This window comes from Macaca nemestrina, chromosome 11, assembly GCF_043159975.1.
Source record: "Macaca nemestrina isolate mMacNem1 chromosome 11, mMacNem.hap1, whole genome shotgun sequence".
Classification (NCBI taxonomy): Eukaryota; Metazoa; Chordata; class Mammalia; order Primates; family Cercopithecidae; genus Macaca; species Macaca nemestrina.
Genome location: NC_092135.1, coordinates 40438737 through 40510825, shown reverse-complemented (window position 1 = coordinate 40510825; position 72089 = coordinate 40438737).

The window sequence follows — 72089 nt, the reverse complement described above, 5'->3', positions numbered from 1 at the left end:
ATTCATTAAAATAGTGATATAGTTTTTTTTTGAGTGCTAAAATTCAGTTATCTGTAAGATTTTGCTCGCCCATAATCTGTTGGCAGCATTGCCTCACGTTAGTCAGCATCACTGTTACAATGCTTTAGGCTATTCACAGTCCTTATGATATTTGTTCAGTCTGTCTGCACACAGGAATAACATTGCAGCTCACAATTGACGGCAGGATTTAGGCTGTTTTCTATTTTGTACACTTAGCCAAATTGATCACAGCTTCCAACTCTGAGGCTAAAGGATTGCTCTAACACTTCTCTGCTGACTTCACAGAAGTTAATATTATCCCAAAGCACCAGTCTTTCTGGAGGGTTGATGAAGGTGGAAATGACTAAACAGAAAGATTAAAGATTTTTTTTTCTAATCTATTAAATAACAAGCATCATATATACCAGATCAGGACATTCTTTTTCTTGTAAACAATATAGTTATATCTGTCATGCAATAGAAGATAGAATGCTATTTCAACAATAGAACTGAGACGTTTCTTTCTTTAAAAATGAACTGAATGAGTAGAATGGGACATGTTTGCCATTACCAGTTGAGACCAAGCCAGTAAAGTGTAGGGGGAGAGAAAGAATGCCTTTGGGACATTTATTATTTTAAAAGAAGAGCAAAGGACAGTTAGCTCCAAGTTGAGGTTCTGCAGCATAATTAGTGCTAAATAAATGTTTGAGGAATTAACTAATAAATAAGGAATGGAGAAAATGAATGAATATATTAATTTACTTTCCTGGTTCATTTTGCTAAAAAAGTGTCTCAGTTTTAAATTTTACCTATGTTGAATGGCAAAAGTTAGCATGGAAATTGAGCACAGTATTAGTAATGGAACTTAAACCAATGACTTTTTTCCACTGATTTTTCATTTTTTGTTTATCTGCATTTTTCAAAGCAATGTTTTAACATTGTGAGATCTATGTAAATGAATAAAATTTTCCTTCCCTTGGAGGAAATTTTATTATAAAGAAATTATATAAACACTTACAAATTATAGAGGAAAGTAATCAAAGAAGAGGAAAGGGTGGATGGTTAGAAAGGGAGTTGAGAAATATGTAAACATCAAAGAAGCTATATTTGTACTATAAACAGACTTGTTTTCTTTAAGTTCTTACATTTACTTAAAAATATGGGTTTTCTGGCCAGGCACGGTGGCTCATGCATGTAATCCCAGCACTTTAGAAGGCCGAGGCAGGTGGATCATCTGACATCAGGAGTTCGAGACCAGCCTGGCCAACATGGTGAAACCCCGCCTCTACTAAAAATACAAAAATTAGCTGGGCGTGGTGGCAGACACCTGTGATCTCAGCTACTCAGGAGGCTGAGGTAGAAGAATTGCTTGAGCTTGGGAGGCAGAGCTTGCAGTGAGCCAAGATTGTGCCACTGCACTACAGCCTGGGCAACAGAGCGAGACTCTACCTCAAAAAAAAAAAAAAAAAAAAAAAAAAGAAGAAAGAAAGAAAGAAAAAGGCAAAAACGAATTTTCTATTATAGAGCAATATGCCTTTATTGTAGAAATTTTTCATAACATAAACAATGAAGCCAAAAAAAAAAGTGACTCAAAATATGGCTCAAGCCCTGGATATTACCACATTTATATCTCAGCTTCTAGAATATGCACAACTGAAAGGATTGCCACAGCAAAATTTTACAGAGTAAAACACTTATAGCCAAAAAGCTCAATAATGGTTACTAAATACTTAGTTATTAATAAATTTGATGTAGCCAAATAGTAAAATTCAAGGCAAACATTAAAGAGTCATTTTAAAAACATACTGAATACCATGGAAAGGTACAGGAAAAATGTACGTACTAAACTTCCAGTTTCATATAGTTATGTCTATTCCTATGTTTATATCTGCATATAAGGTATGTCTCTCTCTATCTATCTATCATCACTGAAAAGTCCGAACAGCACAAAGAATAACTTACTGGAAGTATAAGAACATGATTTTCAACAAAATCTTTAAGGATTGAATAAAGAGAGTGGATTATCACTGTTAAGATTTGAATTAGTGATCTGGGAAAAATATCCCAAAATGCAAAGCAAAAACATAAAGTGATGAAAATCATGAAGTGGAAGAAAAGAGAAATTGAGAGCAAGATACAGAAGACATAACATGTGAATAATAGAGGTTTCAGAAGAAAAAAGAAAAGGAACAGATGGAGAAGAGACAGTAATTAAACAAATGGAGAAGAAAATTTCCCTGGTGTGAGAAAACACTTGAGTCAGGAAATTAAAATTGTTCATTAAATTCTGGGCAAGATTGGTGGAACACAGAACTGGGTATAACCTGGCAAAATTCCTGAACTCCAATTTTAAAGAGTTTTTAAGTCTGCCACACACAAGCTAAAGTTACAGACAAAGGAAAAGAGTACTTTCTCACCAGTGACCATAGACATTATAAAGGTATACAATATAAACTCAAGAGAAATAGACTTCAGCCAAAGAATATTCTACCTAGGTAAGAAAGCTTTCACTTGGCAGTAAAATATTGGAGAATATGCAAGCTTCATAGGCTATATCTTTACATTTAATAAGAGCTCATCATTTAAGCAAACTCTAATAGATAAATCAGATTGGTGATCTCAATGAGAGGAAAAGGAAAAGAAAAATGCAGTGGTAAGTGGTGGGTAAGGATACAGGGACTGATAATATATAATCAGTCCTAGTTATAGTTTCTTAAAATAGAAGACACAAGCTGCTATAAGGAACTAAATGTTCTGAGTGATCATAGCAAAACCTGCTGAATGGAAGTGGAGCAGAAGAAATAAAATACTTTCCAGAGTTTCATCTGTGGGTGGGGATGTAAAAAAGTGGAAATGTTTTCAATATTATATTTTACTTATGGGAAAGAAGGAGTAAGAAGAGAGTTTGAGTGGATAAATAGCCAGTAATTGGTTCTTACACAGAGGTAAATTGCATATAGTAAAGAGTGCTAGTAAAAGAAATACAACCATGGCTGGAAAGCAAAACTACAGAAGAACTTCCAGATGAGTCCATCAGAGAGCAAAAAGGAAAAGAAGGAAAACAACAAAGTAAAATATATAGGCAATTAAAAATAAGGTAAATAGAATGAAATGAAGTCACATATAGTAGTTGTACAGTCTAGTGTGAATGAATAGTATCTGTATTGAATGAAGAGTCCTACCTGGCTTCCTGTGTTATCTGCATTTTTACTTTAAAAAGGGAGAAAATAAAATCTGAATTGATTCAATGCAATCAGAGAAATCTCGGAGAGTTATTCTTCTTTAGGTCCTTAAGAAAGAATATTTGTTAAGATATTTTAGGAAAATTTCTGTCCCAACTTCTCTTAAAAAATCTTACCAAAAATATATTGTTTATTCACCATTCTCTCTATATATACATACATATACTATACTACATATATGTACATATAGTATATATGTATATCTATGTATCTATATACACATATATGTATATATAGTTAGATAGTATATATATACACACATATATATATACTATCTAATAGAAGACTAAAAATCTATTTTTTATAAAAAATGAAGACCGTTGTTTCATTCCCAAATATCCATAATCTGATAAGCAACTTCAGCAAAGTCTCAGGATACAAAATCAATTTACAAAAATCACAGGCATTCCTATACACCAGTAACAGACAAACAGCCAAATTATGAGTGAGCTCCCATTCAAAATTGCTACAAAGAAAATAAAATGCCTATTACAAGGGATATGAAGGACCTCTTCAAGGAGAACTACAAACCACTACTCAAGGAAATAAGAGAAGACACAAATAAATGGAAAAACATTCTATACTCATGGATAGGAAGAATCAACATCATGAAAATGGCCATACTGCTCAAAGTAATTTATAGATTCAATGCTATCCCCATCAAGTTCCCATCGACTTTCTTCACAGAATTGGAAAAACTACTTTAAATTTCACAGGGAGCCAAAAGAGAGCCCACATAACCAAGACAATCCTAAGCAAAAAGGACAAAGTTGGAGGAATCATACTACCTCACTTCAAACTATACTACAAGGCTACAGTAACTAAAACAGCATGACACCAGTACCAAAACAGATATATGGACCAATGGAACAGCAACAGAGGCCTCAAAAATAACATCAAACATCTACAACCATCTGATCTTTGACAAACCTGACAAGCACAAGCAATGAGGAAAGGATTCCCTATTTAATAAATAGTGTTGGGAAAACTGGCTAACTATATGCAGACAACTGAAAATGGGCCCCTTCCTTATATCTTATACAAACATTAACTCAAGATGGATTAAAGACTTAAACGTAAGACCTAAAACCATAAAAACCCTGGAAGAAAACCTAGGCAATACCATTCAGGACATAGACATGGGCAAAGAATTCATGAGTAAAACACCAAAAGCAATGGCAACAAAAGCCAAAACTGAACAAATGAGATCTAACTAAACTAAAGAGTTTCTGCACAGAAAAAGAAACTATCATCAGAGTGAGTAGGCAACCTACAGAATGGGAGAAAATTTTTGCAATCTATCCATCTGACAAAGAGCTAATATCCAGAATCTACAAAGAATTAAACAAATTTACAAGAACAAAACAAAAAGTGAGTGAAAGATATGAACAGACACTTCTCAAAAGAAGACAAATAGCCTACAAACATTTATGCAGCCAACAGCCATACAAAAAGAAGTTCATCATCACTGGTCATTAGAGAAATACAAATCAAAATCACAATGAGATGTGCCATCTCATGCCAGTAAGAATGGCGATCATTAAAAAGTCAGGAAGCAATAGATGCTGGAGAGGATGTGGAGAAATAGGAATGCTTTTACACTGTTGGTGGGAGTGTAAATTAGTTCCACCACCATGGAAGACAGTGTGGCAATTCCTCTAGGATTTAGAAGCAGAAATACCATTTGACCCAGCAATCCCATTACCGGGTATATATCCAAAGGATTATAAATCATTCTACTATAAAGACACATGTGCACGTATGTTTATTCCAGCACTGTTCACAATAGCAAAGACTTGGAAGCAACCCAAATGCCCATCAATGATAGACTGGATAAAGAAAGTGTGGCACATATACACCATGGAATACTATGCAGCCATAAAAAGGATGAGTTCATGTCCTTTGCAGAGACATGGATGAAGCTGGAAACCATCATTCTCAGCAAACTAACACTACATGTTCTCACTCATAAGTGGAAGTCGAACAATGACAACACATGGACACAGGCAGGGGAACATCGCAGATCAGGGCCTGTCAGGGGCAGGGGGCAAGGGGAGGGATAGCATTAGGAGAAATAGCTAATGTAGATGACGAGTTGATGAGTGGAGCAAACCACCATGGCACTTATATACCTATGTAACAAACCTGCACGTTCTGCACATGTCCCCCAGAACTTAAAGTCTAATTAAAAAAAAAAAAAATGAAGACTTAAGCCAAGGATCTCACTTTCTTCATGTAGAAAATGATCACCAGTATCCCTCTCCAACTAGAAAAGAAAGAATGATCAAGTTTCATACATTTCACAATAAAGACAATGAAAATAAAAGTTTTCTTCAAAAGAAGTTGCGTCAATTTTGTTTGACAAAAGTTTAAATATTTTTATAGATTCCATTTAACAATTATTGATTCAACAAAGTTTTGGTATCACGTATGTGGTACATGGTTTGTTGATAAGTACAGTATTGTTATAGATGAAACAGAAATGAAGGACATAATTTGGTTCCTTAATGGATTCACAGGTACACACCCACACATGCACACACACACACACACAATAAAATAGGGGCTAGAATTGTCATTGTTAGATTCCATTTAACAATTATTGATTCAACAAACTTTTATTCAGTACCATGTATGTGTGTAGTATAGTAATGGTTATAAAAGAAACAGAAATGAAGTACATAATTTGGTCCCTTAATGGATTCTCAGATACACACACGCACATGAACACACACATACGAGTGCATGCACACAGACAATAAAACAGGGGCTAGAAATTGTCATTGCAATTTTTAATGTCAAAAAGTCATGCCATTACTTTTAATGTCTAAAACTGCAATTACTTTTGCACCTACCTAATAAAGAATTATTTATTTGTAATTAGTGCATTAACAATTCTCAATGCCTCAGTAGGCACTGAGCCTATCCTTTTGCTGTAAGAGAAAGCCTGGTGGCTTTGCTTTTGATTAGAATGACTGGTCTGCCCCAGATGTGCCTGTGAAGGTGTTTCTGGAGATTGGCATGTGAGTCTGTGTATGGAGTGGGGAACATTTGCCTTCCGTGGGGGCAAGCACCATCCAATTAGCTGGGGGCCCAATGGAACAAACATGCAGACAAAGGGCGAATACTTGCCAAATTCCTGCTCTCTCTCTTCTGGAACTGCGACACCTTTCTTCTCCTGCCCTTGGATGCCAGAACTCCAGATTCTCTCTCTTCTGGATTCTGAGACTGGCATCAGTATCCCCCAAGATCTCAGACCTTCAGTTTTGGACTAATAATTACACCACTGGCTTTGTTAGTTCTTGTTCTGAACCCTGCTACTGGCTTCCCTGGTTCTCCAGCTCACCAATGGCCTATCTTAAGACTTCTCAGCCTTCATAATCAAGTAAGTCGATTACCCTAGTAAATCCCTTCTCTCTCTCTCTCTCTCTCTCTCTTTTTGTATGTGTATATGTATGATTATAATATATATAATATGTTACATACATTTTAAATATTAGTAATGAATTTTTAATATTGACAATAATAATCATCAGCTTGCAAATGTCTCACTTTTTGTATAAAGTCTGTTTTTCAGAAGGCTGAAAAGAAGACAGAATACAAAGGCATATGATAAAACTAGTTTAAATATTTCAGCAGAATTAAAATAAAGCACAAATTTAACCTTTATGTTTGCATGCCTGTAATAATCTATAAATATATATTCAAAATAAATATATATATAAATAAAGGATACATTAAAATATAAATTTGCGTGTGTGTGTGTGTATACACACACACACACACACACACATATTTATTTATATGTTCAGTCTGTCTGGAATCCTAGCTAAAACAGTGTAGGTTAGGAAAGTTTTCAGAGTGCAGGAGTCGCTTGAATAGGGCCTTAAATAATGAGGAGGGATTTTCCATATAGTCTACAATGGGAAGAACATTGCAGGATGAGAAAGAGCATCTGTGAAAACACAGAAATATGAAATAGCTTGAGGACATTGGTCTTTATTGTGTTGTGTATGGTAGTGATATAGGGTGAGTAGGGAAGCTGCAAATGAGATGCTATGGTGTAAGTATGAGCTCGGCTGAAACTCCCGATGAGTAGTGCTGAGAGTGAGCACATTTTCCTGTAGGGAGTGGGCAGCCATTGATAAGTATGGCACAACAACTTCCTTATTTACATCTGTGATTTAGCCGCAGGTTCCAAATTGTTGATAAGCTACTGTGGCATTTCCAGGTCTGCACCTTAAGATAACTGCCTTAATAAAATATTTTTACAGTTAGTATTGGTTTTAACTGAAATAAAATAAAGAATGAATTAAAATCAGTTAAAAATCTGAGTCATAGAGATTAATATTTTTCTAATCAAAAGTTTTCAAAAAAAAAAAAAAAAGAGGTGATACTCTTTAGTTGTAGTCAACTCTCTTAATTTGTACAAGTCCTTCTCACCTCTGGAAATAATGACAAGAGGAAGAGAAACAAATATGATATAGTATATTTTAACAGTCTGGAGTCCACTTATTTACACATTTTAACATCTTTAAAATCAGGATGTGTCTGTCTTACAATGTCGGTTTACAATTTTAATTCCAGATTGTTGTTGTTGTGTGTGTGTGTTTTTTTTCCCCTGGCAGTATACACAGTAACAATGTACCATCTCAGATGTAGTGGAGTTGCAGTATCTGGTGTATGCCCTCTATGTATTTGGCTTTACATTGTAGGAGCAAAGTGTTCACTCAGATTCATTCAGTTCACTCATATTCACCTATTTGGAAAATCATTCATTTTCTGAAGTCTGGTTGAAAGAGGTGAGTCTACTGTTATTAATTTCACAAGTCATTTTCTTATAATTGTGCAAACAGAATAATTGCATATTCTTCACATGTTCTAGCTAAAACTTCAGAAAGACTCTTACTTTTTAAATATTAGGTAATTTAACAGAAAAACATACAATTTTATCAAATACATCTAGTTCTTTTTTTTTTTTTTTTTTTTTTTTTTTTGGAGATGGAGTTTCACACTGTCTCCTGGGCTGGAGTGCAATGGTGCGATCTCGGTTCACTGCAACCTTCCACTCCTGGGTTCAAGTGGTTCTCCTGCCTCAGCCTCCTGAGTAGCTGGGATTACAGCCGCCCGTCACCCCGTCTGACTAAATTTTTGTATTTTTAGTAGAGACAGGGTTTCACTATGTTGGTCAAGCTAGTCTCAAACTCCTGACCTCATGATCCACCTGCCTTGGCCCCTCAAAGTGCTGGGATTACAGGCGAGAGCCTCCGTTCCTGGCCACATCTAGTTCTTAAAGTTAAATATGAGAATAAGAATACGTAAGAGGGAAAAGTGTAAGTAAACATGATTTTTTTTTGCTCAATCTTCAGAAATTTTTGTTTTGGTCTGGTAAATTCTGTGATATATGATAAAGTCAAAATGTTCAAAGCACTGTTACCTGCTGGGTTCAAGAAACATAAATAATTGCAAAATTACAAGTTATTAATATCCTTTAGTCATGAATTTCACTGCATATTCATATCCCCATGAATTAATAATGATTCATCAGTTTGCAAATGTGTAAAGTCTTTTTGTGTAAAGTCTATTGGTCAGAGGGTTGAAAAAAAAGAAGCAATATGATAAAACTAGTTTAGATATTACAGTAGAATTAAAATAAACCCGAATTTAACCTTTATGTTTGCCTACTATTGAGGGTTTTTACAACTAGTTTCTTCTGCTGAAAACACATACTGGCTAACAAATCAAGATACATATATTTTATGAAATATATGATTATTTTGTTTGATGTTCTGATAACTTTAAAGTTTGCCTTTTCTTTTTAAGCTTTCAACTCTTTTTTTTTTTTGCAGGTTTGTTACATAAGTATAATTGTATACTTGTGCCATGCTGGTGTGCTACACCCATCAACTCGTCATTTACATCAGGTATAATTCCCGATGCAATCCCTCCCCCTGCCCCCTCCCCATAATAGGCCCCGGTGTGTGATGTTCCCCTTCCTGAAAGCAAGTGATCTCATTGTTCAGTTCCCACCTATGAGTGAGAACATGTGGTTTGGTTTTCTGTTCTTGCGATAGTTTGCTGAGAATGATGGTTTCCAGCTGCATCCATGTCCCTTCAAAGGACACAAACTCATCCTTTTTTATGGCTGCATAGTATTCCATGGTGGCACATATAAGCTTTCAACTCTTTTAAAGAAAACCATTGTCATGCTCTTATCTCTGTAGGGAAAGTGTCAATGAAGAGCAGATTGGAACTTCTGAAAACAGTTTTTACTCTGGAAGCATTGTCACAAGTGATCCCCTCCTGGGAGTTCATAAAAGTTGACAGAAACCCCTGAAAGAATTATACATTAATAAAATATTACTTGTTATCTGTATGCATGCTCAATATTAAAGCATTCTATATCAAGACTATCAACATTGTTTTACTCCCTAAGAAGCCACTGATGTGGAGATGACTATTCTAGAAAAAGTTTTGGCTTCTAAGAATCAAATCACCTTATACTTAAGAAATTCCTTTAGTGTAAGCTTGCCCTTTCTCATGTATGTTTAAGATACATTTGAACATGGGTTAAGAAGAAATGCAAGATAATTCGTGTATACTCTAGAACCAGGCATATAGTAGGTGTTTAATAATTATTGGTAGAGTTACATAATCTGTTAACTCACTTTGTTTGAAGTATCTCCAGCACACTCCAGCTTACCAGAATTATTACAGAAAAAAGAATTCATGTCTGTTTATGATTACTTTCACTACAAATTTTTAAAAGCAAGTAGAATATAATTAATGATGATGTAGTATCAATTTTCTACTTAAATTTGTGTATTACCTGACCACTTTCTATAATTCTTCTGAATTTCTCAATTATTTAAAGTTAAAAAGAACTCAATTTCTTCCTCTATAATATTGGCTCTACTAAGCCCTTAGTTGAGGTATTTATTTGGTGTCTGTGTGTTTCAGGGTACGATAATGATTTGTCTCTGCCTGTGATTTTAACATTGTAGCATGCATTGTAATTACCTGGAGGGCTTGGTAAGATCCAGATTGCTGGGTCCCATGCATCCTCAATGCTTTCTAACTCAGTTGGTTTTAGGTGGAGCCCAAGGACTTCCATTACTAACTAGTTTCCAAATGATGCTGAAGTTGCTGCTTCAAAGAACATAATTTAAGAACCACTAATCTAAGCCAAGAGCAGCAATTCCTAGTGCTATACAGATAGGCAGATAACAGACAACTGAATATTCATCTTTAATGGTGATGGCCTTTGCCCATTTTGATTAGTTATATTCAGTTCTAACTGGTAGGTGACCATGTTACAATGATTGTTAAATATTTAAATATCATTTCTAACAATTCAATTCATTTTCCTTTATTGGCTTAGATGGATGCATTAGATTCACTTGTGCCAAGTAATGAGAAGAGCTTCACTGGAGATATCCGGAAAATGTTTTCCTTGTTTTTGAAAATGATGCATAGGAGAAAAACACAGCTTCTGGATCTGGATATTTTCTTCTTATCTGCATGTGACACCTAGAAGTGTGGTAGCCACCTTTGGATCAAAAGGGGAGTAGGCCTAAGAGGATAAGTCAATCACTGTAAATGGCTAAGCAGAGATAGAAGGAACTTGAGAACTTGATAATATTGTTGAGAGGTTCTCATTTGGGAAAGACCACCCAATCTCCATATTTTTTTGCCCCCTTTAATCCCCTTTTTATAGTGTTTTATTTGCATCCAAAATCATCCTACCTGGGGCAATAGATAATTCATAGAGCATAGTAAATTTAAAAATGCTACTTCTCTTGATTGGAAAGCAAAATGTGAAAGAAGAAAACAGGAAGATAAGTATTAATTAGATTAAAAGTGATTTGTTTAAAATAATTGTATGTGTATACAACAGGAAAAAAATTCCCATTAATCATTTATTGACTTCAAATGCTATGTGATTTAATTTTTTTGAATTTTGAAATTTTTCTTATGTCTAAAAGATGTTATCATTGTCTTTTTGACAGAAACAAGGTGGACCTTGTAAAATACCAGTTTTAAATTCAAATTAAAGACTTCCATTTGTCAACACAATATTGCCACTGTTGATTATTTTGAGGAGAGATAAATTTAGGGAGAAATGCGACTTTAAAAATAAAATTAATTATTGATTTTTTTGTAATTTGAACAAAAATTCAGTTATCTCTATTGCCAACATATTTTTATTATTACTCATAGGTTTTCCTGTATTATGAGCCCACATCTTTCTTTTTAATTCTGTTACCACTCAAATAAAGTTTTGATGTTTCTGGGCAGAAGACACCAGGTTTTACACTGACTACTGTCTGTCATCAAAAGTAATTCTGGCAAACCAAAAAAAAAAAAAAAAAAAATAGATGCAGGATCTGGAAACAATCAGACTTTTAAGGTATTGAGAAACTGGTAAACCCCATTGGTTGACATATGGTACCCAAACCTCCATATTTTATCCAAAGTAGTGTTATAAATAAGTGTTCTTTCCCAATATCCTCAGTTAATACTTCATACTTTCCTGTCTCTTAATTTATTAGGCTTAACAATTAAGATTTGTAGTGGATCAAGCACATGGCTGGCTACATCTGGGGAGGAGATCAGCTGATCAGCAGGCCTCCTCACTGTTTCTAGCATTGTTCTTTTTCTTATTTTTTTGTAGACACTCATGTTCAGGTTACTTGTTATTGTCAGAAAGCTCTAAAAATAGGTCATGAAAGGACATTAATGTAATAAACTCTAAGATCAAAATTGTATTCTCTACTTTAATACTTATCCCAATTGTGTCCAGATACCTTGCCCAATAGAACTCATCAGAGGTTATGCAACATACATGTTAACCACACAGAGATTGTACATGGTTGAATTAAGGATTATCAGGAAGATATCCAAAATATCCAAAACGTAACCTTCTTTTCCTAGCAGATGAAAGAAAAGCATGATCAAAGTTCAAAGTAATAAATTACATATTCAAGAAAAAATAAAGTCTGGAATAAAAATTCCCCAATTGCTTGTTCACTTATGTTTCCCTGTCTTGTCAGAGTTGGCCTTTTTTGTTGTAAAGTCTGAATAGACTTGGGGTTCTTTCAGCAGAAACAGTGGGCTATATTTACATAGACTGAGTATGGCTTCTTCAACATTTTCAAAATTGGAATTAATCCAAACCCAAATTAGCTATTCTTCTTTTAATTTTTTTTTTTTTTTTTTTTTTTTTTTGAGATGGAGTCTCACTCTGTCACCCAGCCTGGAGTGCAGTAGTGCAGTGGTGAGATCTTGGCTCACTGCAAGCTCCGCCTCCCGGGTCCACGCCAATCTCCTGCTTCAGCCTCCCAAGTAGCTGGGACTACAGGCGCCTGCCACCACACCCAGCTAATTTTTTGTATTTTTAGTAGAGACGGGGTTTCACCATGTTAGCCAGGATGGTCTCGACCTCCTGACCTCGTGATCCGCCCGCCTCGGCCTCCCAAAGTGCTGGGTTTACAGGCGTGAGCTACCGTGCCTGGCCTCTTTTCTAAATTTTTAAGAGCCTTTACAGTATCAACTCTTGTAATTAGGCACAGAAGATGTAGACTATAAACCTCCACCATAAATGTTAGAAATGCAAGTGACTTTGTGGTTATTAGATTCTTATCCTTGGCACAAACGATGTTCTCAGAACTCAATACTTCATATAAACTAGACAATCAATGTTCATCTTGTCCAAAACCACACAAGAGACTCAATGATATCTATGGGAAGGGTTAAGCTACAACAGCTTTCTAGAGTTCAGCTTCACCAGTCTGCTTATCGTCGCCCAGAGATTATGACACAGGAACTAAAACTCAGTGGGGAAAAAAATATCTCATTAAGATTATTTGAGACACTACAGTCGCCATATCTTTACGTTTCCTTGGGAAGACATTTACCTTTGTTTACTGTGTCTGCTCTCTGAGACACTTCTGCTTTCCTACAGAGTTGAGACATTTGTGATTATGGCAACTACAGTCACCAGGACTCACTTGATATGCCTTCCTTTCCATTCAATGCCATAAAAATCTCCTAATGTCTATTTCCCCACTGGCTCTGCTTCTGGCACCCTGGGCTGCAAACAGTCATTTCAGTCATCTCCTTGAGATCCTGCCTTTGTTTTTTCTGTCTTATAACATTGACCCGCATTCATCTTTTCATACAGAATAATAACGAAAACAACTCCTCTTTTTTCTTAATGCTGTTTTTACCAACAGATAGTCCCAGGCACATCTTTGATATTTTTTTATTTCAGCCTTGTCCTTTCAGATTGCAACCTTTCTTTTAAGACAGTCTCTCTTGTCACCTTCTCTTCCATGATATTTCTATCATACTCCCATTGCTCTTGCCTTGGGAGTTATACTATCATCTACTTTTAAAACTAATCCAGTTACCATTCAAATTCCTGTGCAAGCCTATTTGATAGAGGCTGAGATTTCCAAACACAGGCCTATACATATCATTGTTTTATCCACATTTTGGTGTATAATACTTTAATAAGCCATTCCATTCTTCAATCAAAAAGATGGGGTAGCTGCCATGTCAGTAGTTTTTCAAACGGGGTATGTGAGCCCCTGGAGTTACAAAGAAATCTACAGAGGCGCATTGATCTGGTCTTTTAAATTTGATGTATTCTCTTTCCTTCCTTTCCTAATATGTTCCCCTTTCCTACCTCTCTCTTTAGAAAAGGAGGAGAGTTTTCTGTCCTGAATCTTGCTGTTATTTTCCGCAGGTAAAAATGAGAGATCCTAACCACAGGACAATTCAAACAATATACTTTGGAAAAAGAAGTTTTTTCATGAAAATTAGAGGTTTTGTACATCTATATTAGTGCTTTGAAAATTGAGTATCTTTTAAAAAATATACTGCTTAGAAATGGGGTAGTTCGGTCTTTGTTGAGATATTATAAAACTGGACATTTTACATAATGTGAATGATAAGAATGACGATTTTCATTTAAAGACTTTATAACTTCTATTGTCCATTTATAGTTTACTATTTTGGGGAAGTGTTTGATAAGAACAAAGCAAAGACAATATTAGTTAAAAATTATGAATGTAAAATTATATTTAATGTCTTTAACTATAAGAATTCTTTTCAGTTATTTTAACATTAAGCCAATGCATCGGTTATTTGCTAGAATCTTCTAGCAGAGAAAAAATTACAGGTTATGATATTTATTATTTTAAATGAACTAAGAATGTTTTAAAAATATTATCGAATAATCCAGGTTATGTTCGAGAAAACTCACAGATAGACATTTTACATGACTTTGTCTAGATTCAGTGAATGTTTCATTTTATTTTATGTTTTGAGACAGACTCTCTCTCTGTTGCCCAGGCTGGAGTGCAGTGGTGAGATCTCAGCTCACTGCAACCTCTGCCTTCCAGGTTCAAGCGATTCTCCTGCCTCAGCCTCCCAAATAACTGGAATTACTGGCACCCACCACCACACCCAGCTAATTTTGTATTTTTAGTAAAGACAGGGTTTCATCATGTTGGCCAGGCTGGTCTCCAACTCCTGTCCTCAAGTGATCCACAGAAGTTGATCTTCCAAAGTACTGGGATTACAGGTGTGAGCCATCATGTCCAGCCTCAGTGAATGTATTTTAATCAGGTTTTATAGTCTGTTTAATCAAATCATATCCCAAAATATTCTACTTATAATCAAATTATCATTTGATTTCATCTTATAAAATGCTTAGCACTTTTTCTACCTCGTGTTAACAAAAACTAAATCTTATCTAGTCCTAAACTCAGTATATATCTTATATTTAATAGCAATTTTTTAGATTAAATCCATAGAGACAGTTTAGTTGTGCTTCTTTCATGAAGATATTTCCGGGTTTTTTTAAAACATTTTTAAAATTTCACTTATTCAATTTTCCTTTGAATTGTTGTGCATAGTTTTATGAATTGGTTTTAAAATTATATAAAACATGTACTAATCCCAGCACTTTGGGAGGCCGAGATGGGCGGATTACGAGGTCAGGAGATCGAGACCATCCTGGCTAACACGGTGAAACCCCGTCTCTACCAAAAAATACAAAAAACTAGCCAGGAGAGGTGGCGGGCGCCTGTAGTCCCAGCTACTCAGGAGGCTGAGGCAGGAGAATGGCGTGAACCCGGGAGGCGGAGCTTGCATTGAGCCGAGATCGCGCCACTGCACTCCAGCCTGGGCGACAGAGCAAGACTCTGTCTCAAAAAAAAAAAAAAAAAAAAAAAAAAATTTACATTTTTGCAAAGTCAAATCTGTAAACTAGATTCATTCAGAAGAGTCTGGCTACTATAACTATCCTTCTCCCTAGTTCTTCCTACCCACAAGTAAGGTTTTTGTTTTTTGTTTTTTTCCCCCCTAAAAAACAAAATTTTGTTTCATTGTTTTAGTTTTTAAGTATAAATGCATGTGTGCTGTTTTTCCTCCTCCTCTTTGTCGCGTACATGGTAGAGGACTTTACACACATTTCTCCGTTTTTTTTTTTTTTTGTACTTCACTTCTCCGCTTTTCCTGGAGATTCCGTAGCTACTCATGGGTTTTTATAGCTGTGTAGTCCTAGTCCTGGCATGAATGCATAAGAGTTGAGTCAACCAGTCTTCACTTTGGTGGTTCTCAGTGTTTACAAACAATAGAGGAACAAAAAGCCTTGCCACATGTCCTTTTGCATTTGCCAGTCATGTGTGGGTTGGATTCCTGGAAGTGAGATTGCTGGGATCAAGAATAAATATAAAATTTGCTAATATTGCAAAATTTCCCTCCATAGAAGTTGAATCATTTTACATTCTCACTATAATTTTATGAGTTATTGTTTTCTTGTAACCACACCAAAATAATACATTGCTAAACTTTAAAATTTTTGCCAATCTTATTAAGAAACTAGGTCTCAGTATAGTTTGGATATATAGTTTTCTCTTATTTTTAGGCCATTTCCTGGTTTTGATATCAGGGTGATATCATAGAACAAATGGGAAATGTCTTTCTCATTTATTTTCTGTAAGAATTTGAGAAAGATTGGTCTTAATTCTTCTTGACAAGATTGGTAGAATTTGCCAAGGAAGCCATCTGGGCCTGCAGTTTTCTTTGTGGAAAGTTTAAACATGAATATTTCAATCCTTTTACCTTTTATAGGTCTGTTCAGATTTTTCTATTTCTCCTTGAGTCCGTTTGAATAATTTGTGCCTCTTTGGAAATGTGTGCATTTCATCTAGGTTTTTAAATTTGTTAGCATACAGTTATTCATGGCATTTTCTTGTAATGTTTTCTACTTCCAGAAGGTCAGTACTGATGTCTCTATTCTGTTTCTGATTTTAGTAATTCAAATCTTCCCTCTGTTTTACTTGGTCAGTCTAGTTAAAGGTTTGTCAATTTTCTTGACCTTTTCAGGGAAGCAAATTTTAGTTTCATTCATTTTTTTCATCTGTTTTTCTATTTATTGTATTTTATTTTATTTCCACTTTTGTCTTATTTCCTTCTTTCTGCTTGATTTCGGTTTAATTTGTTCTTCTTTTTCTAGTGTATTCTAAAGTTGAAAGTTAGGTTATTTATTTGAGATTTTGTTTTCTCAATATAGGTGTTCACAGCTATAAATATCCCTCTGAGTGCTGCTTTAGTTGCATGCTATACATTTTAGTACATTTCATATTGTTCATCTTAAAATATTTTCTAATTTTTCTTGAAACTTTAACCTACTGGTTACTTAGGAGCACACAGTTTAATGTCCACATATTTCTGACTTTCACATTTTTTTATTACTGATTTCTTTTTTTTCCTCAAATTTTATTTTAGATTCAGGGGTGTAGATTTGTTACCTAGGTATATCATGTGATGCTGAGATTTGGGTATGAATGATGTCATCACTACAGCTACTGAACATAGAACTAATAGTTTTTCAACCCATGCACTGCCTCCTCCCTCTCCCAGTAGTATTTCCAGTGTCTATTGTTGCCACCTTTATGTCCATGAGTACCCAATGTTTAGCTCTCATTTATGTGAGAACATGTGGTGTTTGGTTTTGTTTTCCTGCACTAATTTTCTTAGGATGATAGCCTCCATTTGCATCTATGTTGCTGCAAAGGTTATAATTTTTGTTTGTTTGTTTGTTTGTTTGAGACAGAGTCTCACTCTCTTGCCCCAGGCTGGAGTGCAACGGTGCCATCTTGGCTCACTGCAACCTCCATCTCTCAAGTTCAAACAATTCTCCTGTCTCAGCCTCCAGAGTAGCTGGGATTGCTGGTGCCCACCACCACACTTGCCTAATTTTTGTGTTTTGTTTAGTAGAGATGCGGCTTCGCCACGTTGGCCAGGCTGGTCTCGAACTTCTGACCTCAAGTGATTCGCCCGCCTCGGCCTCCCAAAGTGCTGGGACTACAGGCATGAGCCACCACACCTGGCCATTTTTTTTGCTTTTTTATGCCTTTTTTATACATTGTTTTTATATAATTACTTGCAAAAGTTTAAACACTAGAGGTCACCACAGTTATGCACTGGTGTTTACCCTACGAACATAATGCCTATTATCATACTCTTCACTTTTGAAAAATATATAAATTGTATCTATATATTTCATTTAGTACTAAAAATAAAATTATAAGACAAATAATTTGGCTTCTTTTTAAAACTTATCTTGAAAAAATAGAAATTATGTCAGACACTTCTGCTTTTAAACCTGATTCATCTAATTTTAGCAATGCGTGCTGTAAGATGGATTCTACATATTTATATATAAATAATTTATGTATTTCTCTAAATACTATTAATACACTTATTTACATTTAAAAATGATGCCATACTTTATTTTATAACCAAAGATAATTCTGATTGACTGATTAGTTTGAAAATGAAAACTGGATTTGCTAATTAAGCTAGTTTGTGTTTATGTTCCATAAATGAGATGAGCCAAATCTGTGGCTTTAGTGTTTTGATAACAATATATACCAATAATAAATGATATCATTGATAAGAGCATTTTATCATGTATAAATGATAAATGATAAGAGCATTTTATCACGTATATTTTACTGGCAAACTGTATTAAAACAATAGTTAGACAACTGAACCACTTTGGAGTACACTCAATTTACAAAGTTCTCAAAGTGAATGAGAGAAGGAAGGGAGAAAGGGAGAGAAGGAGGAAGGAAGAAAGAAAAGAAGGAAGAAAGAAAAGAAAGAAGAAAGAAAAGAAGGAAGAAGGAAAGAAGGAGTGAAATAAATGGTATCAATTTAGAATAAATATTATTTAATAAATTATTCTAATACTTTATTGGTATGTTTCCCTGCAATTAAAAAAAATCTTTTAAAATAGGTTAACGAGTCATTTTTGCAAGTGAGAGCATCTCTATTTCTTTCATCTCAGTAAAATGAAAAGAAGTAATTAATTTGTTGGATGATACATAATTTATAACAACATTTAATCATAGATGACAATGTGAATTCTTGCACACTCTTTGAAAGAAGACAAATGTGTGTTGTTACTATTAAAAACAACACATGGAGGCCATTATCCTAAGTGAAATAATGCAGAAACAGAGAGTCAAATGCCACATGTTCTCATTTGTAAGTGGGAGTTAAACAGTAGGTAAACATAGACATATAGAGCAGAATAATAGATATTGGAGACTTTAAAAGGTGGGATGGTGGGAAAGGAGGGAGGGTTGAATTTATTGGGTAAAATGTTCATTATCAGGATGATGGAACACTAAAGGGTCAGACTTCACCACCACACAATATATGCATGTAAGAAATCTGCACTTGTGCTCTCTAAATATGTAAAACTTTAAAAATATTTGAGGCCCACAAAACAAGACTCCTTTCTTTCTCATGTATTATTATAATATGATCATATTTTGTCAGTGTATACATCGGTACAAGTGAAGTACAGGAATGAAACGTAGGTTAAATCTTGTTTTATTATATCACAAATAACAGTAATATATGTTTGCAGGAACTACTTAAAAACACAAGCTACAATCATCTCAACAAAAGATTTAATAATTTTTAATTAGATTTAAAAATAACCAATTTAAAAATATATTTTTAATTTATGCTTTATTTTGATCAATTGAAATTAAGACTATAGTGATAATTTAATTTAAAAATAACTTAGAATCGATAGCAAATAGCAATTTTAAAGTTTTAAGTTATATTTATATTTTTTGTTGCTGGGATATAAGAGGATCAACAGAAGTCATTCAAGCATGAAATAGTTCATATTGCACAAGATTATATGAGGAAAGTAGAATGAAAATACAATTTCAGGGAAAAAATCATATAAAATTTTTCATGGTTAAAATTAAGCTTCTTTTTTTTTACAGATTACAAGTATAAGTCACTATGGTACTATGATAGTTAGATTACATTGCTTCCATTTAAGCAGTTATTTTATTTTAAAATCTCAATACCTCCACCGTACTTGGTTCCATAGTCTTCACAATTTCTTTTTCCTAAGAACAAATTTTAAGTGTCAATTTAATATTTTGGAGTTAGTATGTAGTTCTTGAAATGTTTTTAGACACACAAGCAAAAGATGGAGTACTGAAGACTGCTGTACTATGTAATAATATTACTATTTCTTTTAATATTTGCACTAGAACATTTATTCTCTGGTCTCGGGATGAAACCATAGACGAGGTTCCTGAAATCTAAAGTCATTGTTGATGATTATATAGTGTAGATAGAGTCAACCTGAGATCACATGGGAGAAGAAGACTCCTAAGCCTGTGGTGGCAACGCATAATTCCAAGAAGTTAGTTTCTCCATCATTCTTTCCGCTGGTCCTGAATGCAGCTCCAAAGGACATTTGATGAACAGAATTTAAACAGCTAATTTAATGCTGATTAACTAAACCTGGCACAGAGATCCACATTGCTCCATAATTTAGATGCCTTACAACTATAGGCCAGACTGAGAAATATAATAGCCAAAATACATTAGCCAAAATGCAGTAGTAGCCAAAAATTGTTCCATCCATTAATGCCTACAAGACATTTATATAAAAGCTTTTAACTAGGACTTCACGACTCTCCATTCTGTATAACCTATTAATTGGCCTCAGCAGTACCTATTTTGATATGGGCAAGAATCAAGTGAGGTCAGTTGAAGACATCCACCCTCCACAGGACCTAACCTCATGAAGGTCAACTTCTATTAACTAACAAGTAGCCCTGGATGTGTAATGATATCCACTTACTAGGAGACATCATGTCCATAAATGGCAGTGACCCACTGAGGCCAATTCCATGTTAACTGCACTAATTTTAGTGAAAACTTAAAGCAATCTCCATGTCTTACCCATAAACTTTGATGCTTACTTATATTTTGGTCACTAAGTACAGGTCTTTGTCCATTTCTGAAGGTCCTAGGACAAGACCAAGGTGCTTTGGTTTTAGAACACTAATAAATGCCTCCCTCCATTTTAATTCTGAATTTACAACAATTCAAATAGCAATATCTAGGAGGCAAATAAAATTTAAGATGTCACCTTTCATACTGATTACTGCTGGCTGGAAGGCATGCTTTTATATGTGCAGTGAAAAGCACTTGCTAAAATCCTGCACTTCTCTACAGTTTAAATCCTAAAACAACTGACTTATAACAGTAGCCAAGAACTGTTGCCTCTTACCTGGGAGGGTAAAAAAGAAAGAATGAGTCTTCGGTATTGTCAATTTAAAAAAAAAATAGATTAGTTCTATCAGTTAGAAGCGTGGGCCGACTCATGCCACCAGCAATTGAAACTTAACTGCATTTTTGTGTGTGTGTGTGTGAGATGTAAACATCAGGGAGAAAAGATAGACATGCTACTCTAACAGAAATCCCTCCACGTGAAACTATAAGCTCAAACACCATAAATACAGAGGAAAAACCTAAGCCAGTGGGATGGTTAATTCTATGTGTCAACTTGGCAAGATCATGGGCAAACTTCAGTTTAAATGTTGTCATACAGGTATTTTTTAGATGTTACCCTTTAAATTAGTAGATTGAATAAAGTAGATTACTCTCCATAATGTACATGGACCTCAGCTGAAGATCTTAAGAGAGAAGACCGGCCAGGTGCAATAACTCACGTCCGTAACCTCAACACTTTGGGATGCTGACGTGGGACAATCTCTTCAGCCCAGGAGTTCAAGACCAGACCAGGCAATGTAGCAAGTATCTGTCTTTACAAAAAACGAAAATGAAGAATTAGCCAAGCATAGTGGTGCAAACCTGTAGTCCTAGCTGCTCAGGAATTTGAGGCAGGAGGATTTTTCAAGCCCAGGGGTTTAAGGCTGCAGCTATAATCCTGCCTCCACACTCCAGCCTAGGTGACAGAGCGAGCCTTTGTCTCTAAAAAAATGTAAACAAATAAATAAAAAGAGAAACGACTGAGGTGTCTCGAGGAATAATTCTGACTTCAGACTGTCTTTGGTCTGGAGTTGCAACATCAGCTTTTCATCCCTGAGTCCAACCTGCTGGCCTGACCTGCAGATTTTGAACTTACTAGACCACGTAGTCACATGAGCCAATTCCGTGAAATAAATCTCTCTCACATCTCTCTCTTACACGCGCGCGCACACACACACATATACACAAGCAAGTATGTATATATGATGCGCACACGCACACACATATATATATACACACATATATATACAAATACCTCCTATTGATCGTATTGGTTCTGTTTCTCCAGACAATTCCAACATACCTAGTACAAACATCTTGTGAATGTTACTGGAATTGAGGACATTCTCTCCTTTATTAAAAATTAGTACCATTTGGACTGAAAATTGGACTTGAAATTCCTCAGTCCTTGTAATGGCTTCCATAAAATTTAAGATGGTAAAATGTCATAAAATGTCATACTAGTAACCACACTGTGAAATGTGGGAGAAAAACCCATTCGATCCTCCAAAATAATCTATATTTTCTTCTGCTCTAATATCTGTAATAGAGTTCCTCTTATTTTTATATTTGTCTTTTTTATCTTGATTAAGACTTCTTTAAGGTTCTACCGTGCTTCTTCCCTCTATATCCCTGATGTGAAACACATAATAAGTTCTCAATATTTTTTTGTATAAATGAATTAAAAGGAAGCAGTTTAAAATGCTTAATTAATCAATATAATTTGTTTCTTTTGCTGGGAAAGCATAACATTTAAAACTCTTTCCTGCCTAGTGATAGTGTATGCAGCATTACCTGTGTGAATAATGATAGTTTTTCATCAGTTACAGAAGCTTTGGAAGTAAAGGAAGTCTGGGAACAATTGTGATGAACAAGAATGGACCCCTGAAAAGACCTCTTAAAAGCAGAAGCTAACTGATAATGTTACATAATTTTAGCTTATACCAAAAAGACATATTTTAGATGACATATATTGCTTTGATTGGCATTTTTATAAAGTATATATGAATTAGTCTTTAAACCTCCTTCCTTTCTTGCTTCCTCTTTCCTTCTTTCCTTCCTTCGTTCCTTTCTTCCTTTGTTCCTTCCTTCCTTCTTTTTCTGTATTCCTTCCTTCATGTGTTTTTTTAGAAAACATTCCTTTCATCTGTAATTTTAAATTGCTTATATTAAAGTCACCCCTCATTGCAACACATTCCTGTTTAGACTGAGTCTTTATTAATTGATCTTTCTGTGTAGTTCAGTGAGCTTACCAATATTACTAAAAGCATAACTCCTAAATTAAAATGTTAGGCCTCATAATCATATCAATTACAGTATTATTTTAAGGAGACCGGGCCATTTGCATAAGGTTACTATGCATATATAAATATACTCTCTATGTTTTATACTACAATATTACTCAGTTGAAAGCAGTTTTTCTAGCACTTTAAAACATTTTCTGAACTTCTGTTATCATTATAAGGTGATTTTGATTGTCCCTGCAATGACCTTTTAGATATCTTTGCTCTGGGGACATGCAATTTCACTGGAATAGCATCTTTGAATACTAGACCTTAAAAGTCAATACCGTTCTTCCTGTGACCTACTTTCCAGAGAGCAATGTGACACAAGGGAAACATACATTGATAAATGAGGATCTTTGTTGAACATTAGAACAAAAAGGACTAAATTGGGTCTCCAGATATTAATTATTCTCAAAGAAACAGTCCATCTTGGTGATCTGCAAACTGAAAGACAATTTTGCACTTTAACATGATTGAGCATAAAAATGTTTTAGACCTGGAGTGAAGTAAGCAATATTACAAATAGTTTTGGGGAGAAGAAGAAAAAATAAAACCACAACTGTTGAACACATTTATAAATTAAATTGAAAAGATAATATTTCCAGTCCTGAGACATTTTGGCCATCAAAGCTATCTAATTCAAAATCTGAAAACAAAGGATAATTCTATCCTCTTCAGCTCAGACTATTAGTACCCTCCGGACAATGTGCTTTGTAAGACAGATCAAAGCACTTTACAAACAGATGCAGCTTAATCAAAGTCAACACAAATGATTTGGATTAATGCTCACTATAGGTAAAATAACAAGTACATGTGTCCTTTGCCTTTTTATTTTTGCATAATGTTAGCTTATTTTAATCTTATGTGTAAAAACTATACATAATCACCTAACTAAGTGGATACTATTATGCTAATTATTGTAGATACAGGGTTGTCATGTGATCAGATTAAATAATATATATTAAAAGGGCTTTGGAAAATACAAAGCATTATACAAATGAAAGTGATTATTATGATTATAATAATCTTAAATAGTGAGAGTAATTGCTGTGAACATCTTAAAATATGCTTCCAACTAGGACAATCAGTTAGTCTGTCAGTCAATTGCATTTGTTTTCTGAGTACACATGCAGAATTCTATATTATACCAACTTGTGAGATAGAAAGAAAGGAGAATATATGATCTGCATTTTACTGGAAGACTTCACAATTTAAAACAAGTACATGAAAATCCTAAATGAATATGTGGAAGATAACATGTGCATACTATGTTATATACAAAATGCCAAGCATTTAAATTAGGAGACGATTAAGACAGAATACCTACTCTTGAGGGACAGCAACAAAAACAAATGCAACAAAACAACTGCGATTAAATGGGCTAAGGGGGGATAATACAGGTTTATACAAAGTACATGAACCTCATAGGCTGGACAGGTTAGCACATTGGTGGCAATTTGGCAGGCAATAATTCCAAATCTGCTTGAGAGATGTGTTTTATTTGTACAGTAGAGGTCACACCTTTGTCCTTCCTTCCTGCTGGCCTGCCTTCCTATGTTCCTGCCTTCCTTCTCTCTCTCTTTCTCTCTCTTATTTGACCTTACATTTGGGGGATAATTTTATGCTTTAACATGGTAGAACTTGCAACATTTTAGGCTTGCAGTGCAGTAAGCAGTATTACAAACGGGTTGGAAAGAAGAAGAGCAACAAAAACCAACCATTCAACCAAATAATTTGCTGCCCTCTACAACTTTTGAGTATTTGAGTCTATAACCCCTACTTTGGATTGTCATAGAAATTTCACAGCAGGAGAGCAGTTAAACCATGTTTTGATAGTTGAATACGTTTATCAGATGGAGAGAAAAAAAAGACCACATAAAAAAGACAAGACTCTGTTATATGTTCAAAAATATAATTATTTTCCATAAGATTTATATGGAAGAATGGTAGGAAATGTGGGCAATACTGCATTTAGAAGCCAAACTATTAAGGGAATTATGCATTATCCTGAGAAAATCTGGCTTCGTTGCAGTTTTCCAGCTAAGAAGCCGTGGCACATTTATCTGCAAAGCATTGGTCCTTTCAGTTCTTGGGACATCAGGGCAATTTGGGAAGCAGTAATATAAGTAATAGGAAACTGCTAAAAGCTTTTAAGAAAACTTAAAATATTAAATGTATTATGGTTTATTATGAAAGTAAGATTTGTTTATTATGGAAACACTGGAAAATACAAAAAAGTAGAAGGAATTCATGAATCACCACTTTTCTCTTTTAATAATTTTCCTCTATCATTTATTTATGAAAATTTGTTGATTTGTTAAGCATGTTACCCATGCATTTTTAAAAGTTTTCTAAACTTTTCATTATATCAAAATATTTTCCCCATGCCATCTCGAGCCTAATGTTTAATGGCTACATAGTGTCTAATAAAAAGATCGATTCCTATATTTTTTAGCATTTATAGTAGTTTTCAAAGTTTCACCAATTTAAAAATGGCTATAATCATAGTATTTAAATGATTCTTTATACTTACTATATTTTCCTTTAGCCACTGAAATGCCCAAAAATAAATCACAAAGTCACATTCATACATTTTAAGGCTGTTGTTAAATATTACTAAATGTTTTTTAAGTTATTAATGATGTATTTTAAGAGATTTTAATCATATAGATAAATAAAATTAGAAATAAGGAAAGTGAGTGAAGCTTATTTAGAAAGTTATTATTGTAGTCCACTGAGAACTGGTAGTCCATAGAAAATTAGACCAAGAGATGGTAGGACTTGAATTAAGCTGCCAGGAAAGAATTAGAATAAAGGAGATCTATTTATATCTTAAATATGTATTACTTGTTAAGTGATTAGAGTGACAGTTGAAGAAATGACTACGTTTAAAATATTTCTGACACTTCTCATTAGGGTCACTATGTATCACGGTAATAGCAATATTAAAGACAGTATTAATGGAGAGAAAATATAGGGGGAGGATAAAGATAAAAGCATAAGACGTCTACAGTTTAGAGATACAGATATAAATACATACTAAAAAACATTAAATACATTTCATTAAATTTTATTAAATGTGTAGATTGGTGTGTCTGGTTAAAGAGCAAACATGGGAATGCTGGCTAAAATATACATCATTTTAAACATAAAGCTTCAGGCTGAGAAGAAGGAAAACTTATCCCCTAGGAAAACATGAGTAAATTCAAGTGGTCGTACCCATAGCCTAAATCCATAACATCCCAAAGAAATAAAGAGCAATATGATTAAGCTCAAATAAAGACAGAAGGGACTTTGCAGAAAAAGAGATACAGAGAATCACAAGAAGGACAAAGGAAAAAATCAGACACAATCAATTACTGAGAAAAGTTGCCCCTTCTCTGCAGCAGTAGATTGGTTAAAACTATCAAATAAAATGTTAATTTCTTTCCATATATAATGTGGTAGGCTAAATAACAACCTCCCAAAGATGTCCACACCCTATTCTCCAGAACCTGTGAATATGTGGACTTTACATGGTAAGAGAAATGTTGCAGATGTGATTACGTTACAGATTTTGAGGTGGGGAGTAACTTAGCCTACTCAGGCAAAACATCAAATTACCATAGGCTGGGTGGTTTAAAATACAGAAATGTATTTTCTCACGGTTCTGGAGGCTAGTTGTTCCAGATCTGGATGCTAGCATAGTAGTGCTCTGGTAAGGGTTATCTTTCTGGCTTGCAGACAGCCTCCTTCTCTCTATCCTCCTGTCGCCTTTTCTCAGTGAGTACATGTGGAGATAGAGAATCTCCCTTTCTTCCTCTTATTGTGAGACCACCAATTCTATCAGATTAGGACATCACTTTTATGACATTATTTATCTTAATTATCTCCTAAAATCTCTTTCTCTAAATATGGTAATTTCTCAGTATACATGAGAAATTTTGGTTCCAGGATTCTCCTCCCTCACCAAAATCCAGGTGCCTAAGTCCTTTATATAAAATGATGTAATACTTACATATAACTCACACATATCCTCCAGTATATATTAAATCATCTCTAGACTATTTATAATACCTAATAAAATGTAAATGCTATGCGAGTAGTTGTTATTCTGAATTGGTGGCAATTAGTTGAATTTGCAGATGCAGAACCCATGGATATAAAGAGCTGAATGTACAGGTACATTGGGGGTTAGGACGTTAGTTGACAAATTTTAGTGGGATGAAATTCAATCCATAGCATGGAGATTATCCAGAATTATGTAAATGTAATTACAAGGGTCCTCATTTGAGGGAGGCAATTGGGGCAAAGTCAGAAAATTCCTATGTGATGACAGAGCCAGAAGATGGAGGGATGGGCTTTAAATGTGGAGGACGGGGCCATGAACCAAGGAATGCAGACAGCTTCTAAAAACTGGAAAAGGCAAGAAATTTTATTCTCCCCTGAAGCCTCCGGAATAAATTAGCCCTGTCAACATAACACATATAGAAAAGGGAAATCTGAGTATATACCAATTTAGTAATGGAAACTCAAGCCAATAAACTTAAATGAAGCTTGTTCAGAGACTGCCACATCCCTTGCAGATGGAAATAAGTCTTGTTTTATAAAAAAGATACAGGTCAAATTAAATAACCCCAAATTTGGCATAATATAATAATGTGGTGGGAAAAAAAGAATGATTAAGAGAAACATAAGTATATGAGATTGTTCTGCAGATAGTTTAATAGCATTCATCCTATGAGTAGTCTAATGAAATTTCCAGGAAAAAATTGTAATACACAGGACAACAAATGTTCAAAGGGATAATGCTATAGTCGAAGAAACAACAGATTGAAAAATCTCACGGAGTCCCAAGAAACAGAATGGAAACAAATTCTGTCCTAGCTACACCATAGTGAAAATACTAAACTAGTGAAAAATTAAAGGAAAGAAGATTAATCTCACAGAACGTATTTATGTATTCAGTAACAATGAACAAAATTTTCATCAGCCATAATAAATGCCAAAGCACAATGAAATAACAACTTCAACAATATGAAAGAAAATGATTGACAACTCCCTACACTTCCACAGCCAGATAAAGTATTACTCAAAAGTAGGAGTAAAATTGAGACATTTCAAACAAACACTAAAAGAATCTTGCATTTATAAACCAGCCCTGGGAGAATTACTGAAGGGAAATCTTTATCATAAGAAATAAGCCTAAAACTTAGAAATGTGTTCAAGAAGTAAATAGGAAGAAAAATAAAAGCTAAACATATGAGCACGTCTGATATAGTTTGCCTCTGTCCCCACCCAAATTTCATTTTGCATTGTAGTTCCCACAATACTCATGTGTCATGGGAGGGACCTGGTGAAAGGTAATTGAATCATGGGGGCAGTTACCTCCATGCTGCTGTTCTCATGATAATGAGTTATCATGAGATCTGATCGTTTTATAAGGGGCTTTTCCCTCTTTGCTCAGCACTTCTCCTTCCTGCCATCATCTGAAGAAGGACATATTTGCTTCCCCTTCCTCCATGGCTGTAAGTTTCCTGAGGCCTCCCCAGCCGTTGGAAACTGAGTCAATTAAAACTTTTTCCTTTATAAATTACCCTGTCTTGGGCAGTTATTTATACCAGCGTGAGAATGAACTAACACAGTCTTATTAGATAATCTCTAAAAATAAATAAATGATTCATTGGTTAGTAAACACAAAATGGGACTAAGCACCAGTCAAAGGTATTATGTAAGATGATAAGGCAGCTTAAAGCAGTTCGAGAGTTTTGTATTGTTTGGACTGAGATATTGACTTTTTAAAGACTTTGCTAAATACCAAAAAAGAGTTAAATTTTAAGGATTGAACACTGGAAAAACAATATGTATCTTCAAAACCAGATCTGGGAAAAAGTACGATTGCATGAAGAAGTAAAGCAGATATTTCATATTTAAACAGGACACAGAAAAAGTGAAAAAAGTGTACAAAAGCATAGAAAGTACAAAATAAGCTATTACAAATTCAAGTAGCTCAGTATTCTCCAACTGCATTGAAAAGAAGAAAAGAGTTTATGTTCTTTTTAAGGATACACTAGAACAGAAGAACATAAAAAGGCTGCAAGTAAATTTTCCAGGAAAATTTTATTCAAAGTAGACTAGTAGAACAATGCTAATAAATAAAATTTTAAGAGGCTAAGTCACATTAGGGCTTGAATGATCATTAGTTAATGCAAAAGAGAAAAACCAGTTGAAGATGCAATAATTCTGAACTCATATGCATATAGAAGTATGGCCTTAAATTGTATAAAGCAAACTGGCTACAATTAAATAGCAAATTAAGCACTCTGATAATCCTGGTGAGAAATTTTTAATGAAAACCAGAAAGTAATGATGAAGATGGTATTTTAGGTGTTAATAGGATTATGAACGACTTAATTCATTTGAAATACACATGCACCTAATCACTATGGAATACTTACAAGCTACTAAATTAGCAAGGTACTGCTTTGGGATGGCAGCAGAAGATGTAAGACAGCTAAGTTAGAGACAAAAGTTTTATTTTTCACAGCACAGCAAGGCACTGTATTTGTGGCCATTCTCTTTGTCTTTTAGAACTCACAGAGGAAAAGGAATAGGTCAAGATGTGTGCTTCCAATGCAGTGGATCGTGTTACTGCAGGAGGAAACTGAGCTTGGGGGAAATTATCAATGAATTACAATTAAGGATAGAAATTTAAATAAATCCTTGCTAAAATAATTTAAAAAATTAATCCAGAAATGTATCGTACCCTCCAAAAAGATTATCCAAGGAATAAAATATTTGACAAACCTATTTAAATATACATGAACAAATATTACAAGAAAAATTATACTATTCTCTCAATTTATGCAGTTAATAATTGATAAATTCAATATCCATCAATGAGGAAAATCAACCCATGAAATCAGGTTTGAGAAGGACTATTTCTTAACTTCCACATGAAGGGTATCTACCAAAACTAACATCATTATCATATGTCATGAAAATAAATTTTATGTATGCCTTTTAAACAAGAACTTTAAAAATAATCCCCAATAAATTTATCTTTTATAGAATTCTGATAGAAGCCTTAGCCAGTGTAACAAAGAAATGAAGATTACAGGTTAGAAAGGAATGAATAAAATTATTATTTTAGATGGCAATTTAAAAATACTGCAATTAATAAATTTTAAAATGTTACTGAACTCAAATATATCCATATATTTACCTTTATAAGTGGATCCATATCTAAAGACATGTGTGTTAAAAACATTTCTATAAAATTCAATCATTTTTATTTAAAAGTCCATTTAAAATGTCAATGATGATCATAATAAATCTAGCAATAGATCTCACAGAAGATGTGCTGGCCTTTATATAGACAATTATAAATATAAATTGAGGGTTATAATAAAAGCCCTCAATAAATAAAACATACAATGCCTCTGAGATTTCATTTTATTCTACTTAAAAAGTAACAAATTAGCCTGTTACTATTTCATCAATTCGGGTAAAAGACACAAGACTCCTGCGTCAGAGACAAACGCTTTATTACGCACAGCTAAGGAAGCAGCATATGTACCACCATCATTACCTTTGTTCCCTTACCTGACTCCACCCAGCAAAACCATAGGGTGATGCCCAGGTAGATGCCTGCACATGAAGTGGGTTGGATTATAGGAAACAAACACTTCAGTGTGGGAACTCCATTGCTTTTATAGCAAACAGTAAGCAAGCTTGCTTATTCTCTGTTTTCAGTTTTAAAAGAGGCATTGCCTCATTTCTCAAAGTTACCAGCTACAGAAACAACACCGAGAAATGGCCTATTCAGTCCCAGTAAAGAGCAGTTAGGACCTTGCATTCTTGTCATACCCAACAATATGTGTAGAAGTACAAGAGGTCCAAGAACTGTCTCTGCCAACATACCATATTCATAAATGGTATGTAAAGATGGTATATATAAATAACATATGTTAATTCTCCCCCAAGTAATTTATGAGTTTCTTGCAATTACTAAGCCCCATCAAACTCATTGGAGGATATGGAAATATATACATAACTGGAAGAGTGTATATTGACACAATTATTTTGAAATTTTATTTGGCACTATCTAATAAAACTGATGATGGTTACGCTTTACAATGCAGGATTTCTTAGTGAAAACCCTTCAATATGCACAGAAGTATACTTTTGGTATGACGTTCCTTGCAATATTGGAAAAAATGGAAAAAATAGAAGTGCTTATCAAGATGAGAATGGATAAATACCTTTCTAAAGAGTAACTAAAACAACATTCAAAAAGTTAATAAGCAATAAAACAAGTTGCAAAACGATACATACGATGTATGCAAATTAAGGATGCAGAAACATTATTTATTGTTAACGAATACAAAATACCAGTAATTTGATACTGAGGACAATAAGAATATACTACAAATAGAGAAATTATTTACCTTTGGAAAAACAGGAAGGAGAGAATGGAATAGAATGGAAATGCTAACTACTTATGAAATGTTTTATTTCTTTAAAGTAGACTTGAACTGACCAGGCACTGGTGGCTAGTGCCTGTAGTCCTAGCTGCTTGGGAGGCTGAGGTGGGAGGAAGTTGAGGCTTCAGTGAGCCATGGTCATGCCACCGCACGCCAGCCTGGGCAACAAAGTGAGATCCTTTCTCAAAAAATAACAACAAAAAGACTTGCAGCAACTTAAACTACTATAGAAAAATGAAAAATGTTAACAGTTGTTAAATCTGAATGGCAAAACCAAGAATATGTGCCACAATATTATTTATCTGTCTGTAGGCTTAAAATATTTTGATAATAAATTAAAAAATATAAAAATGTAGACACTTAGCCTGCCTGTATGCCTTAATAAATGAATACATATATCAGTATTAAGGGTGGGCTTGGTGGTTCACGTCTGTAATCCCAGAACTTTGGGAGGCTGAGGCGGGTGGATCACGAGGTCAGGAGATCAAGACCATCCTGGCTAACATGGTGAAACCCCATCTCTACTAAAAATACAAAAGATTAGCTGGGCGTGGTGGCAGGTGCCTGTAGTCCCAGCTATTCGGGAGACTGAGGCAAGAGAATGGAGTGAACCCGGGAGGTGGAGCTTGCAGTGAGCCAAGATGGGCTCTCCAGCCTGGGCAACAGCAGGAGACTTCGTCTCAATAAAAAAGTATTAAAAATTTCCTCAGTAGCTATGCTTTCCAGATATGTGTGATTAGTGTTGAGCATGAACTACATTCTCGTGGTGTTCAAATTTACAAATGTAATCATAATCAGTGTGAAAAACAGAAAAATATACAATTGTTGAAAGATAATATTTTCCTACAAACAAAAGAATGAGGATAAGCAAGACAAAATCTGCTTGGAGGGTTATATGAAATAGGGGTGAAGTATTCTTATCCCAAACAATGGGAGTCTTAATATTGAAAGTGTTGCAATGAGGAGGAAAATTATTTCACGATTGTGAAAGCAGGTGGGGTCTAGGAAAATTAGGGAAAGGCTTTTGCAGGCATTTGGCTCTCTTTCAGTCCTCTTGAAAGAGTTTCTTAGGAGTAAGAGAGTGGATGAATAAAGGAAGAAAATACCAGATAAATTAAGTTTTAAGCATAATTTTTGCTTAATTATATTTAACCATGAAAAGGAAGATAATTGATATATAGTAGAGAAAAAAAAATCTCAAATATAGGTCAATTGAAAAGATTCAATTAATCAGAGTATTGTATTTCTTATTTATTTTAGTTATGATGGTTTTACTTGAACGCATGAATGTGTGTGTTCACATGCATTTATGATGTTTTGACATAGTAACCAGTTGAAGGTCTAGATCTGCATTGTCAAATATACCATCCACTAGCCACAGGCAGCCAGTGAACATTTGAAATGCGACTAGACTGACCTGAGATGTGCTGGAAGTATAGAATACATACAAGATTTAGAAGACTTAGTGTGAATAAAAAAATGTAAAGTATCTCATCAATGTTTTATATTTATTTCATGATGAAGGATACTATTTTGGATATACTGGGTTAAAGAAAATACATTATAAAAATGAATTTCACCTTTTCTTCCTACTTTATTTTAATGTGATCCTAGAAAATGTTAAGTTATATGTGTAGCCACATTTACAGCTAACATTGAATTTCTATCGATCTGGAACACAACTAAGAATGACAATGATACACATAACATGCTACTAGATATACATATATATACATATCTTAGAATATAGAATCTAATATATATATACACTTTTTAGAATATAGAATCACCAAAATACTTTCATCTACATGAAAGATTAGATGACTTTATCTCTGAGTTAACTTTGTAACAGTCCTGCCAAGACACATCCAAGGGATAAATGTTACATTTCGTAGCAGTCACTGAGAGAGTTTACAACAAATCCCAGCAATTTTGCCTTTATACATTTTGCGAGTTTTATTTCAAACTACCCAAGAGTTTATAGTGTACACTTTTCAATATCCATTTTCAGAGTTTTCACCTGGCTTCTAAATGAGGTGACAATTTGTGTTTTAAAATATAAATGTGAAAGCCAAATTGTCACCTTATCGCTGGTAATGCCTGCTTTGTAGGAGAAAGCATAATGTGAGAACCAAATCAGCCATCTAAAGATTTCCAGTAATATGGTAGGCTCTCCCAGCTAGGCATGGCAATTCTGGATTTAGGCAGCACTCCTCCTGCAGGATACCCCTCCTCAGAGCTCCCCATATTGTTGAAAGCACAGGAGTAAGCTGAACTGATTTTCTCTGCCAGAGGAGTAGGAAAACCAGGAAGCACTGTCCAGGCATGTCTAGTTATTTTTCCCAAATTTAACCACCAGTTATGTCACTTTATCTCTGTAGAAGAAAGTGAACACATAAGCAGAAAGACTCTGGGAAATGTGCTCATTAAACCGTCTTAGCAAGAAGAACATTTATGGAGTGAAGAAGTATCCCTACTAAGAAAAATGTTTTTCTTAATTTTCCTTAAAATTAATAACTCTCATTTATATATCTTTACATATCTCATAATGATGCTTTTGCATATTTTATTAAACAATCCTTACAACTCTTTGAGTCAGTAGTTATTTTATTTCCATATTTAAGATAAGAGAATCGAGTCTCTGGGAGATAAAAAAATATGCCCAAGATTACCAGCCAAGAAGGGGAAGATATTAAATGTAACATTGAAATTAAGCATAGTATCTTGGAAATTCTTCAGTCAACTGGGTCTAAGGTTTGTGAATAAAGCGTGTCAGGACAATAATTAAAATTTGTAAAAACACAATAAAGAAAACAGATTTTTTCCCTGTGGTTCTGACTTATAATTGTAAAGAGAAAACCCAAACAAATTATTTTTGACATTTATTGTATTTTTAGAATTAGTGTAAAATATCTCAAAGCAATTATTATTATTATTATTTTTTTTTTTTTTTGAGACGGAGTCTCGCTCTGTCGCCCAGGCTGGAGAGCAGTGGCCGGATCTCAGCTCACTGCAAGCTCCGACTCCCGGGCTCTCGCCATTCTCCTGCCTCAGCCTCCCAAGTAGCTGGGACTACAGGTGCCTGCCACCACACCTGGCTAATTTTTTGTATTTTTAGTAGAGACGGGGTTTCACTGTGTTAGCCAGGATGGTCTTGATCTCCTGACTTCGTGATCCACCCTCCTCAGCCTCCCAAAGTGCTGGGATTACAGGCTTGAGCCACCATGCCCAGCCTAACTACACTTTTTAAAAAAGGAAAAAAATATATATTTTCTATAATTAATTTTAGTCAAACCATTTTTACTATTTTTTATTACATAATGATGCATAAAGACAATTATTATGGCTGTGATTTTGTAGATAACATTACATACTTGTAGAGCAGAGTACAATTTTTACAGTAAATTTAATTTTATGTAAAGATGACAATATAGAAAATTTGAGGTTAAAGGAGCCCCCAACATTTTCTCTATATTCTAAATACAGTTACGTGTTGCTTAATGACAAGGCCACATTCTGAGAAATGTGTTGTTAGTTGATTTCACCATTGCATGAACAGTACATTTAAGCAATCCTAATTGATACACCCTCCTACACACCTGGGCTATATGGGACAGCCCATTGCACCTAGGTTGCAAACCTGCACAGCATGCCACTGTGCTGAATACTGTAGGTACTTGTAACACAATGGTAAGTATTCATGCATCTAAACAGATATAAACATAGGAAAGGTACAGTAAAAATACAATATAATTTATGGGGCCACTGTTATATATGTGGTCTGGCCCTGACTGAAACATTGTTACACAGTGCATGACTGCATATAACACATTCTTTGTTGTTAGTTTCGATTGTTTTCTGTTTGTTAAACTATTTTGTTTTGTTATATTTACATTATTGTAACAGCAGTATTACCTTAATTTATACATCTTTATATATTTACAAACTTCTGTGTATTATTTGTGAGGTCTGTTGGGACTTACACTGTTGCTTTTACCAAAGCAAATTATTTCAGTGGAATTTTTGCTTAAGAGCTATAGCACAATTCCTATTAATATCACTGCACAATTAGGTCATAGATCAGTAGGCTGTCTTTGCATGCATAGGAAAGCTTACATTTTTCAATACTTTTGTTACACCAGGAAACCTATTTGGCACTTGTTTCTTTTCATTTTATATCATTATATCATTTCATTTTATATCATTATTTATAATCATTATATCAGATTCTTAATGCATTTGTTGATAAATAGGAGACCAGCTTTGCTCTCTATAGGATTATCGTGTTCTATCTTCTCTTCATTAAATTGTCAAGGCTGCTGTCCTCAATCACAAGTACATCCTGAACATTAAGGTACAACAATGATTGGTGACGGAAGAGTGCACTAGAGAGCATTTCAATTTTTGAACTTCCTAGTTTGCGGTTTTAGCTAATTATTCTACAATTGATGTGCATGTAGGGATGACATTGATCTCCATCTCCTAGATGCCTCATTTACTGTCTGATATTAGACAAAAATCCAGGGTGGTACATTAACTCTCTCAGGCCAAAGGAATACTATAGGATGAATTATAATAGAGCCTTTATTATATTTGGGTTTTTCTTATGTCGGTTATGGCAACATTGGAGCTGATGCCACAACCCTACATTCCTGGCCAATTATTTTATCAATGTGTGTCACTAGTTGGAATCACAATAGCAGAATTATAGAGAAAAATGAGATCTTCTACTCAAACAACAGCCTCATTTCATGAAGGCATTAAATTTTAGTCCCAAAGAGTTAAAGACTGGGTGACACCAGAAAGGCAAGAACATCTCTGGAAATAAGAAGCAATGTGACTTGACCCTCCACACGTAGATTCGAGAGTATCTGTGGTTTTTCCACTTAACTGTCTGTGTCACATTAGGGAAGTTATATAACCTCTCTGGGTCTCAACTTCTTCATTTATTCTATATTGATAATAGTAACAACTTACAGATTTTGTGAAGAAAAGCAGTAGATACACAGCAATTGTTGAATTCCCTTCTATTTTTATAGCTTCAGAGAAGCTCACCACCAGATCTTAAAATTATTCCTTAATTATAGTCTTGGTAATATCATCTTTATGATTGTAGGCTAGTAAATTTTATTTAAAATCATTATTTTTAATCAAAGAGTTAGCGTGTTTTAAAATACTTTATCTTCTTTGGTAAATGAGCACAGGGAGGAGCAGAAAAGCATTGAGAAAGTTTGAGTTTTAATCTTACTACATAAGGAAAAAACCAGAGCCAGAAAATCTTAATTCTTGCATTTTCTTGAGGTAGAGAATTCTTTGTATTTTTTTTTCTTATTTCCATTGTATTTCCTTGAACAAGAGAGAAACAAGTGCTGATTTACTTGTCATCTACACAGCTAAGTATAGCTGAGTATTACTTGTGGGATTCTATTATCATAGTTATTTTTTTTCTATTGAGAAAAAACTAAGTTGAATATATGATATTTATGAGATATTTCAAAGATACCAATGTTCAATTTTTTGTTGATTTGGATTATTGCTGAAATTCAATAAATAGAATGCAGTTGTTGTAATCATTTATTTGAAATATAACTTTTAAATCTATGGACAGTTCAAAATTGAAATATTATATGTTGCAAATCATCTTCATTTCTTCGTTGTTTAATCTTAGAGGACAAATTAAATAAGTGAATTTTGATATTTTATAAACATTAGATAAAAATTGCTTAGCCTCATTCTAGACCTGTGAGTTGTGAAGACAAATATATTTGGGTTGAGGCACAGTAGCATTAAGAAGGATATTACACAAAATAAAGATGCCAAGAGAGGCTGGGTGTGGTGGCTCTCAACTGTAATCCAAACTCTTTGGCAGGCTGAGGCAGATGGGTTGCTTGAGCTCAGGGGTTCAAGACCAGCCTGCGCAACATGGTGAAATCCAATCTCTACAAAAAATATAAAAATTACCCAGATGTGGTGGCTTGTCCCTGCAGTCCCAGCTACTAGGGAGGCTGAGGTGAGAGGATCACTTGAGCCCGGAGCCAGAGATTGCAGTAAACTGTGATGGCACCACTGCACTCCAGCCTGGACAGCAGAGTGAGATCCTGTCTCAAGTTTTCCAAATAAGAAACAAAGGCAAGATTCCATGTGCACTCATATGCTAAAATATGGTCCCCGTTGGTTGTTCCATGTAATTTCTTCAGAGGCAAATGGAAAGGCAATGAAAGAATTCCTTTTTAGAATGAAGGCTTTTCTGACAATGCAGAGTTACATTCATTCACTCCTTTGATCTCTTATGAGCACAACAGAATTTTACTCTTTATACCATACTGTTTAAATCCATAAATTTAAAAATAATTGATTATAAATTCTATATAGGAGAAATTGAATTTTTAATTAAATGATGAACAATTAGGAAATGCCTTACTGGTTTTTATTAAGACAATTTCATCACAATCCTATAGATGAACATTTTAAGGTATAATAAATATCAAATTCTAGAAAGTAAAGCTTTTCTAATTTTTAAATGAGTTTCATTGGCTTTTCTTGGCTAAATACAAAGTTTTTAATCTAGATATCCTTTGTAAATCTGGAAACTGTTTGCTGAAAGAAATTTTATTTTTAAAAAAGTTTGCATTGAAAAGAAAGAAAAAATGGACTTTTATTGTGAAGTTCAATTAAAAGGAAATTGACTCTAGGTTTGCAATTTTCTCTTTATTCAAATGTAACCAAAGAAAATTCTGAAATTTAGCTAAAATAAAAATACTTAAAATGAAAGGAAACCTAAGTAAATTTGCTGAATTTGATAGTCAGCTTTCTGAATGAGCAGGAAAAGGAGAGTTGCAAATACGATTCATCAAATTAGAAAACAGTAGCTATATCAGCAACATTTCAGTTAGGAGAGAAATCACTGAATTCTATAATCTTAATAGGAGAACAATATACAATGGCTAAGAGAAGGACTTTTGGCTCTAAAATATCTTTAAGCACCTCCTTTCTACCAGAAATGACAAATTCTATCTTCTGCCTTCACATCTTTAAATGATATGTACTAAATTGTCTCCTCTCCCTTTCATGTTTCCTACTACTATTCATTAAGTGCCATCTCAAAGGCTATATATGCTGTAATTAATGTACTTCCCCCCAATACATTCAAAACAATTTCTTCTAGGGTTCTATAGCTAGTCCTGTATTACACAAAATTAAAACTGTTATAATCAACACTAAAATTATATTCTGTGGTATATATCTATCTGTTTCTTTTTCTATGTCCTTGAAAGAAAAGAACTTTCCTGGTTAATCTTTGAGGTTCTCACATTATCCAACATATTTTTTAGCAATAATACATTTTCAATAAATATTTGAACACACTAAAATATGTATAGCTATTCAAATGTTTTAATATGAGGCTATTATGCTTAGAAAATGATCAGTTTTGAAAACGGTAGAACAAGATCTCCTGGGAATTAACGCCCAAAAATGTACAGAAATAGATGTCATGAGGAGGGAACATAATTTCCTAGTTGCTAATTTATAATAGATAAATTAGCCAGTCTGCTGCTAATAGTAATCTCTATTGCATATATGTGATGGTTGATATTGCCTTCCATAAAATAATTTATAATATTATTGTGTTTCCTAGACCTGAAAATGAGTATAAGCGATTGAACGGTGACAACTCCATTTTTAGCAACACTTGTAACCTATTGAGTTACATTTTCATCTGCTCTGCAAGATTCTAATATCTTTCTTGACCAGAAATTTGAAGCAATTGTTATTTCCATATGTAGGCATGTAATTGACTACTACTAGCCAAAATGTATGTTATTACACAAACTCCCAAATGACTAAATACACAGAATAACTTCTTTGTTTTTTGAGCCTTTCATAAAATCAGATAACTTTAGATATCTTTAACTGCTTACTTTTATTCCATGGGCTACGAATTTATTCTGTGATTATTCTGTGTCCTAAGGGTATTTATTCCTTGACCTTGCTATGTTGAGATCTTCCCATTAGAAGAATCTTTAACTTTTTATTTTAAAGGAAAGGTCAGATAACTAAGCATTACATTTTTCATTGAAGAATTCATTATCTTTATTTATTTATTTTTAAAAATTTAACAGTGAGAAAACTATGACACCTTAATAAGAAAATGAAGGCTCATGAAGTATTCTGCCTAACTTAGTTATGTGTCAAAATGAATATTTTTTTTGGAAAATACTTATTTTACCATATAATGTATATTATGTCCAAACATAAGTAAGCTCTTTCTTCATAGATACATAGGGTCATTTTCTTAAAATAAAAAAAATCAAATTAGAAAATTTCTGTTAAAATAAATAGCTTTGTTTATATCATTAGATAATTACTCTGTGGACATATTATATAGTTTTATTAGCAACAATGAAGTCTTCTCTATATTTTATTGCCATATTTACTTCTTTTCAGAAGTAAAAATATATCTTTTGGATTTGATTCAGTTTATTGACAATGTGTATTTTATTTGTGCTAATTAACTGTCTGGTGCCTTTTGTCCATCTTTCTTTTTTAAATTTTACTTTAAGTTCCAGGATACATGTGCAGAACATGCAGGTTTGTTACATAGGTATACATGTGCTGTGGTGGTTTGCTGCACCTATCAACCCATCATCTAGACTTTAAGCCCTGCATGCATTAGGTATTTGTCCTAATGCTTTCCCTCCCCCTGCACTCCACTCCCTGACAGGTCCTGGTGTGTGATGTTCCCCTCCCTGTGTCCATGTGTTCTCATTGTTGAACTCCCACTTATGAGTGAGAACATGCAGTGTTAGGTTTTCTGTTCCTGTGTTAGTTCACTGAGAATGATGGCTTCCAGCTTTATCCATGTCCCTACAAAGGACATGAACTCATTCATTTTTGTGGCTGCATAGTATTTCATAGTGTATATGTGCCACATTTTCTTTATCCAGTCTAACATTGATGGGCATTTGGGTTGGTTCCAAGTCTTTGCTATTGTAAATAGTGCTGCAATAAACATAGCAACAATGTGTCTTATAGTAGAATGATTATAATCCTTTGGGTATATACCCAGTGATGAGATTGCTGGGTCAAATGATATTTCTGGTTCTACATCCTTGAGGAGTCACCATACTGTCTGCCACAATGGTGGAACTACATCACAACCAATTTACACTCCCACTAATGTGGAAAAGTGTTCCTATTTCTCCACAGCCACGCCAGCAACTATTGTTTCCTGCTTTTTAATAATTACCATTCTGACTGGTGTGAGATGGTATCTCATTGTGGTTTTGATTTGCATTTCTCTAGTGACCAGCGATGATGAGGTTTTTTTTTTTTTCATATGTTTGTTGGCCACATAATGTCTTCTTTTAAGAAGTGCATGTTCATATCTTTTGGCCACTTTTTGATGGGATTGTTTGTTTTTTTTCTTGTAAATTTGTTTAAGTTCCTTGTAGATTCTGGATATTAGACCTTCGTAGATTGCAAAAATTTTCTCCCATTCTGTATGTTGCTTGTTCCCTCTGATGCTAGTTCCTTTGTTGTGCAGAAGCTCTTTAGTTTAATTAGATCTCATTTGTCAATTTTGGCTTTTGTTGCCATTGCTTTTGATGATTTAGTCATGAAGTCTTTGCCCACACCTATGTTCTGAATGATATTGCCTAGGTTTTCTGCTAGGGTTTTTGTGGTTTTGGGTTTTACATTTATGTCTTTAGTCCATCTTGAGTTGATTTTTGTGTGTAAGGAATAGGTCTAGCTTCTGTTTTCTGCATATGGCTAGCCATTTTCTCCAACACCATTTATTATATAGGGAATCCTTTCCCCATTCCTTGTTTTTGCCAGGTTTGTCAAAGATTAGATAGTTGTAGATATGTGGGGTTATTTATGAGGCTTCTGTTTTTCCTTTGGTCTATATATCTGTTTTGGTACCAGTACCGTGCTGTTTTGGTTCCTGTAAACTTGTAGTATAGTTTGAAGTCAGGTAGCACGATTACTTCAGCTTTGTTCTTCTCACTTAGGATTTTCTTGGCTATATAGGCTCTTTTTTGGTTCCATATGAAATTTAAAGTAGTTTTTTTCTAATTCTGTGAAGAAAGTCAATGGAAGATTGATGGGAGTAGCATTGAATCTATAAATTACTTTGGGCAGTATGGTCATTGTCATGATATTGATTCTTCCATCCATGAGCATGGAATGTTTTTCTATTAGTTTGTGTCCTCTCTTAATTCCTTGAGAAGTGGTTTGCAGTTCTTCAAGAAGTCCCTTGTAAGTTGTATTTCTAGGTATTTTATTCTCTTTGTAGCAATTATGAATGAAAGTTCATTTATGATTTGGTCCTCTGCTTGTCTATTGTTGGTGTATAGGAATGCTTGTGATTTTTGCACACATTGGTTTTGTATCCTGAGATATTGCTGAAGTTGCTTATCAGCTTAAGGAGTTTTGGGGCTGTGATAATGGGGTTTTCTAAATATAGTATCAGGTCATCTGCAAACAGAGACAATTTGACTTCCTCTTTTCCTATTTCAATGCCCTTTATTGCTTTCTCTTACCTGATTTGTCTGGCCAGAACTTTCAGTACTATGTTGAATAGGAGTGGTGAGATAGGGCATCATTGTCTTGTGCCCATTTTCAAAGGGAATGCTTCTAGCTTTTGCCCATTCAGAATGATATTGACTGTAGGTTTGTCATAAATAGTTCTTATTATTTTGAGATATGTTCCATCAATACCTAGTTTATTGAGAATTTTAAACATGAAGAAATGTTGAATTTTATCAAAGTCCGTTTCTGCATCTATTGAGATAATCATTTGGTTTTTTTCATTGGTTCTGTTTACGTGATGGATTCTTGTATTGTTTCGATTTGGTTTGCTAATACTTTATTGAGGATTTTCACATCAATGTTCATCAGGGATACTGGCCTGAAGTTTTCTTTTTTTTGTTGTGTCTCTGCCAGATTTTGGTATTAGGATGATGCTGCCTCATAAAATGAGTTAGGGAGGAATCCCTCTTTTTCAATTCTCTGGAATAGTTTCAGAAGGAATGGTACCAGTTCCTCTCTGTACCTCTGGTAGAATTCAGCTTTGAATATCTCTGGTCCTGGGCTTCTTTTGGTCAGTAGGCTATTAATGACTGCCTCGATTTCAGAACTTGTTATTGTTCTATTCAGGTACTCTACTTCTTCCTGGTTTAATCTTGGAGGGTATATGTGTCCAGGAATTTATCCATTTCTTCTAGATTTTCTAGTTTATTTGCATAGAGGTGTTTAGAGTATTCTCTGATGGTAGTTTGTATTTCTGTGGGATCAGTGGTGATATCCCCTTTATTCCCTTTAATCTGTCTATTTAATTCTTCTCTCTTTTCTTCTTTATTAGTCTAGCTAGTGGTCTATCCGTTTTGTTAATTTTTTCTCAAAAAGCTGTTCCTGGATTCATTGATTTTTGAAGGGTTTTTTTGTGTCTCTGTCTCCTTCATTTCTGCTCTGATTTTAGTTATTTCTTATCTTCTGCTAGCTTTGAATTTGTTTGCTCTTCCTTTTCTAGTCCTTTTAATTTTAGTGTCATAGTGTTGACTTCAGATCTTTCCAGCTTTCTCATGTGGGCATTTAGTGTTATAAAATTCCCTCTTAACACTGCTTTAGCTGTGTCACAGAGATTCTGCTACATTGTCTCTTTATTCTCATTGGTTTCAAAGAACTTTTTGATTTCTGCCTTAATTTCATTATTTACTCAGGAGTCAGTCAGGAACAGGTTGTTCAATTTTCATGTAGTTGTGCAGTTTTGAGTGAGTTTCTTAACCCTAAGTTCTAATTTGATTGCACTGTGGTCTGAGAGACTGTTATGACTTTTGTTATTTTGCATTTGCCAAAGAGTGTTTTACTTCCAATTATGTGGTCGATTTTAGAATAACTGCCATGTGGCACTGAAAAAAATGTATATTCTGTTGATTTGGGGTGGAGAGTTCTGTAGATGTCTATTAGGTCCAATTGATCCAGAGCTAAATTCAAGTCCTGAATATCCCTGTTAATTTTCTGTCTCATTGATCTGCCTAATATTGACAGTGGAGTGTTAAAGTCTCCCACTATTATTGCTTGGGACTCTAAGTCTTTTTGTAGGTCTCTAAGAAGTGATTTTATGAATCTGGGTGCTCCTATATTGGATGCATATATATTTAGGATACTTAGCTCTTCTTGTTGGATTGATCCTTTTACCATTATATAATTCCCTTCTTTGTCTCTTTTGATTTTTGTTGGTTTAAAGTCTGTTTTATCAGAGACTAGGATTACAACCCCTGCTTTTTTTTTTCTGGTTGGTAAATATTCCTCCATCCCTTTATTTTGAGCCTATGTGTGTCTTTGCACCTGAGATGGGTCTCCTAAATACAGCACACTGATGGTTCTTGATTCTTCATCCAATTTGCCAGTTTGTGTCTTTTAATTGGGGCATTTAGCCCATTTGCATTTAAGGTTAATATTGTTATGTGTGAATTTTATCCTGTCATCATGATGCTAGCTGGTAATTTTGCATATTAGTTGTTGCAGTTGCTTCACAGTGTCATTGGTCTTTACATTTTGGTGTGTTTTTGCAGTGGCTGGTACCAGCTTTTCCTTTCCATATTTAGTGCTTCCCTCAGGAGCTCTGGCAAGGCGGGCCTGGTGGTAACATAATTCCTCAGCTTTTGCTTGTCTGGACAGGATTGTATTTCTCCTTCACTTATGAAGTTTACTTTGGCTGGATATGAAATTCTGGAACGAAAATTATTTTCTATAATAATGTTGAATATTGGCCCCCACTCTCTTCTGGCTGTAGGGTTTCTGCAGAGAGATGCACTGTTATTCTGATGGGCTTCACTTTGTGGGTGACCTGACCTTTCTCTCTGGCTGCCCTTAACATTTTTTTCCTTCATTTCAACCTTGGAGAATCTGATGATTATGTGTCTTGGGGTTGATCTTCTTGTGGATTAACTTAGTGGTGTTCTCTGTAGTTCTCGAATTTGAATATTGACCTGTCTTGCTAGGTTGGGGAAGTTCTTTCGGATAATATCCCGAAGTATGCTTTTCAACTTGGTCCCATTCTCCCCATCACTTTGAGGTATACCAATCAATTGCAGGTTTGGTTTTTTCACATAGTCCCATATTTCCTGGAGGCTTTGTTTGTTCCTTTTCATTCTTTTTCTCTAATCTTGTCTTCACACCTTATTTCAGCAAGGTGGTCTTCAATCTACCTTCTGAAGCCTACTTCCGTCAACTCATCAATCTCATTCTCCATCCAGTTTTGCACTCTTGCTGGAGAGGTGTTGTGATCATTTGGAGGAGAAGAGGCATTCAACTTTTGGAATTTTCAGCGTTTTTTTGTTTGTTTGTTTTGCGCTGGTTTTTCATCATCTCCGTGGATTTATCCACCTTTGATCTTTGAGGCTGATGACCTTTGGATGTGGTTTTTGTGTGGGGGGCCTTTTCTGTTGACGTTGTTGTGTTGCTTTCTGTTTGCTAGTTTTTCTTTGAACAGTCAGGCCCCTCTTCTGCAGGTCTGCTACAGTTTGCTGGAGGTCCACTCCAGACCCTGTCTGCCTGGGTGTCTCCAGTGGAGGCTGCAGAACAGCAAAGATAGCTGCTTCCTTCTTCCTCTGGAAGCTTCCTCCCAGAGGGGCACCGCCCTGATGCCAGCCAGACCTCTAATGTATGAGGTGTCTGTCGACCCCTGCTGGGAGGTCTCTTGCAGTCACGTAGCGCAGGAATCAGAGACCCACTTGAGGAGGCAGTCTGTCCCTTAGTGCAGTGCTGCTGTGCTGTGCTGGGGGAATCACCCTTGTCAGGATCAGCTGCTCTCTTCGGAGCTGGCAGGGAGGAAAGGTAAGTCCGCTGAAGCTGTGTCCGCAGCTGCCCCTTCCCACACGTACTCTGACTCAGGGAGATGGAAGTTTTATCTGTAAGCCCCTGACTGGGGCTGCTGCCTTTCCTGCAGAGATGCCTTGCCCAGTGAGGAGGAATCTAGAGAGGCAGTCGGGCCACAGCCGCTTTGCCACGCTGTGGTTACTTCTGCCCAGTCCAAATCCCCCAGCTGTCTTAGTGCTGTCAGGAGAAAACCGCCTACTTAAGCCTCAGTAATGGCGGATGCCCCTTCCGCCACCAAGCTCGATCTTCCCCAGTGGACTCCAGACTGCTGTGTTGGCAGTGAGAATTTCAAGCCGGTGGATCTTAGCTTGCTGGGCTCCATGGGAGTGGGATTGGCTCCCTGGCTTCAGCCCCCTTTCCAGCGGAGTGGATGGTTCTCCTGCCTCACTGGGGTTCCAGATACCACTGGGGTACAAAACAAAATTTCCGCAGCTAGCTGGGTGTCTGCCTGAACAACTGCCCAGTCTTTTGCTTGAAATCCAGGGCCCTGGTGGTGTAGGCTCACAAGGGAATCTCCGGATCTTTTGTATTACAAAAATCCATGGGAAAAGCATAGTACCCGGGACAGGTAGCACAATCCCTCACCGCATCCCTTGGATCGGGGAGGGAGGTCCCTAGGCTCCTTGCACTTGCCAGGTGAAATGACGCCCCACACTGCTTCTGCTTGCTCTCTGTGAATTGTACCCACTGACTAACCGGTACTAATGAGATGAACTGGGTACCTCAGTTGGAAATGCAGAAATCACCCACCTTCTGTGTTGGTCTTGCTGGGAGCTGCAGACTGGAGCTCTTTCTATTTGGCCATCTTGGCCCTCCTTGGATTTGCTTTTTAAAATATTTTTGGTGGGACATGGTGGTTCACACCTATAATCCCAGCACTTTCAAAGGTCAAGGCAGGAGAATTGCTTGAGCCCATGAGTTCAAGACCAGCCTTCGGCAACAAAGTGAGACCATGTGTCTACACAAAATAAAATAATTAGCCAGGTATGGTGACATGCACCTATAGTTCCAGCTACTCAGGAGGTTGCGTCAAGAGGATCGCTTTGAGCTGGGGAGATTAAGGCTGAAGTGAATTATATGATTTTGCCACTGCCCTCCAGCCTGGGTGACAGAGTGAGAGTCCGTCTCAAAAAATAATAAATAAAAAGAAAAATAAAATTTTTACTAATGTTTTAAATTTCTCTTCTTACTGTTTTGTTTGCCTTTCTTTCTTTGCATATTTAGAGTATTCAGTTTCTCCTGTAATTGGAATTTGGTCTTAAAGTAATACTACTTGATGTATCTTGGAATTATGAATTTCACTTCTGTTATATTGTTTTCTGTTCTTGCCACTTGTTTATTAACTTAGTTTACTCTAACTTTTTTGGTTGACCTTGAATAATTATTTATTCCTTATTAAATCTGTTGACTCACAATTTATACTTTGTAATGCTTAATTAAAGATTCTCTTAGAGTCAATTGGTACTCCAAATTGTACATTTCTCAAAGGCTCTTAGAAATGTGAATATAAGTATAAAATCCAGAAATAAAACTAAGACTTAAAGATGTTTGACTTTGGCCACATTTGTATGTAAAACTCACAACTAATTGAAGGTCTCATCTCCTCATGAAGCTTTCCCAAGTTGCACCCTATAAATCTTTTCCTTTAAATTCCTATAGTATTTCTATGTAGGAAGAGTTTTTATATTGTTTTCTACATGTTTTACAAGTATTAATATAAACCTGGATAAGTTGTACAATTTCGAAGGTAAGATTAAGTTACATTTTTTTTGTATTTCAATATTTGAAAATGCCTACCATCTTGTTATTATATACTGTAGGTACTGAGCACACTGATTAAATGCTGAGATACGTTCTGTAATGTAGGTATCATTAATTTCATTTCTATTGAATACCTTTGCAGCATCATGAGCAGAAGCAATTTACGACTTCTAAGTATCAGTTATTTTGATTCAATCTATTTATCAACAATAATTTTTAAAGACCCACACCAAAGTGGTGTGCATTATTTAGTTCAGGGTCCTCCTTAGCTAGGTGTAAACATTCCAGCAGCAAATTTTCAGTCATTGAATAATTAAAACATTAGATACTCTATTTGCATCATTGCAGAAGGGACCTTTTCCCCCATGGTTCTCTAATCAAAGCTACTTTTTTTCTTTTCAGCTACTCACTCCAAAGGCTACAATTCACGGGATGTACACAGATTTCCCTGACATCTGCTTCTTCCTCTATGTAGCATTTCTGCTGGAACAAAATCATGAATCACAAATTTTTATGGGAGCAAATAAGGAATTTTGAACTCAATGAATCCTGCTCACATAAAAAGAGAGTTGTGTGTTTAATTACACTAAAGAAGAATCTGAATTGTTCTCTGCAACCCGAAGCTCAACTGTAGTATCGTTAGGTTTCCATCACTGTGTTTGCTTTAAGTTATATAGATTGAAAGTAATAGCCACCATTTGTGAAGACTCCACTAGGTTTCAGACATTGTATTATGATTCAATTTATTAATGTTTTATGATGGAACCCCTCCCCACTCCAGGTAAGTTTTATTATTCTGTTTTAGAAAAGACGAGTTAAAATAACATGGCTTAGGTCATGCGCTGACAAGTTCTATAATGAAAATTAAAACATAAATTTATCCTTCTTTAAATCCACACTGTTCACTAAACCATGTTGCCTCCACAACTCCTCTCAAGCATAAAGTATTAACTAATAAAACATGTTCTTAAATTTGCACTGTACATTTATCCTAATGTAATAGTTAGAGAAAGCAGGTAGCTTCCATTTGGGAGTATTAATTTTGAAATATAGAAGCAGTTAGTCAAAAGATTTAGAGTCCTTTTTTGTGGAATGTGTTTTGACTTAGGTTTCTAGACCAATGGTTGGCATCAATTTTACCAATATGAATGTATGCAAACCTTGGTTAAACATAAGAGATAAACATAAATTTATTAAAGTAATAAACATAAATACTTTTTGATTTTTTAGCTGTTTTCACTTTCATTTTAATTTGTGGCATATTGTTTATAATCTGACACCTTGATTATGGCATTAAATAACTTACACTGTATACCATATTCAGTCAACATAGGTGACATAATCAGACAAATCGAGCAATTGTCTGGCCATCAAATTTTATTAATGCTGATAACCAATTCAAAAGCATTCTTTGAAGTAATTGTCTCTTAGTTCAATATAATGTTGCTTCAGTGTTTTCATCATGTGCCTTTGGAGAGCATCTAAATATTCTTTTTTCTTTCATTTACTTTTTTGTTGCTTATGTTGTTTATGGGACAATGGTTCTCAAGCGCTGTTGACTGCAAACAGCTCATCTGGACAGCTTGTAGTTGGCCCCATCTCAGAGCTTCTGTTTCAGTAATAGACAAACAAAATCTGGTAATTCTGAAGCAATTTATCACAAGGACCATACTATTGTGGGCGATACAGCTCCTTAATATCAGTCAGTTAGAAAATAATATTTATTTTGTGGGAAATACTGAATTAATGTTTATTACTGAATAGCATGTATGCCTGCTTTCAGTGTTTTTCAATCTAGCTAGGATGATATAATATGCATACGCATTTTAGGACATTTGTGAACTGATCACCAAATAGGGATTATTCAATAGTTTGTAGCAACCATAATTTTCAAATGCAGATGTTTCTGATTATCTTTATTTTAACATTCTTTTCCCTGATTATTCTCAGGTAGGGTGAATTAAACATATAGATAATTTTATAACTTTCCTTATATGTTTCACAAAATATTGACAACTGGTTGAAAAGCAGATAGTCAAATGTCATTATAAAGCAGATAAATATAAATAAATTATTATTAGACCTAATAAAATATCTTGTAACACAGTTTAATTTATAGATTCATGGGGATTTTCATCTTTTAAGAATGATTTTGTCTACTACTATATTTAATCAACATAAAACCCAGAAAATATATAATTTTCTCACTTTTAGTTTATCACTTATTCAATTCTGGGAATAAGTCATCAAAAATATGGTAAAATATTAACTTGGATTCTGTAATTAAATGTATTTCATTCTTATATATGTACACCATCTGAATTTATTTGGCTTCAATATGAAAAGTTAAATAATCTTTACCAGATCAACAAATATTGAAGTATTTATGAAGGTTCATATGTATCACTAACAAAATTCATGCAAATATCAAGGAAAATATCTGACAGATTCACTATGGGAAAAATAAACTATGAATAGTTAATCATGGGAGAAATAAACAAGATTAACAGCTATAGACATGTTGAAAATTTTATTGTATTAAATATAGCCACGTTTTGCTGTGTCTCTTTAAATTTCAGTTGGAAATTGTATTCAGAGAAGTTAATTTAAACAGACTTTGCATTGAGTATTGTCATAATGTTTAAAATCTGCGCGACGGGCTTGAATCAAAGAGTGATGGTAAACAATGTCATGTTCACTGAGTGCCAGTGATGAATGTCAGCCTGGTCTTACTTGAAACCTCATTAATGATCTGAGAGACGGAGTAAATAGCACACTAATGACATTCTGACATGAACTCAGATTGGCAGGTTCTAAAAACACCACTTAAAAAAAGGTCACCACTGGAAACTATCTTAAACAAGTAGAATCTTGCCAAGACAGTTAAAACACATTTAATTTTTCCAATGGGGTATAGCTGAAGAAAGTAATGGAAAGTATAGCTAAATCTTTAAAAGCCAGTTTTGAAATAGGTAAGAGTAACTATTAAATTAAAACACTGTAATCTAATTTTGCAGCAAAACAGCTCCATAGATATTACAGCATTACATTCAAAGGTTTAAAAAGTTAGTAGTTCAAATTATACATACACAGAAATCTACATATCTATTTGAAAATCTACATGCACTTTTCTATACTTAATGCTCCAGATATATCTACATTATAGCTCCTCAGAGAATGAACTTTAAATTTTGTTATTGATGTTGGCTAACTCATTCCAAAAAAGCTGTAGATGAAGTGGCAGGAGAGAGAGAAAAACAGCCATAAAAGGCAATTAAGAAGTGAAAAACGAATAAGAATTAGGAAAGAATAGCATCCATGTGACACCTTTGGGAAAAGAGAAAAGAATGCCTTGCTGGAATCTTTTATATGAAATGGAAGAAGGGAAAATAAACAGTAAAAAATAAAATTTAGAATAAATGTTATGAAAAAGTGGCAACATAATGGAAATAGCTTTTACAAATGAAACTGGTTTGAAAATAAGCTTCACTACAAGTGTCACCTTTGCAAAACACACACATCCCAATCTCTACAGTATAAGTTCAGTTACCCTCTTTATGACTGTCCTAAGATCATTTTTGCTCTACTGATTTAAATGTTTCAGTGACACAAAACTGGGGTAATTCCAAAACACTACATATGAATTAATTGAAACAAAATCTATTGAGAAGCTATCAGTTTGTCAGTCCCAGAGTACTTTTTGCCTCAGGCAATTTCTAAATTGTATTTGATATTCTAGAGTTTGAGTTTAAGATGGACTAAAAGTGCATTTTTTTAGGGTATAGGGAAGAACTCCCTTTTAAGTGTTATAGTAAATATATTTGAAAGAACACTGAATGAAAAGTCCAGGGAACCAGATTCTGTTAGTTTAGTCACTAACCAGGATGGCCATGGGAAAATTTCTTAAATTCTTAGATTTAATGTTAAAATTGGAGTGATGGAATTACATTATCCTATAACTCTAAGATTCTATGTTTAAGAAAGAAGTTTCTTGTCCCTCTTATCCTCTGAAATCCAGCAAATATGGAAAAGATTCTAAGAGAATAATGAAAGGAAAGATACAGTACCACTAACCAAAACAGGTTCTACTGTACAATTTATGGAAATGAAATAATTACCTACACACCAAAACACTATGTCAAGGCAGTATAATTAAGGTATTAAAAACCTACCTAGAATTCTGACAATTAATGGAGCTCCAGTGGGATATTTAATGACACATAGGGATTTATAATAAACTGAAATCATATGTATGAACAAATCAATGTGCAAAAATCACAAGCATTCTTATACACCAGTAACAGACAAACAGAGAGCCAAATCATGAATGAACTCCCATTCACAATAGCTTCGAAGAGTAGATTATAAATAAGCAGAAAGAAAAGAGTGAGAACTTTCCTTCAGGGTCTGTTATTATTAAAGCTTAACTTTTAGATCTGATATTTAAATTTTTGATATGGAATTTTGACAAATGCCACTTGGAGGCACTCTTATACTAACTATTCTACTGAAGAATTTATACTCTGAAGATGTCATAGAATGATAGTTCTAGTTTTTATTTTCCTTCTTTAATTCTAATAATCACCTGGGGATGGGTAATTAACACTCGTTGTGGTATTTAAACTTTGACATTATTCAAATTTATCACCTTGTGATTTTTACAGGTATAAATAATCCCCTGTTCATCTAATAAAACAGGTTTCATTCATGCCTTTAAGGAATGAACGAAAGGTTTTAGGATATCATCTAAAAATTAGTTTAAGAATAAATTTTGGTTTAAAAGCTAGTGTCAATTTTTCAAGTGAGAAATGTTCACATTTTTTTAAAAAACTGGTCATTATTTAAATTTGCTATTTCCAAAAATAGAACAATCAATGAGAACTCAGATACACTTTTGATGAGAACCAGTTTCACCAGCCAATTTTTAAGTGTTTAAGGAAAATACAAAGAACCAACAAGATTATATTAAAATATTTTATGCAATACAATAACATATACAATAGTGCAAGTTAAAATTGATTTGCACAGGAAAACTAAAGTTCATAGGTATCAATTTTTGGTAAGAAATTTTTAAAGGAATGGATAGTATTTTAAATTTTTTTCACTTTTTGTTCATTTTACAAAGTAAATTTTTTAAAATATATACAAATATTCTTACAACACATGTAAAAATGGATTAAGTACATATTTTGTTTTGAATAGATTTGAAAGATTTTGACTATTATATGAACAAGTATATGTATATTTTACCTTATTCTACTTTAATCTGAAACTATAATCTATAAAAAAAGGGCATTAGAAACAATCTCTTTTTGCTACTACTTTTGCATGGGATATTTTGATGTTTTTATGATGAATGGTATTATTGTCATTGTAACATTCAAACTATGACATTAAAGTGTTGATTTTTACAACATTTTAAGCAACTGCTCAAAGATAATACTAATTAAAATAGTATATTTGACTGTCAATGGAATGAGTAATTAGTAATAATTAGGTTACTATTTACTCTAACAAGTGTTAGAGTAAATAGGTTACTCTATTTACTTACAGTTAGGTTACTAATTGTTATAGTAAATAGTAACCTATTACTATTATTTACCTATAGTAAATAGTAACTCATTTACTATGACAATTGTCATAGTCATAGTTATAAATAGGTTATAGTAAATAACCTATTTTCTATAACAATTAGTAAACATGTATATGTTACAAGCTAATATTTGAAAAGGCTAATGAGCTTTTAGTTCTTTGAATGCTTGTTAGCCCTATGACATATCAAAGAGTATGTGTCATCTGGACACCTTAGGTAGGAAAGAGGTTCTTCAGTAGCCCGACTCGTGGATTATGTTCCCATCCACAGCTCTGGGCACTGGCGCATTCTTCATTCTTTCTACATTCATGCCTCCTTGAGACAGTGATTTATCTCCAGGCTCTTAATACCTAAGACATTTGTATTTTTCAACACTACAAATACAAATATTCTTTTGTTCTATTCCTACATATAATGAACCACTTGCTTTAATCTAGGAATCTGATTAATATTTGGATTATTTATATCTCTATATATGTACTTTCTTTTTATTGGTTAATACATCACAGATTATAATTTGCTTTCTTTTTATTGGTTAATACATCACAGATTATAATTTGCTGATAGCAAAGGGCAAGGTCTGTTTAAATAAATTCATATATGAACTATAGTTTCACATAGTCACCAAAGATATACTTTCTCCAGTAAGTTAATGGAAAATTATGTTTAGAGCGGAGGAAGTTGAAAATAGTAAAAATTGGATTTTTCCTGTTTCCAAGTCAAGGGATAAGCATCATATAAAGAAAGCACAGTAGTGGGGTATTTGTGTGTTCTAGTTGTTTATTTTTTGTGTAACAAACCACCCCAAAACAGTGGCTTAAATCAATAGCAATCATTTATTTTGCTCACAAATCTGGGGATTGACAGGACTCAGCTAGTCCAGTTCTTGCTGAACATAGCTGAGGCTATGGGACATCCAGGAGGCTCTTTCATTTGTGCATCTGACGTAGGGCTCCTCAGGCATCCCTCTCTCTCCTAACGTGGTCTCTGCATATGGCCACTCACCGTGGTTGGACTTCATACATAAGGCTTTGTGCTGCCACCAGGCCGGTTGTCCCAAAACACCAAATGTGTGTGGCATTTTCTTGGTTAGTCTCAGAAGTCACACAACATTACTTTGATCACATTATATTTGTCAAGGCTGTCACAAGGTCCCACCCAGTTTCAAGGGAAGAGGACATAAATTTTACATCTGGATTGAAGAATGTCAGAAAAAAACCCACATTTTTAAATGTAGTTTGTTTATCAAATTTTCCAATTAAAAGCAGGCTCCTGCTACAATCAAGTTGCAATATCAACACAAAATATGAAGAGATATTTTGATTATTGAATATATTTAATTTGGTGTTTTGTATACTTTGAGATTCCCAATTCAATGAAATATATCTGCGTTCTTTCAAATGCATTGTGCTTTCACTCCCAAATTTTAAATAAAATATATTTCATTTGTACTAGTGAGAAAAGGTTTTCCTAAATCTGTAATGTACTAGGACTCCTTGATTTTCTAATTCTATGCATCTTAGGGTGGACTGCTTAGAAGTTATCTAGTCTAATCCTCTGTCTAAAACTTGAAACTCCTTGACAACATCCCTGCTGGATGAGCATCCAGTTTGTGCCCAGGTAAACACAGGAGTAATTGACTCATGGGAAGTGCATTCAATTTTTACCCAGAGACAGTAATCAGAAAATGTCTTTCTTAATTGAAGCCACCTTCTGCCTGCCTTTCTACCTCACCTCTTCCCATTCAGCCTAAAAATACACTTAAAACATTTTTGTCTTGGTACCATCCCTATTCCACCAAATCAGTAACAAGTTTTACTGCCTGGAAAAAACATGCTGCTTAGATGGAATCACAAACATGAGATTTACATGCAAACTTGGTAGCAATCATGTGGGTAGTGAGCAGAGAGAGAGTTTGGCTTTCTCCTCTGACCCCAAGGATAATCCAAGATGGGAGAGCAGAAGGAGAATGCAGACTGCTCCAATAAAGGATTCTGGATGACGTGATCTTTGTCCCAATATCCTCAAGTTGCAAATTCTAATAGAACATTGAAATCTGTTCATCTCGTTCATCATATTTTAAGAGGTGGAGAGGAAATAACTGCTCTTTCCTCTGCCCTCATGCTATCTTTATCTGCCTCTTTTTCCTGACTGTAAATTGAAAGAGAACAATAAATATGTTCTCAGTTGTACACAATACCTGAAGTTTCTGGCGTTTGAAAATCCAATAAATATTTATTCAATAAATATATATTTAGTGAATGAATACATAAATAAATATTTGAAGCATCTTTGGTATCAGAAATGTCTCTGACATCCAGTGAAGAAACAGGAAACAAACTGCCCCGAGAGTTTCCTGGAATGCAAAGGGAGCTAAAAGGTCACTAAAAGGTCACAGAAGAAAGAAGGGTGTCCTCTCTCCTTTTAATACCAGAACATATTCCTTTTTAGAGTATTTGGATATACATTTAAGAGAGGTTATCATTTTCCTAAACTCAGTGATTTCCCAAAAATGTGTTTACCTAGCCTGAGGACAGCCCTTCCCTTTGACTTTTTCCAGCTAAAGAAGAAAACTGCAGAGACCCCCTCTAGGGGAATTATTTGATCAGTGACCCTCATGCACTACAATCTGATTTAATAAAGCAAATCAATGGATGGACTTACTGCTGGAATGGTGGATTAAATTCCTGCCTGATGTAAAAGCAAATAAACAATCAAGGAGAAAGGAATGGAGAAGTGGGACATGCCATTTTTCACAATATTTTCATTTACTAACATACTAAATATTCTCATTGTATTGAGTCATTATGGAATTGGGGAAATGCACAGTCTGAAGTCAGGTAGATGTGGGATCAACCCTCAAATTTAAGTGACTTTGGAAAGTTATTGAACTTCTCTGAGTCAGTTAGCTCATTTATAAATATGGCTGTTGTGAATATTAAATAATATTACGTAAGCATCATGCCTAGAACTGTGTCTCTTCCATTCTTCTGTTTCCCTTCTTTTTGTCATCACTGATTTGTTCTAGAAAATTATCTTATTTAGGGAATTAGAATTGTGCTGTGGATTTTATTCTGTAGTGAATATTATGTATCTTCCCAAAATATTGAACCTAAATCTGATGACATCAGTGTGTATATAAGTGTGAATGCATCCCTGGTGCTTCCTTAGACCTTTGGACTATATAAGGCAGTAATCCCTACAATGCAGATCAAACATATACAAAATAGCCAGGTCACTTGATCTTATGGAGCCCTTTGTCTAGTGGGTAAGACAGAACACAGGTATAGGGCTATTTTCCAAATACAGGACAAAGGGAGCAAGATATGAACACAAGAACTGAACTCGGAAAACATGGAGCCCTCTGTGTGTTTTAAGTTTAAGCAAGAGAAATAATAATCATTTAAACTTGGTGGCCCTCCTCAAGCTTCTCACCTGCCGAGAATAGGGCTGGGTCATAATAATTATAAGCTATATTAAGGGTTTAAAAGTCATGATTTATTAAACTTATTAACAAAATATATGCTTTTCAAAATAGGGGCAACTTTTATTCCATGTTTTTGTTCTATTAATGCAGTGTAAATGAAAAGAGGAAAAAGGGAGGTCTATACAGACACATGGAGAATTATCTTATGTTTAACATCTGGCTTTTTAACATTTCCTGACTCTCTGAATCTAAAAATCAATTTATTTGTAGGTGTGTAAGATGATCGATCAATATCAAATGAGTTTCAATCTGCTAAGTGATAACTGGTTACATCTGAGTTGGTTACATCTGAGTTAGTTTCTCCTGTTCTCCATTCACAACTCCTTTCTGGAATGTTAGCAAAAATGTTCTGTTGTTGTTGTTACTATGAATTATGAACAGTTGTAGACTTCCACTATGGCAGAGACAGTTGCAACTGCCAAATGCTCTATCTGCACTGCCATGTCCCTGTGCCCTTCTATTTACCTGGGACCACGTGATGAGTTCTGGCCTATGGGCTGTGGGTATAAGTGACATGTCACCCCCACCCCAAGCTTGAAAAAGCAAGTTCACACCTCTCCAGCCGTCTTCTCTGCTGAGGAGACAACAGACAAGGCCTCTTGCTGAGATGAGTGCTATAAGATCAGTGTGATCCGTGTTGCTGGGCCCTGATTGTTCTCAACATTTGCCCAAATCTATAACAAAATAGGTTCCGGGGAGAGAAAAAAAAACAAGAAAACAAACAAACAAACAAAAAACCTCGTTTTATTGAACCACGGAAACTCTGGGGATGCTTGTTTCCACAGCACAGACCTACTCTAGACTGACTACTTCTTATCCCAGATATCAGTATAATGAATTCATTACTATACCACTTGACACTGAGTTTGCCCATGTAGACATCAGCAAATATATCAAGGTACACTAGCTAAAATCAGTTACACAATTAGAAAGATATAAGTGTATGTGAATAAGTTGCTGAAAAGAGATGATGGTTCTTGGTGGACCACTAGTCTTCAATAATTACATTATAACAAAGTAATTATGTTAGAGGAAATTAATAAGGATATAAGCAGAAAATCTTGGAATTGATACAGTTTTCCTTATACTTTCAAGCCAGCAGATCCACCAGCAGACTGGTAACCAGCAGCATTCCCAGAGGAGTCCAAGCCTACCAATTGTCCCTACTTCTCTTCCAATTTATATAAAACAGAACTTGTGACTTACTGGTAAACTCCTAGTTATCCCATAGGATAGGGTTGAAAGCTCAAAAGTTCCTTATTTAATTTTAGTAAAATTATGTCATATTCTAAAACTGTGGAAGCAGTAATCATGGAAACTTTAACCTAAAAGGCTCCCTTTATATAAAATGGTCTTTGAAATGAGCTACAGTGGGAGACGTCAGCAAGACGGCTGACTAGAGGTGCCCAGCACTCACCCCTTCCACAAAGAAAGACAAAAACCATGAGTAGATGACCACATGTTGAATAGAAAGTCTAAAGGAAAACGCAAGACTTCAGCAGGGAACCACTAGGGACCCAAGTATTTATATCCAACTGATTTTCTCCAAAGACATCAAGAACACAGTTGAGGAAAGGAAAATCCTGAAGCACTGCTGGAAAAACTAGATACTCATATGTAGAAGAATGAAAGTATATCCCTATCTCTCATGATATATACAAAAATCAACTCAAAGTGGATTAAAGAATTAAACATAAGACCCAAAACTATAAAATAACTAAAGGAAAACAGGGGAAATGCTTCAGAACACTGGTCTAGCAAAGATTTTATGGGTAACACCTCAAACGCAAAGCAACAAAACAAAAATACACAAAAGGGACTATATCAAACTGAAAAGCTTCTGCATAGTAAAGGAAACAATCAACAGAATGAAAAAGCAACCTGTAGAGTGGAAAAAAAACTGCAAACTATTCATCTGACAAGAGACTAATATCCAACGTTTGCAAGGAACTCAAACAACAGCACAAAAACAAACAAACAAACAAAAAACCCACAAAGAAACTGATTAAATATGGGAAGATTCTAAATAGACGTTTCTCCAAAGAAGACATACAAACAGTCAAACATATAAAATATTCTCAACATCACTCATTTTCAGAGAAATGTAAATCAAAACAAAAATGAGATATCTTACCCAGTTAGAATGGCTGTTATTGAATAGACAAATAAATGCTATCAAGAATATGGGGAAAAGGGAACTCATACATTGTTGGTGGACATGTAAGTTTTTATATTCACTGTGGAAAACATTATGGGGTTTCCCATAAAACTAGAACCACCATGTGGTACAGCAATCCCACTACTGGGTATTTATCTAAAGGAAAGGAAATCAGTATATTATTTTTGTTCGTTTGTTTGCTTACAAACAAGGTCTTGCTCTTTTGCCCAGGCTGGAATGCATCATAGCTCACTGCCGTCATAGCTCACTTCAGCCTTGAACTCTTGGAATCAAGCGATCCTCCCACCTCAGCCTCCCATGTTGCTAGGACTACAGATGCATACCACCATGCTCAGCTAAAAAAATCAGTATGTAAAAGAGAAAGCTGCACCCTCATATTTATTGCAGCGTTATTAACAATAGCCAAGGTATGGAATCAACCTAAATGTCCAGCAGATAATTAATAAAGAAATATGGTATATATACAATGGAGTAATATTCAGCCATAAAAATGAATATAATCCTGTCATTGTCAGCCCATAGATGAGCCTGGAGGACATTATGTTAAATGAAGTAGGATAGGCACAGAAAGATAGACACTGCATATTCTCACTCATGTGGGAGCTGTAGAAGTAGAGAGTAGAATTATGATTATTCGAAGGTTAGAAGGATAGTGGAGAGGAGGATAGGTAGAGGTTGGTTAATGGATACAAAATGACAGCTACATAGGAGAAATGAGTTCTAGTTTTCCATAGTACCATAGGGTAAATATGGTTAACAATAATTTTCTGTATGTTTTTGAAAAACCAATGGAAAGAATACATGTTTGAGGTGGTAGACATGCTAATTACTCTGATTTGATCACTATACATTGTCTACATGTATCAAAATATCACTTTGTATCCCATAAATATGTACAATTATTACATGTCACCTAAAAATAAAACGACAAAAAAGATATGAGCTACACTGGAATTAAATGAATAAACTACATTGTTCTCTACTGGAATCATTTGGATACAAAACTTTTTGGCTGCTGATGAGGGATAATACATATAATGTTCTAAATATGTTTGTACACTATTAAACCAACGAACAACAAATATATAACTAGAAAATGGCATCGATCCACTTATTATGATTATGATTATGATTATTTTTAGATGGAGTCTTGCTTTGTTGCGCAGACTGTAGTGCAGTGGCATGATCAAGGCTCACCGAAACCTCCGTCTCTTGGGTTAAGTGATTCTTCTGCCTCAGCCTCCCAAGTGGCTGGGACTACAGGTGCATGCCAGCATGCCTGGGTAATTTTTTTGTATTTTTAGTAGAGATGGGGTGTCATGATATTGGCCAGGCTGGTCTTGAACTCCTGACCTTGTGATCTGCTCTCCTCTGCCTCCCAAAGTGCTGGGATTACAGGCATGAGCCACGGCGCTCAGCCAATTCACTTATTTAACCTAGTTAAAATCTAGTATTGAGACAGTACATTTTCCGTCAGGACATTTTGAACACTAAAATTCAAGAATTTAATTGCTTTGGTTCTTTTGTTATTTGTTTCAAATATTCAGATGACTAGATTTAAGATAGACCTGTGTCATATGATAATTATCACTGGCCGGAAATCGAAGCCAATATGAAACCTTCATTTTCGTGTTACTCTCTAAGATGTATTTGTGACCTTCTCTCCTACAAAGACTCTTTTGCAGATACAGTTTTACTTGCTTATGGGTCACTAGATAGATTTATGCTTGTGATGTATATCTTAACTGGTGCCTGATGTTAATTTGACCAGCCAACTGGTGGAACACTTGAAACACTTTCTTGTTAAAATGATTCAACAGAGGTGGAATTATGCACTACAACATCAATTTAAAAAAACCCATCTGTTCTAACAAGAAAGTTTGTAGTTTCCAAGTTGCTCTCTGAAAGATTAGTGAGGCTTCTAGATTCGAAATCGCACCACTTGCAAAATATTGACACAGATTATAGATTAGTCTATAGTGTTTGTAAGACAAAAAATGTATAATACTATGTATATATAAAGATAATTCTACACCTTCTATACAGTTGTGCAAATTTAGTCTAATTGATTCAACAGTAGTCACTCTCCAACATTTTAAAATAGCTGTATAGTTAACGAAGTTTGATGGGAATTCCTGATTTCGAATTTATTACCTAAGAACGTCCATATTCTTTCAGAATGTGCTGTTTAGCAGTCTCAACAATAGTTATTTGGAAGAAAGTATGGTCTCTCTGAGGGTAGAGATTCAACATTTCTTCTTAAAATTCCATGACATTGGCTCTAAAGTGAAAACAGGTAAAAAATAAACATGGTTTTTCAATGCAGGAAAATATTAATTAGAACCTTTTCAGCTACAGGTAGCACCACACCCAACTCAAAACTGCTTAAACAGTAAGGACATAAACCTTCACGTAACAAGAGTACCAGGCAGGAGGTTCCAGAATTTGTTGGATTGGTGAGATAATAAAATCCTCAAACAGTCATTTAAAAAAAATTTTCCTGTGCATGTATCCTCACCCTGTCAGCAAATGTCCTCAGATCTGACCCCTTTTGATGTTAACATAAATGTCTTAGTCCATTTTGTGTTACTATAACAGACTACAATAGACTGGGTAATTTATAAAGGAAAGAAATGTATTTTTCACAGTTTTGGAGCCTGGGAAACCCAGTGTCAAGTTGCTTGCATCTGGTGAGGACCTTCATGCTGATTATTCCATACTGAAAGGCAGAAGGGCAAAAGAGTGCAGGAGCAAATAGGAAGAGATCTGAATTCACCCTTTTATTAGGAATTTACTCCCATGATAAGTAACCAACTCCCCTGAAAATACCATTAATACATTGATGAGGGCAAACCATCTCATTATCTAATTACCTGTTAATGGTCTCACCTCTCAACACTGTTGCATTGGGAATTAAATGTCTAACACATGAATTCAAACCATAGCAATAACTGAATAGCTTTCAGTATGCTACCATCCCCAACCACCTAAATGCTAAAAGGGACAAAAAAAGGGTGTAGATCTTTTTAAGATGGATGAAACCCATTCCAGAAGCCCCTACATGATTTTCTCAACCCTGTACTTTTCTAGAATTGCATAATAAAATCTCATCTAAATCAATCAAGTCTGAGAGGAATGGAATTGTCATGACACTCAGTAATCATGATTCACCCTCTAGCTAGGTCTAAGGGGAGCTCATCTTTCTAATGCAGGTGGCCACCTGATGTATGAGTAAATCTGTTGTTAGATTAACAAAGAAAAACTGGAAAGGGATGGCTTGCTGTTCAGCAACAAACAGTGCCTGCCATAGATCATAATAGCATTATTTCTAATGAGCCATAAATAAATACCACGAGGAACGTGATGAGAGAAAACGTTAGATAAGAATAGTGGTTTTGTTCTGAAGTCCTGGGGAAGACTTTTGGTACTATTTTCTATTTGTAGAAATGTAATCATAATTTTTTTTTTTTTTACTTCTAGTCCTTCCAATGATTAGCATTTTTGCAAAATTAATTAATAGTAAGTTATGTGTAGTAAAACCAAATATTTGAAAGAGAATACCGTTTTAATCATGGAATACTGGAGAATATATACAGAAAAGCAAAATAATGCTTTTTAGCATTTTTCAACAGGCAAGGGATATACTTAAACACCCTTAACTCAGGTAAAAAGAGAATAAGATAGTACTAAAACAGTGTGAAAATATATAGTATCTATAATATAAAAGAAACTTTATAATTAGGCCATATCCAATGCCATTTAAAAAATTTTATCAATGTACATTGTTTCCTAATTCAAAATTAACACTATTACTAAGAAGTTCAAAATTAGTATATTATCACTATATTGTTGTTAGAAAACTTACTTGTTTTAATTCAATGGGTAACTTTTATGTTCAGAAGCTTTAAAACACAAAATAGTAAACAGCTTTAAAAATAGAAGAGAAATACTGTAGCTAATAGTTTTTGCTTAAGAATTCTAACAATAATATTTTGGGATTTTAAGAATGAGCAGGTTATTCAGTAACAGGAAAGTGCTGTCTCCATGAAGTCAGTTAGATACTGACACATCCAATATTAATGTGGCAGAAATGTAGCTTAACTCACAAGCAGACCTGCCTCATTGTTACCTCCTGAAATCATCCAGAGGGTAACCTTCAGGCTAGTAGATATGACTCTGGGGACATAATTGAGGTGTCTTTGTTTGTAAAACAGATAATCGAGGTTGGCTCATATTGACACCCCTTAGTGTCCACAGCCGTAGTAAATTTTCCATCACCTTGTATTTTCTGTATCCTCAATGTTAATATCTTATTTTCTTAATACCAGAGGATGGAAGGCAAGACTTTTGATTTATTTAAGTTTGTTGCACACTTTGCACATTTGGCTTGGTTGAGTCATTTACTAAGCAGTTATTGTTTTAAGACAGGTAATGTGTAGGTAGTAATGAAGTTGCTTAATGCCTAGAGAATCTTCTTTTTATCCCCTGCAATATTAAGTACATTTTCTCCTCTAATCTTAAAACAGGTCCCCAAATTCCACCATTTATAGATGACTTAATAATAGGAGGAAAGCCAAAAATACAGCTGTGACCTTATTCAGTTAAACATTAAACCCTAATTAGTTGTCCTTGGTCACTGTCTCAAAAAATTAAATAGAACTTAGTATTGTAGATTGTATATTTTTCTATTCTCACATTTTCTCCCCAGTCTCACCTTCTTTGAAATGATAATATGGTTTTATATGCCCGCTTTTTTTGGGCCATTCAGATATTACACATTTGTCACCATATGCACTTACTGGTCAGATCAAACAAAGTACATTTATCCCAAAGCATTGCCTCATAGAAGGGTGGAATATATCCTCATTCCTCATGTAGGGACTCTTTTTATACAAACAAATTTGAGTAAAATTACAGTCCCTCTTATATCCGTATATGAAGTTACTGGGACTTTTAGTGTTGTGTGCTTATTGGGTAAAATGGAAAAATGTAGAAAGGTACAGAAGAGTTGATTTTCCACAGAGTATGAATGCCAGGGGAATTACTACGCTTATCAAAATATTTCTCTAGTACACTGCAGAAACATTCCCTTTGTTGGTATTCAAGCATGTGTGAGCATCCTTAGAGTCCTGGTGGTACATTCCTAAGAGAATTCCCTTCCATGGCATTTGAAGAGACCCTTGGGAAAGAATGCAACTTGAAAATTGTCTGGAGCATGTCTTGAATAAATCACATAACAGGCCAAACTGACACTAACAGAGGAAGATAATTCATCCCAAGGGAAGAAGTAGCTGTGCATGATAGCCGACTATTTAAGCCAGAGTCATTATGGTCGAAGGGGAGTCATGATTCTGATTCCACCATAGTGGGGACTTCCAGCCCACTCCCATAGATTGTGTGGAGAAAAAAGAACTGCAAAAATACTCTACAGAAAAATCTCTGTAAAACGTAAGACCACAAACAGCCCTGCTTAAGGAACTCTCTAACAAATCACTGCATAAGTAGCAGTGGCCTTCACCTCCATTTCGTCACAAATCACCAAGTAGCCTGGGTGCCATGACATGTTAGGTCATTGATAGCTGGGCCTGGGATATGAGCATTCTAAGCATTCTCCAGAGAAAGAGCACCTATAGTAGGTATTTACATATCTACTATAGGTATTACTTATCTATGGATATTATAAATCCATATATATAATATATAGATATACATAAGATAATATATGGATATATAGATACAATACCTACTATATATTTATATATCTGTAAATAGATTCATCTATATAGTATGTATTTATATATCTACTATTGATATATGGTAGATATTTATATTCTACTTATAAATATATGGTAGATATTTATATTCTACTTATAAATATATGGTAGATATTTATATAGCTACTATAAATACATGGTAGATATTTTAAAATCTACTATAAATACATGGTAGATATTTTTAAATCTACTATAAATACATAGTAGATATTTTTAAATCTACTATAAATACATGGTAGATATTTATATATCTACTATAAATATATGGTAGATATTTATATATCTACTATAAATATATGGTAGATATTTATATATCTACTATACTATAGATGTATATAATAGATGTAGTAGATATGTATATCTACTATATTATAGATGTACATTTATATCTATCTAGTGTGTGTGTGTGTGTGTGTGTGTGTGTGTGTGTGTGTGTGTGTACGAGAGAGATTGAAAGAACCAGAGAGAGAGAGAGATTAAAAGCAATCTGCTGGAGTATTTTGTCCAGTTTAGGAAGGCTGGCCTTTTTATTCTATTCAGGTCTTCAATTGTTTTCATGAGCCCCACTTACATTATGGAGGACAATTACCTTTACCTAAAGATCACAGGGTGGGTGTAATGGCTCATGCCTGTAACTCCAACACTTTGGGAGACCAAGGCAGGAGACTAATTTAAGCTCAGGAGTTTGAGACCAGCCCGGGCAATATAATGAGACCCCTATTTCTACCAAATCATTAAAAGAGCAGCTGGTCATGGTGTGTACACCTGTAATCCCTGCATATCAGAAGATTGAGGCAGAAGGATCACCTGAGCCCAGGAGTTTGAGGTTGCAGTGAGCATCAATGATTTTACTGATCTAGGTGACAGAGTGAGACCTTGTCTCAAATACACACACACACACACACACACACACACACACACACACACACGAGTTCACCACAACTGATGGAAAGAGACATGTTTGCGAGCATTTTTTATATCCCCTGGGGTTCCCAGAAACTACTGGTGAATTAAGAGAGGACTCTGTGTGTTGATAGACTATTACAAGAGCAGTGGCAATATATGTCAGTGGAATTCGAATTGTTAGTTATTTAATTCCACACCATCATGTGAAACAAGCTATTAAAGGCAATAGAGCCTCCTGCTGCATGTTGTTTCTTCATCTGTGTGATACATGTGAAGTTACAAACTGTTACAAGGTTAAACAGTGTCAGATTTATAAGGTCTACTCTAGTATTGTCTTTTTAATGATATTTTATGATTATCTTTGTGGAGAGGGTGACATTATATTATAGTATTTAAGAGAATGATGATGTCAGTTCACTTGGGTTCAAATCCTGGCTCTGGTTGCTGAATGTGTCACTTTCTGTAAATAACTTGATTTTTCTCTGCTTCCATTTCCTTATGGGAAAATGCACTTATAAAACCTCCTTCACGTGGTTGTTAAGATAAATGTGACAATTAATATTTAACATTTGTCACAATATGTAGTATATAGTCAACGAATGTTAACTATTGTTTCTATTATAATTTTAACAGTATAGTAAAGCCATCCACATGTTCAATTAATTATGGATTCATCCATGTGTATGCATGTCTTGTGCGGCCAAAAGTCAATCTAAAGTTAATGTTCAAAATCAGAAAAAGAACTGGATGATATTAGCATAAATGTGGAGCAATGACAAGTAACAGAAATGGTGAACAATTTCTGTGCTTTGTACTTTAATGGTATATCATAAAGACAAGTAAAATCTTCTGTGTGGATATATTTTGAACCTATAAAATATAGCTTATTTTTTTTAGTGGACACCATCGTACAAGAAAAGTTCCTGTCTTCTTTATGTGTGATAAGTTTTTTAATCCCAAAATCATTCTATTTTATCATTTTATTTATAAGCAACCAATTTTTGAGTGACTCATACATCTAAGGCACTATGCTAGACACTGAGCTTTCAAAGTGAAAAATAAGATACGCCTTGCCTGCAAGGAGCTTCATTATCATAAGGGAAACAGAGAAGTAAACCAACAATTAAAATAAAATCACGCAAATATATTCCTGTAAGACCAATGATTACTCTTGTATACTGGTAAGCATAAATTACAATGCATACATGTATTGCAATCTGACCTCGTATGCAGGTTAAGTACAGAAGGACTTAACAGGAACAAATATCAACAAGATTTTAATAAATATTGTCTTTTCTTTAAAAAATGTTAATTTATTTATTCATTCAACAAATATTTATTAGACAACTGAAACCACTTTTGGAAAAATTATAACAATGAGAAGATTATGACAGCAAAAGAGATCTAACCTAACTGACTCCATCTTACTTCTAACCTACAGGCTGCCTTTGTTATCTCTGGGTCTAGGCCAAACTAACTTCTGGAGAAACTTAGTTTATAGTTCAACTTTGAAACAAAGATAATAATAGCCCCTTCGTGAAACAAATCCCCTTCTTGCCTGAGGACCAGATTGCCTTTGTAGGACTAACAAATTAGTTACAAGTTTAGAAATTATGGTTTAGGAGTCATGCAGCCAGAGGCCACAAGATTCTAAACTTCCCATAATGCGACCAGGGATAACATCACCATTGTAAAACCTAAGATTTGTGCTTGAGATATTTTTTAGACGTTGCATTCTGGTGGATCAGTTGGCTCCACCCAGACTGATAATCTGGATCAAGAACACAGCAAAAAGAACCCATTTCAGTCCCCTGTGATTTAATCTCTGACCTCACCAATCAGCACTCCTCACTCCCCAGCCCTGCTACCCGCCAAATTATTCTTAAAAGACCCTCTCTGAATTTCTGGAGAAACAGGTTTGAGTAATACATTTCCTCTGTTCTCCCATTCACCCAGCTCTATATGAATTAAAGTCTTTCTCTATTGCAATTCTTGTATCTTGATAAATCCACTGTATCTGGGCAGCGAGCAAAAGAACCCACTGGGCAGTTCCACACCTACTATATGAAGTCCCTGAGTTAGGCATTTGCATGAGGGTGGGAAAGTTGGAAAATAAAAAGAAATCAAATATAAATCTTGACTTTAGGGAGCTTGAGAATGGGCTGGTTACAGCCACATAAATGATCATAATTCAAGGGTGAGAAAGGTACATACACTAAAGTACATCAAAAGTGCTAAGGGAGTTCAGAAAAGGGAGAAATGACACTTCAAAGGCAATGGTGAGGAAAATGGCTGGTGCTTCAGCAGGGATCAAGACATATACCAGTAGTCATTGTATTTTTCAGTCACGTTTTTTCAGTAATACAATCACAATTTCACTTCTGAATGTCCTCAATGAAGCCGTATTAATTTTATTAAATTCCTAATTTTGAGCATGCATTTTCAATATTCTGAATTACAAAATAAAAAACATGCATAAAATACTCTTGTATACTGAAGTATGATGGTTGCCTAAAGGAAAAGCCCTATATGATTAAGTTATGAGGTTGAACAAACAGCTTTTCCTCACAGAACATCATTTTTACTTAAAAGAATGACAAACCGATAAACTATGAATATTTTGACTTGCATATTTGTAAGATATTTTCTCAAAAATAAACAACGGATGAAAGCAACTGACAAATGCTGCCAAGAATAAAACTTGAACTTTCAAGGGGAAATTAACATTTTGGAAAACTTTATCTGCCACTGTGAGCCTGTCAGTTTCACAATATTTAATGACTTTTCTGATGAGATTATTTGTACTTAAATGAATGTGATTTTGTAGGGGTTATCTAATTAAGTGTGTCCTGTATAAATTTAAGAGTCCTGCATTTAAGAGTCCTGCATAAATGAGTGAACCAGTATTTTGCAAATGACCAATATGTTGTCGCAAAATCTCGTGCAGGTAAACATTTGTTCAAAATGCAAGATTTATCAGTGCATATTTATGTAATCGAAAATGAAGAGTTCATTGATGGTTTCAGATTACACAGAACCAATCTTCAAGGAAAGACTTCTTGTCAATGTTGCGTGTTATATCAAAGAAGACTATCCACAGTCATATGATAAGGCTATTAAAATATTACTCCAGTCTGCAAGTACATATCTCTGAGGGTAAACTGACTTTTTAAAATATACTGCAAACAAAACAATATATTATAACAGGTTGAATGCAGAAGCAGATATGAGAATCCAATTGTCTTCTCTTAAATCAGTCATCAAAGTAATTTTCAACTTGTAAAATAATACCACTCTTTGTACTATTTAAAAAAATAGTTATTGAATCATGCTGCTATAAAGACACATGCACACGTATGTTTATTGCGGAACTATTCACAAAGCAAAGACTTGGAATCAACCCAAATGTCCATCAGTGACAGACTGAATTAAGAAAGTGTGGCACATATACACCATGGAATACTATGCAGCCATAAAAAAGGATGAGTTCGTGTCCTTTGTAGGGACATGGATGCAGCTGGAAACCATCATTCTCAGCAAAGTATTGCAAGAACAGAAAACCAAACACTGCATGGTCTCACTCATAGGTGGGAATTGAACAATGAGAACACTTGGACACAGGAAGGGGAACATTACACCGGGGCCTATTGTGGAGAGGGGGGAGGGGAGGGAGGGATAGCATTAGGAGATATACCTAATATAAATGACGAGTTAATGGGTGCAGCACACCAACATGGCACATGTATACCTATGTAACAAACCTGCACATTGTGCACACGTACCCTAGAACTTAAAGTATAATAAAATAAAAAAATTTTAAAAAGTTATTGTTCATAAAATATGAACATATGTTGACTTGTAACAGACTTATTGCAAATCTAAAATTTATAAAGTTATTTTATAAATTTCCAAAGTTTTAATCTATAGTAGATTTCATCCACATAAACAAAATCTCCTTTGGGATCCTTGTGCCAGTTATTAATGTATTACCTCTCAGCTCTAAATTTAGCCTGTTTGCCTGCTCTGTGATAATGGCACTGTGCCTTTTACATGTTTCACTTTTTCCAATCAGCAAGAAGTTAACCTTTGTGTGTAAGAGAACTGCACTGACACTGGTGAGGGATTGGGGTTGCCTGTCTGCTTCTAGTGTGGTTTCATTTCCAGGCTCCTAGAAAACATGCTTTCTGCAACAGTCAACTCAGGCATTGACAGTGAAACCAGGACCTCTGACATTGTGGAAATCTAGAGTTTTCCCAACCTAAGTTACTGCTCCCCACATCCTCTCTTTAGCCTAGTGCACACCCGCTCATACCAGGGGCCCTATCATGCTTTTATCTGGCGAGTAGACCACTCTACCTTTACTCCACATGGCTCAGGCCACAATGCGCTAGGTTCCTTCAAAGGGAGACCTGTCCAGGTCCTAGTTTTAGCAGTGTCTGCAGTGGTGCTTTGAGTCTGTGAGGGCCTGGACACTAACTTCAGGTCACCTGCACCCCAGAACATTCATTTCACTTGCTTGTGGACTGTGGACCAGCTTCATCCCAGGAAGCAACAAAGTCCTCTATCATCCAGTGGGCTATCACCAAACCTTTTTCTACAAAGTCTGAGCCCCATCTTTGGGAACACAGTTTTTTGTTGTTGTTATTGCTTTTTGTTTTGTTTTGTTGTTGTTTTTCTAAGTTTATTTTCCTTTGGGAACTGTCCCTCAGTCCTAGAGTGCCTTTTAGTGCTATCTTTCCATCTTCATGATTATTCTCCATGACAGCTCAGTAGTAGTTCTTTACATTAAATTTTCCCTGTTAAAATTACTGTGTTGCTTCTGACTATTGATCAGAGCCAGAATAATTTCTAAGACAGTTTATTAGTCTGTTCTCACGCTGCTAATAAAGCCGTACCCATGACTGTGTAATTTATAGAGGAAAGAGGTTTAATTAACTCACAATTCCACATGGCTGGGGAAACAACAAACTCATGGTGGGAGGTGAATGAGGAGCAGTCACATCTTACATGGTGGCAGGCAAGAGAGCTTGTGCAGGGGAGCTCCTATTCATAAAACCATCAGATCTCATGAGACTTATTCCCTACCATGAAAACAATATGGGGAAAACTGCCCCCATGATTCAATTATCTCTACCTGGCCCCATCTTTGATATGTGGAGAATATTATACTTCAAGGTGAGATTTGGGTGGGGACAAAGCACATCCATATCAGACAGTAAAAGGGTCCTGAGACCAAAAAGTTTGAGAATGGCTTCTTATAGGACATAGTGAAATTAAATTCAGGTGACGGGCACTACTAGAGGAGCTAGGGAAGGATATCACTTGAAGTACTTGTCCCTTTAGCAACAAATCACCTCCATTTTAATAAAGCCTGGAAGATTGAAATGTCTTCTAAAATTCAAGGGAGAAATTCTCTTATGGTTATGAGACTTTTAGAGCACTCTATTTTTTTTACCTTTGTGGTTTTAGTTCATAAAATTGGCCTTGATTGTGGGACATTTAAAAAATAGAGACTTACATATTTCCAAAATGAATTTATTCTTCAGTCTTTCACATTTATATTAGTAGCCCTAAATTTGACCACTTCTCACCACCTTTATCTCTGTTACTCCTTGTCCAAGCCACCTCCATTTCCTGCTTAAATAATGACAATGGCATCCAAATTGGACTCTGGTTTCTGTATATACATGGCTGGTTGACATCTATGCAGCAGTGGCACTGCAAAAGTATAAGTAAAATAATGTCACTCTTCTACCCAAACCTTCTGGTGGTCCCCCATATGGCTCAGAGTAAAAGACTGAGTCTTTACAATGATCTAAGACTTTCTGTACAATCTTGCCTTCATCGCCTCTCTGCTCATATTTTCTTGTACTTTCCTGTCACTTCTTCTGTTTCAGCCATACTGCCTCCTTGAAAACAAGAAGTACATGCACCTTAGTGGTTTTGCACATATAGGCTCCTTGATGGCTGTTTTGTTGTTGTTGTTGTTGTTGTTATTTGTTTATTTCCATAACTCAGCACCCAGAACAACACCCGAAAACCACACGCTACTCAAATATTTGTTGAATGAAGGAATAAGTCACGGTCTGAGCTGAAATGGCTAGAGTAGTGTAGATTAAATCTAACAGTATTTTTTTTTTCTCTGAAACAAATCTTAACTCCCACATTCGTTTCTGGTTATGAATATTTTCTTACATTTTACATCCTTGGGGAGATATTATGGTTTCATTTCACTTTAAAATTATATTCCCAAGATTATGTCAGAATTAAACCCTAAGTTAGAACCAAGGCATTAAATTGTCATTGAAAAAACATTAATTGAGCTGCTATCACATTTAAGATACTCTTTTAGCTACAATGTAAGCCAAGATGCTAAAAATATGAGTCTTGCCAATTGTGTTAAAGGCAACGTAAAGTATACAGTGGACAATTTCACTGTCAAAATGGCAGACTGAGCACATACTGAAATCACTGCTTTCCACACCAAATATACAAAAGTACAGAAAAAGAAACATAAAAACTGATTAATAAGCACATAGCTATGCCCAAAATACAGGAGAATTCTCAGAGATGCTGAATTTGCACAATATATATGCAGGAAAAAAAAGGCAGCCAACTGAAATTTACCACAACAGTAATAAGCTGAGGACCGAAATACAATGCCACAGCCCACCAGGGACATCAGCACAGCCCAGAATATGAACGAGAGAATTCTGTTACAAAAGAAAAGCATACAACTAATGATCAGCAAACATCTGAGGGAGCTCAACACCACGAAAGAGATAATTTTTTAAAAACCAAACATACAAAAATGTCCAAGGAAACAATTAACTTACCCATCCAGAAATAGATTTTAAGTAACACAAAACGAATGGGAATGTAATTCTCAATCTCATTTACCTAACAGAGTCTACAGTGAAAAAAAAAAAAAAAAACATGGTCTAGAAGACTTAGAAATTAAAAGAGAAAGAAAACTGTGAGATGTTGGGTAAGGCCAGTCTTTTGGGAAAAGTTAGATATCATCCATTTGTTATAGCAAACATAGGATTTGGATTGATGGGGAAGAAAGATAAATTCCATGCCACCAGAAATGGAAAAGTGATGAGGACTCAAACTATG